The 64,568-nt window shown below is 31.5% G+C and overlaps 4 protein-coding genes across 6 annotated transcripts; 1 reads left to right on the top strand and 3 right to left on the bottom strand.

Annotated features, from left to right (window-relative positions):
- Nucleotides 1–839: 839 nt before the first annotated feature.
- LOC134715773 (immediate early response 3-interacting protein 1-like) lies at nucleotides 840–4,859 on the bottom strand. Its single transcript, XM_063578206.1, has 3 exons — nucleotides 4,682–4,859; nucleotides 2,908–3,003; nucleotides 840–1,872 (listed from the first exon to the last, which is right to left on the bottom strand). The coding sequence occupies exons 1-3, from the start codon at nucleotides 4,770–4,772 to the stop codon at nucleotides 1,817–1,819; spliced, it is 243 nt and encodes an 80-aa protein (XP_063434276.1). The 5' UTR covers nucleotides 4,773–4,859; the 3' UTR covers nucleotides 840–1,816.
- A 10,396-nt stretch (nucleotides 4,860–15,255) lies between these two features.
- On the bottom strand, nucleotides 15,256–21,562 carry LOC134715772 (armadillo repeat-containing protein 6-like). 2 transcript variants are annotated; one of them, XM_063578204.1, is made up of 6 exons: nucleotides 21,531–21,562; nucleotides 19,689–19,805; nucleotides 18,233–18,884; nucleotides 17,704–17,849; nucleotides 16,788–17,057; nucleotides 15,256–15,619 (listed from the first exon to the last, which is right to left on the bottom strand). In XM_063578204.1, the coding sequence occupies exons 1-6, from the start codon at nucleotides 21,537–21,539 to the stop codon at nucleotides 15,407–15,409; spliced, it is 1,407 nt and encodes a 468-aa protein (XP_063434274.1). In that variant the 5' UTR covers nucleotides 21,540–21,562; the 3' UTR covers nucleotides 15,256–15,406. The 2 variants fall into 2 exon arrangements, with proteins under 2 accessions (XP_063434274.1, XP_063434275.1); XM_063578205.1 differs by lacking the exon at nucleotides 21,531–21,562 and adding an exon at nucleotides 21,239–21,416.
- A 4,910-nt stretch (nucleotides 21,563–26,472) lies between these two features.
- LOC134715771 (heme-binding protein 2-like) lies at nucleotides 26,473–35,361 on the bottom strand. Its single transcript, XM_063578203.1, has 5 exons — nucleotides 35,220–35,361; nucleotides 34,188–34,322; nucleotides 33,452–33,575; nucleotides 29,664–29,838; nucleotides 26,473–26,694 (listed from the first exon to the last, which is right to left on the bottom strand). Exons 2-5 carry the CDS (start codon nucleotides 34,311–34,313, stop codon nucleotides 26,511–26,513), a joined length of 609 nt encoding a protein of 202 aa, XP_063434273.1. The 5' UTR covers nucleotides 34,314–34,322; nucleotides 35,220–35,361; the 3' UTR covers nucleotides 26,473–26,510.
- Nucleotides 35,362–39,118: 3,757 nt separating this feature from the next.
- Nucleotides 39,119–60,686, top strand: LOC134715770 (peptidyl-prolyl cis-trans isomerase G-like). 2 transcript variants are annotated; one of them, XM_063578201.1, is made up of 5 exons: nucleotides 39,119–39,259; nucleotides 48,812–48,989; nucleotides 50,875–51,098; nucleotides 51,849–51,968; nucleotides 56,925–60,686. In XM_063578201.1, the coding sequence occupies exons 1-5, from the start codon at nucleotides 39,245–39,247 to the stop codon at nucleotides 59,847–59,849; spliced, it is 3,462 nt and encodes a 1,153-aa protein (XP_063434271.1). In that variant the 5' UTR covers nucleotides 39,119–39,244; the 3' UTR covers nucleotides 59,850–60,686. The 2 variants fall into 2 exon arrangements, with proteins under 2 accessions (XP_063434271.1, XP_063434272.1); XM_063578202.1 differs by lacking the exon at nucleotides 39,119–39,259 and adding an exon at nucleotides 40,938–41,099.
- The last annotated feature ends 3,882 nt before the right edge of the window (nucleotides 60,687–64,568 follow it).

Here is a 64,568-nt window from a genome sequence, read left to right as displayed (position 1 = left end):
TGACATATTCCCAATTTTCATTCTCAATTTTATTTTAAAATTGATTGACAAGATTAGATCATCACTATTTAGTAAGAACACTATCTTAAAAAAAATATGTTGCATTAAAATCATTCATGTATTTAGAAAAATGCATTATTACAGCTTTTTAGTGCATTTTTCAATACTTCAAACTCCAATTTTGTACTTAAACAAAACAAACAACAAAAATAAAACGAAAAATGAAAAAATACTTTAATCAATATGAAATATAAAGTGAAATCAGCCTCCAGCCTTAATTGACATTGATCTTTTTTTTTAGATGCAGAATTTTCAGTTTCAAACTGGGTTATATTACTAATGATATGTTATGTGTTTCCTTTTACTTGAGTCCAGTTAAATTTTTTCATACCAGTTACAGATACTTTATTGTACATAAAATTGTGAATTCAAAAAATTAACTTAGAACTTAAACAGTGATTTTATACTAAATGATGACATTCTTAACTTCTAAAATCATGTAAGCATACCAATTTTTGTGCAGTTTAGTAATCTAAATTTGAATTATTATTGTTCCTTATTTCATTACTCTCTTCTCCAATGTACACATTCTATATTGACCAATGAACAAATTTTAATATACTTATAAGTAAAACAACATTTATAACATGTGAAAAATAGATATAAACTAATCATTTTGGATTATTATTACATGGCAGCTTGAGAAGTGTAAAACATATATCAGTCAGATTAAAATATAACCTCTCAGTGCTCCTGTTTTCTTATATGTTGCAACGACATACAAAATATATACAAGTACATGTGGCATTATGAGAAAAATTGGCAAGAAGACTAAGACATATTTTGAATACCTTTTTATTCCTTAATCCACATCTATATACATGTACACTTTTTATTTGTTAAATGGTAGGTCTATAAGAAAACATTTAGTTCTAAAGGCACTTTTGAAAGTCATAGCACTTGAAGGAAAATAATTTTTAAAACAAATACAGAAATAAAATTGATTTCCATTGAAAATAAAGAATTTATACAAATTTTAAGCAATGCAGTTGACTCTTTAAAGCTTAAAAAATACATTGAAGCTTGATAGTAAGCTAAGACAGTACCATTTTCTTAAGCTGAAGTCAGTTAAAGCTCTATCACGATATGAGTCATCCATACAAATGTATGTTGTCATATCCTTATCTTTTTCTTTTTTTTTAATACCTTAATCTATTTAGAATATTACAATTGTAAATACATGAAGTGGACAATTAAATGTTGAATACTTTATAATCAACCTTGTCTTTTGGGCCAAACTTTAAATTACATAATATAAACATAATAAGTTCAACTGTCTTGCATAAACTGATCTATGCTATTCTCTATCAGCCAAACCTGCATAAGACTATTCTCAGGTGCTTTAGTTATACAACATGTATGATTGTAGTGAATATGAGTTCTACAAAATACCTGTATAGAAGGGATTATTTTTAGCACTGTAATACAAGGTAAAACAATCAAAGAGAAATTAAGTTTTAAAAATTTGGCACTTTTTAATCAAATCATAATTGTTGACATTTTTTATGATACCATGGCATACACTCCTTTTCAAAATTCCATCTTGGCCTACTGCAATTTTCATACAATATATTTTTTAACATACACCATAGTTCTTAATTTACAAAAAAAGTAAATATTGTATTAACAATTAAAAAGTAATATTGCACTCTCATCACATCATTAAAATCTTGGTCAAGTTGTCCTTCCATACAAATTCACAATCATCTTCTATAACATTTTTTTTCATACATTCTGTATCATATGTAAACTAGTGCTATCCTAATAATAACTTCAGTCCTATCACTACTACGTTGATTCCAATGAGAGGTACTGAAATAAAGACAGAAATATCAAAATGAAAGTATGTTCAATGGATGAAAATATTACATAAAACTAATCTTTACTCTGAAATTATTACATTTTAATCTTACATCATATATAAGTCAAAATTTGTCTTATCCAACATTCCTCTCATATTTGACTTTTACATTGAATTTTACATAAATAGTCTAGTAAAGGAATACCACATGAGGAGAGTTTAGTATTTCACCCTACTGAATCATAAAAAGGGACTGTTTACTCCCTTTTTTTTTATTAATAAATCAAATACATCTAGTTAAATACACACAATTCTTCTTTTATTCTATAAATACAATTTTGTGTAGTGATAACCTTAACCTTTTGCATTTTATTTTAGTTGAGATATTACAATATACATGTAAATGTCAGACAGTGTTCTAATCTTCATCCATAATTAGTAACCTAGCTCACAATGTATGATATCAAACAATGGTTAAAAATATCATGAAGGCTGTCAGTTTTTAATCAGAGTGTTCAACATCTTATTTCATGTTACATGTATAAGCGTATGACAATGGATTTGAATGCTTCCAAAGGGAAAAGGACAAAGATTGTCCATCAAGAGACAGATCCTGACAAATTATAAATGAATAACATATGAATTATGCATTTTATTTTAGAGCTAAAATACAAGAATGCAGCACAAAGTGTAACAGCTTGGGCTATTAAGACTTATCTTGTCAGTTTTCTGAATTCTAGATAAGTTTGGTATTTTTCTCAAACTAATCTAATAATACATGTATGGGGCACCCGGCAGGTGTTACCTGTGAAAGAAGAGGAAGTTTGTATTATTTATATGATACCTTTATTTTGGTAACAAATATATACAAATCTATGGAAAATCATATAAATTGTATTCAACAATATGGTAGCCTCAGGCATTCAAGCCCAATAAATGTGCAAGTTCAGTGGAGGTTTTTTAACGATGTTTTATTCAAAAGTATATATTTTTTTCTTTTTATAGTTTTCTTGCTGTAAACAGGACTTTACCCACTACAAACTTACTTCTCATAACTGTTCTTATAGATCTAATCAAATTTAATATCTGTGTTTTCATTCCAGGATCTTCACCAAAGCCTCTCTGATCTGTACCCCAACCAACTGAAAGTAAAACAAAATATATACTATAATAATATTAAACACTAAATTACAGAATATTTTTTTTAAATTTTTTATCAGAAACATACATGTATCAATCAGCAGATTTTCCACGATATTGAAAAAGAGGATCCTCTGATAGCCATCATTCGGACTGATGTGTGTAAAAAATATGTGCATTTAATTATTGTTCGACAAGCAAATATTTCAGCATCTCCAAAATTAACATTTTTCCAGAGTGTTCACAAAATGAGTGAACGAGCAGTTTATGTTGAAGCTTTTAGAATTAGATCAGATCGATCATCATTGTTTAAATTAAGAGTTAGTGCTCATTACCTTGCCATTGAAAGAGGAAGATATCTGCATTGTAAAAGTGCCCAGAGATCAAAGAATTTGTGAGATCTGTTAAAGTGGCGAAATTGAAAATAAACAACACATGCAGCTAAACTGCAGAGGTTACTCCAGTATTAGAGAGACTTTTGTATAAAAATGTTCAAATTACAGGAAAAAATATAACCAAATTGTGTGACAAAAAGAAAATAAATCTTATACATGTACTTAATAGTAAAACATCTTTAATATATGGCACTAAAACTATCTTCCTCTTTTGAAACAAATTGTTTAAATGCAAGAACTAATCTATTGCAATAGATTTTCATTTTACCTGACATTTTTTTAATCACATATTTATAATTGTTGTATTTTACTACCATGTAAATTGTTTATCCACTCGGTTATTACCATTTATTGTATAAAATGTGTTTGTGCCAATGAAATATTGTCTATTGTCACAAAACTTTTTAGAACTCAGACTTATGAATTAACCAATCAGTATACTGGATTTGGTGTTTCGATTACAAATTTTGTTCTTTGACGATGTTTAATACATTTTGTACATGTAGTTTTCAAAGGTACCAGGAAAAAAAAAATAATATGAGTGCTGAGTGAAGTTTTAGGACCTTGGATCCAGAAATGTTTCTGTATTTTCGTTTCTTTTTCAACAGATTCTAGAGCAAAAATATGCTTGAATTAAAAGAATAGAACCTGCTGCATATTATTTACTATTACAAATGTACAAAATGTATTCATGTAAAATCTTTTTCTTTTCCTGCTTTGAAAAATCTCCCCAAAATTGAATTATAGAGTAAGAGTTCATAATCTATATAGAAGGTAGAGATAAACTCAAACTTTTTTTCTGGAGAAGATCCCCTAGGGTTTTATGACTCCCTACATTAATTCCGTGTGGCAGATCATTCAAGGTCTTGGTTAGGCTAGGGTTTGTACAACAGTACACGAATGCCCCACTCGCACTATCATTTTTTATGTTCAATGGACCGTGAAATTCGGGTAAAATCTCTAATTTGGCATTAAAATTAGAAAGATCATATCATAAGGAACATGTCCACCAAGTTTGAAGTCAATTGAACTTCAACTTCATAAAAAACTACCTTACCAAAAACTTTAACCTGAAGCGGGATAGACGGACGGACGAACGGACGCACATACCAGAAAACATAATGCCCCTCTACTATCGTAGGTGGGGCATAAAAACATACATACACTACATATACTTGTATAAATATGTTGGTTGGAAACTGTCTAAAAGTAAAATTGAGACAAGTTTTGCTCCATTATAAATGATAAATCTAGAGCCATATTCAAATTCATAATATACACTTACTTTTAGCAAGAAAACGTTCTTCGTGTAGAATGCACACTGCATTCAAACACAATATAACGGCTTCGATTAATGAGTATAGACCAAATGCCATTTCAAAGCTGTGTGTTGTTGGCAATTTTTTTTATTCAATGTCAAATTACATCACTAATGAAATCTATCCATTTTCCTTTTCTCAAACGTACTAGTGACTTCATATTATTTTCTAAAATATTACCCGAACCCGAACATAGCGAAATAATTCCGGATAAAAAAAGTTTATTTCTTTCGTCACTGAGAAGATTTTTTCGGATTTGAAAATATTTCAAATATTTGAAAAAAATATATTTTTCAAATTTAATAACTTGACAGCAGTTCTGGAAACTTTAATAAAGCCAGGAAGTAATTATTTTAAAAAGGTCAAAAGGCCAGTTTTAAACTTTAATTAAGAATTGAAAGCTTCTTTTTGTAACTTCAAGTCAGTCATTGGAGTGTAAAAGCGTTGACCGAAATACATTTTGTGTGAAGCGCTTTATTCTAAAAATGTGCGCAAGGTCAAAGCTTTTACAACCCTATCATGAAGTTACAAAAAGAAGCATTTAATACTTATAATTACATTTTTTAACCGTATGATCATGAAAACACGAATTTTATATATTTTTATTTAATCCACCTGTCCACTTTATTGTAGGACCACATGTTATTCATGGCTCACTAATATTATTTTCTACAGCGAAAAATTGGGTTTTGACCTAAACTTTGATATATGTAAAAATTTAGGCAAAAATAAAAAAAAAGGTATTTACCGAAAAAACAGCTCAAATTAAATTTTCAAATGATTGGGAGAAAATGCGAGATTTTTATTTACAGAATCAAGGCAAATTGGACACTTACTTTTCATTCAAAAGGTCATTTGACTAATAAAATTATTTAGATTTAAAGCACCCCCAAAAAACATTTGTTAACAAAATACAGACTCAGCAATCACTGTTTAAGAATCATAGAAACGGCAGAAATGAACGATTTATCAATGCATGTGGTAAACATGAGATATTACCTCGACATGAGAAGATATATATGTTTATACTGTAAATTAATTCAAATTCTATTGAAAATAAAATGCACTTTATTCTGAAATGCTCTCTTAACAATAACCTCAGAAGAGATGTGACTGATTATCTATAAAAAAAAATATCCCAGTTTAATTAATTCAGACATAAATGATCTTATTACATGGATCATGAGTAATGCAGATATCAGGGTTTTTTTTATGTACTTTATGTTTATACTGTGATTAAGGCCGTCTGCTACTTAAAAAATCAGAAAACTAGCAAAACTATCTCCCCTTGACCACAGACCCTTTCCTCATGCATTTGAACTATTATTTTATGTTTCTGTATTAATGTTTATGTCATGTTGTTAATAATGTTATGCTCTGAATGAGTCCTTTAATTTGGAAAATAAAAAATATTGTATTGTATATTGTATAGTAATAGTCCTTATATCATGTTTTAGACTCAGTGACATTCCTTAAGCTTGTATATGTATTTTCGTAAACTTACTTAACAAAAGAAATCATATATATTTGTAGAGACGAACATGTCGTAAAGCCTATAAAATAGTGGCAAGGGTGTGTATGATACCATTTGTCAAACTTTATTTTCAAACCATTTTTTTTCTTTTTTCACAAATTTGGAAATTTTTATTTCAATAAAAATGATTAATTACTGAGAAAGAAATTTATATTTTGCTAGAATTATTATTTTTCTGTTCCTAAAATTTATTTATTAAAATGCTATATTCTTTTCGTCAAACTAAATTTGTCATAACTTTTTTTATTGGTTTGTTAGTTGAATTCTACTCACTTTCGTTTACCTGTTAAATTACATACCTTTTTACTTCACTCAAAGATTTGCTTTCACACGGTAAACACTTAGTTCTTATTATATATTATTTTTGAAATTTGAGTTGAAGCGTCGATCAACACATTTTGGTAGTTTTGAGAATATTTTTTAACCCGCCCACCCGTGCCCATTTTTACTTTTGGGTATTTCAATATTTTCTCTACTGGTTTAGGGTTAATTCTTATGTATTAACAATTTTTGAATTTCTATATTGGTCATTCTTAAATTTGTTTATTGAATAGTATTGAACTATTGTGTTGTGTGAATTCATTTCATTAGCCTAATAAATGTTTTTATTGTATTGGTTGTTTCATGTTTTTGAAAGTAATTTCACAGAAAATCATTTTCCACTGTGAATTTTCGTCCGAAAGAGGTCCTCAAATGTTACGATTCCTCAGAAGTAAAGACGGGACTCAATAAAGAAAACTACCTATCGTTAAACTTCCCAGAAATTTAGTTACTAGATAGTGGTTATATACAAGGCATTCTTCAATGAAAAATCAGATCTATGTGATCCAGTGAGCTATCGACCAATGCTTCATTTAGACAGAGACATATAATACATTATATGTCTCTGATTTAGACCACTCAGATTTGCGCCATTTTCGAGTCAAGTCAAAGTCATGGACAGCTGGAGAAAAACGAAGATATGCAAGAAAAGCGATGAGGTTTTCTCATTGCTATGTAAATAGTTATTATTTTAGTGCTTTGAATACTTTATGTGATAAAAGAACTTTCCGTGCTTTGATTTATATAAAATGTGTTTTATTGTTCTCATTATTTATGTACACGTATTATTGTTATTGAGATATTAAAGGTTACAACTGAACTATAAACGTTTTGTTTTGTTTGACTGACTCGTAAAGACTATCATGCGCGTAGCTACGTTTACGTCAAAACGCCCGGGCGTACACTGATTTTTGGTTAAAAAAATATTTTAATCTCAATAATTCAAAAAGATCTGGTTTAAAGCACATCAGTCTTGTAAATCTTTCTTCAAAATCTTATAACTGCGAACAAAAGGTGACGAAAGGAGTACATTATAGGTCCGGAAAGGGCCGATTTTAGCCTCAATTTTCAACTTTATCTAACGTTATATTTTAGACACTTTTTAAGTGTGTATTTCAATTGATTCAATTAGTTAATGTGACACATTTTAACTGATTAAGTCATTACAAACAAACCTATTCAAGCTCAAATGTGAAAAATCTATCAAATATGTCAAAAATCGTCATTTTTCAGATGGTTTTTGTCAAAAACGAAAGTGGCCGCATCCGTGTTCATCCTCAACCTTTATATATGTTATGCATTATCATCAAATACAACTTACATTTCAATAGTATGAGTGAACACGAATGTGGACACTTTCATTTAAGACGGAAACCGTCTAAAATTTAACTAAAAAGCTAAAATTGTGAAGATTTCAGTAATTTAGCATGACTTAATGATGTTAGTACCGGGTAAATGTGCATTGTCAAAAACAGCCCATATTTATGTAGCAGAATCATTCTACTTTACAACAAATAGCTTAACAATTACAATTCAACGTACTGGCTGTATCACTGAAAATATTAGGCAATACATTGTGAGACTTCATAACTACCGATAAACAGAATAATAGGTAGTTTCGTTTTTGATCATGACTATATCATATGGAATATCACAACCCTAACGAGCTCGTGTATTTATTACACATGATATAGTCAGTATCAAAAACGAAACTACCTATTATTCTATATTTCTTTTTGCAGTAACCAAGTAGATACATTATGTGGTTCAAGTTTGTTACACTTCAATTATTTTGTCAAAACTTTATCGAATTTTAGGAAATCTGGCAGAAGCGTTTTTGTGATAAATGTCTTAAGCAAAATATTGAAAGTACATTTTTTTTTTTTATTTGGCATACGGACTTGTCTTTTGGCAATTCACAGATGACCTCGCGCCCTGTTGTTAATATTTTTTACATGATTAATTTGAAAACCTTCAGATATTGACGTGAAACTTAGACAGAGGTTAATATTCAAGATCAAGAAAAAAAAATCTGAAAAAAATATCTGTTTATTTAAAATCCTGTAATGGACTCATAAACGGACTAAAATGAAGCGGGAATCCCAGCTTTCGAGAACCATGGTTAATCGGAACTATTTACGAATTTTCATAATGCACCTTATTATCTGTTCCGAGAACACAGTTACATGTATGTCGTAGTGTATTTCTTTTAAATAATAAAAGAAAATAAAAAATAAATCCAACCTGCCCTTGTGCGCTTTCTCAATATTTTTTTTTACAGTGTGTAGTACTATTTTTGAACAAATTATATCCAAAATCATAATAACCTTCGTCGGCTCTAACTAAAAATATGTTTGAAATCGTTTGACAGCTTCCGAAATGTTAATTTTCAACCTTTTTTAAGCTGTCCAGACCAAATCACTACTTTATTTTAAAATACATGAAACAATTTGTTTTACAGTGTATTTTCATCCCCCTTCTTGTTATTTAGTCATTAAACATGAAGAAATAAATTTCACAGTAGTATAAAAAGATTGTCAAGTAACCAGGGGTGGTGTTCTCGAAGGTATCCTAAGATTCGTCCTAAGTCATAGATAAGACCGATTTTAGGATGGACTTAAGATCGACTTAGGACACTCTTAAGTTGTGTCTCGAAGCTCTCTCAGACGAATCTTATGTTAGGACGTCCTAAACATTTCCTAAGTCGAAATTTTAAATATTCAAAGTAATTTTGTGATAAAACATTTATTAATGACGAAATTATTTAACAAAATTGTTTACAAATTTTATAATAACATGTACAGAATTAAATGCATAATTACCAATGTAATTATATCGAAAAGGATTGCTATTTAAACTTGAAAACAATTTGTTCTGAAATGAGAATTAAATTTGTAGTGTTATCGTATCGTGAAACACGAAGTTCAAAGTTTAAAATCATGCACAATTTCTTTATATACGAGTTAATAACCGATGGTGCGTTTCATTTTATGTTCATTTTTACGTAAAACAATGAGCAAAAAGCGAAATCCAAACATAATTACACTAGGATGAAGATAGGATGCTCTTAAGACACCTTATTGGGTGTCCTAAAGTTAGGACGCCAAATGAGATATATCATAAGTTAAGAGAGCTTCGAGAACACGACTTAGGACAAAGACTTGTCATAAGATAGACTTAGGACACGTCCTTAATCCTAAGATAGCTTCGAGAACACCACCCCCGGTAACACATTGTTCACACTATGTTCTATTTTCAAAGGACAATAACTGTGTTCCCGGACCAAAAGTCTATGTTCAACTTGCTATTGACTACTTTGTAATGACTGAAATGAGCCCTCCATCTCGAACCCACTACTGGTAGGTTTATAATCTGGATTCGATTGAGGCCTTCAACCAACTCTCCGAGGTTAGGGCGTACACTTAAAAATAGTCTAGCTACGCCACTGACTATGATAAGAGATTGCCATGATGTATAATTTCCAAATTGCTGGTGATTGTGAAAAAATGTCTGAAAATCACTATTAAAATATGTCCAGTTTGCAATTTTTTTTCAATAGAAAGGTCATCGGCGGAAATATACCGTCAAAGCGATATATGCACTCATTAATTAAAAGCATCTTCCTGTATCTAGGCTATGTCATGGTAAAACACAAAACAATGGTACACAAATACAGCAAAGAAAACTAATTTAAAAGACCGAGCAACACGAACCTCATCAAAACTGGGGGATTTATCATTATAGCTGCCGGTTCGTATCCCGTCGCCATCTGTGAAACAAGTATATCATATTAAACGGACAACCAACTTGTGGGATGATATCAACTTCACCACTAGGAACACACTAGGAACAATTGTAAAAAGTTCACAATTGGGAAACTTTATTTTAAGTTCTATGGGATAGATGCATAATTATTGTTTGTCTGTTTATCTTTTTTGGCCATGGCGCCGTTGTCAGTTTATTTTCTATTTGTTATGAGTTTGACCATCCCTCTGGTTATATTTCGCCCTTCTTTTAATTCACAAACTAAACAATTACACCTTACAGAAAGAGCACAAATAACCCTGGCAAGCCAATCACTCAGTTTGATATAAACGTCTGAACATGGTTATATCATAAGGTTAAAGTTAGTGTTGTAGACCAATTTAAACCAGAATGGCACCCTATCTTAATGGAATCACCAAAAGCTAGTATTATCGTCTATTCAAAGATAATGCTGAAAGGGGAAAATATTTTAAGATCCTAGATGACATATTACTTTTTGTAGATTTAGGATACTCAGTCATAAAATTCTTATTGAAACCGTACGGTAGGGTGGGAAAATGTATCTTGAGAAAATTGAAATTGTAAATTATGCAATTCACGAGATATTGGGACATTTTGGGGATGAATAACAATTCCACTTAAGTTTTAAATGTTCGACATTATTAATTATGAAAAATCTAAATAGACAAACATATTGAAATTTCGTGATTAAATAAATACAAGAAACATCAGTATGCTGAAACATTTGTGCAAATTTACCAGACTGATTAATACACAGCTGGACTCTTAAGGAAAACATTGTTTAATAACTTTTATATATTGTATACATATATAATGTGTTTTTTATATTACATGCTGGTATTTTTCTTCTAGCAGTCGATCATGCATTTGTATTAATTCTGCTCCTGGATCCGCCTATGTGACCTAAACAATAAGGAGATGCATGATTGCCAATATCCATCAGAGTTATAAATGATGTGGATATAATATAAAATAGAGCATGGAAATGGGGAATGTGTCTAAGAGACAACAACCTGATAAAAAAAACAAGAGTGCACACGCTGAAATGTCCCGCCTTATTTATTAACCATTGAATGTCTTAAATATAAAGCTTTACTACAACTATCACATAAACCTAAAAATGATAAAAAAAAAAATGAGGTCAAGGTCATAAAAACCAGACAATAAATAAATGTTCACCTTACAATCATTCAATACACTCAAAAATCAAGAAAACTTAACATTGACCAATGAACCATGAAAATGAGATCAAAGTCAGATGAACCATATCAGACATAGCTTACAATACTTCCATTCAACACATATAGTGACCTATTACTTATAGCAAGGATTTGTATAGTTAGACTACTTACTATACAAATCCTTGCTTATAGTTTAAGAAAAACAGTCCAAAACACAAAAACTGAAAACTGAGCAATGAATGGTGAAAATGAGGTTAAGGCAGGTTGGTAACTACATTGAGGCAAATGCCGTTTGTTTGGAAAAAAAAAAAAACAAGATGCTCCGCAGGGCGTAGCTTTATACGACCACAGAGGTTGAACCCTGAACGGTTGGGGCAAGTATGGACACAACATTCAAGCTGGATTCCGCTCTAAATTTGGTTTGTGATTAAATAGTTGACACAGCATAGGTTTCTGACACAGAATGAATGTATTCAAATGAACTTAAAATTTTTGTTTTCTCTTAGAGCAATTCACTGCTGTTGAATATTAATCCTCTCAAAAAAATGTTTGAAGAAATTTTCTTTTTATTTATGAAATTTCAAATGAGAAAAATTGAACCCAATTTTTTATTCACATCCCCCTTTCCCTTATTCCAAAACTAATTTCAATTAGAATATTCTAATGAAGTTTGCAACAATTACTACTCATTTAAATACATCATAAAATATTAAGATGTAAAAAAACTGCTTGTTATCACTGAATGGTAAAGATTATTTAAATTTATCAGTTGGTAGAAAAAGTGAATATACATTGTATATTGTATATAACAAAGATTTAAGTTGATTCTGGACAAAGAAAGATAACTCCAATTAAAAAAAATTCTTGCAGATATTTCTTGCTTACTATACTGGACAAAGAAAGATAACTCTTAATTAAAAAAAAATTTGCTATTTCACAATATTGTGAATTAGATATTTCTTGCCATTGCACAATACTGTGCAATTGAAAAGACTTGCTATTGCACAATACTTAATATAATAATTTTAGATCCTGATTTGGACCAACTTGAAAACTGGGCCCATTATCAAAAATCTAAGTACATGTTTAGATTCAGCATATCAAAGAGGCCCAAGAATTTAATTTTTGTTGAAATCAAAAATAGTTTAATTTTGGACCCTTTGCACTTTAATTTAGACCAATTTTAAAACTGGACCAAAAATTAAGAATCTACATACACAGTTAGATTTGGCATATCAAAGAACCCCAATTATTCAATTTTTGATGAAATCAAACAATGTTTAATTTTGGACCTCGATTTGGGCCAACTTGAAAACTGGGCCAATAATCAAAAATCTAAGTACATTTTTAGATTCAGCATATCAAAGAACCCCAAGGTTTCAATTTTTGTTAAAATCAAACTAAGTTTAATTTTGGACCCTTTGGACCTTAATGTAGACCAATTTGAAAACGGGACCAAAAATTAAGAATCTACATACACAGTTAGATTCGGCATATTAAAGAACCCTAATTATTCAATTTTGATGAAATCAAACAAAGTTTAATTTTGGACCCTTTGGGCCCCTTTTTCCTTAACTGTTGGGACCAAAACTCCCAAAATCAATACCAACCTTCCTTTTATAGTCATAAACCTTGTGTTTAAATTTCATAGATTTCTATTTACTTATACTAACGCTATGGTGCGAAAACCAAGAAAAATGCTTATTTGGGTCCCTTTTTGGCCCCTAATGCCTAAACTGTTGGGACTGAAACTCCCAAAATCAATACCAACCTTCCTTTTGTGGTCATAAACATTGTGTTTAAATTTCATTGATTTCTATTTACTTTAACTAAAGTTATTTTGCGAAAACCAAGAATAATGCTTATTTGGGCCCTTTTTTGGCCCCTAATTCCTAAACTGTTGAAACCAAAACTCCCAAAATCAATCCCAACCTTTCTTTTGTGGTCATAAACCTTGTGTCAAAATTTCATAGATTTCTATTAACTTAAACTAAAGTTATAGTGCGAAAACCAAGAAAATGCTTATTTGGGCCCTTTTTGGCCCCTAATTCCTAAAATGTTGGGACCAAAACTCCCAAAATCAATACCAGCCTTTATTTTATGGTCATAAACCTTGTGTTAAAATTTCATAGATTTCTATTCACTTTTACTACAGTTAGAGTGCGAAAACTAAAAGTATTCGGACGACGACGCAGACGACGACGCTAACGTGATAGCAATATACGAAGAAATTTTTAAAGCGTTCGTATAAAAACTGAAACAAGATTGTCTTCATATCAAATTGTTTTCACTAAAAGTGTCATGCAAGTAGCTAGTTCTCTTCACTCTCTGGTATCGCCCTTGGACCTTTTTCGTGATCCATGTTTCTATTTTACTTTTAGTTTTCAGAGTTGATGGTCTTTTGTTTGTACTATTGTGTTCCAGGTTTGTCTTTTGTTCATTTATTGTCCAATACTTTATAACTAAAGTCTGAGTGTTGATTTTCATTTGTAATCGTCAGGTTTTGCAATGTTGCATGTCCACCCATATCCAGACTTTGTGCGAGAACATATTTTAAGACTAAATGATGCTACTGATGACTGAACACAGAAAAAAAATGGTCGTTTTTGCATGGAAAATTAAACTTGATTTCAAAGAATACAAAACTGGCTTTTTTGGTAGATAAACCTAGATAGCAGACATGGTTTAAATAAAAGTAAGGTCACCAATTTCCAAGTATCAAATAATTTTAAAAAAAACCAACCATGATGTATTGCCATATGACCTTTTACATTGAAGGGTTAAACTTGTTGATTTAAGCAGTATTAGAACTTAAAGTATAATACTGCACTGTCACTATATTTTAATCTAGTCATAAAAAATCACCAAATCTAAGCAAAATACAAGACAAGAACAGACAGATGGATCAAGTATTAAGGATAATGAGAATTACAATTTTTGCTTCATCCTACATCAGTCTTTTAATGTTGTCCCTAAAACTTAAAAGTCTTAAATAACAATGAATCTATGTTTTTGCTTTTTGTTTTTGCTTTGAGACCCGGGTCCAGGAAACGCTCAGAATGTGCAATTTTGCATTATTTCCCTCAGAGCTTCTGGGGGCCACCTTGCCCCAATTTTATTTTATGCTTATAGCATCCAAAATATTGACTAAACCACCAAAACTAAGCCTCGTTCACTGATCCGTGAAATGAGATCAAGGTTCAGTGAAAACTGTTTGGTGGGGATGAGGACCTTGCAAGGCACGGACATACCAAATACAGTTATCCTATTACTCATAGTAAGAAAGAAATTAATACTAGTATTACAAAAAAATGTTTTTTTTTTTCAAGTATTGACTGAACCATGAAAATGAGGTCAAGGACATTGGACAGTTGACAGACATAAACTTTGTAACATTAGGAATCTATAGACAAAGTATGAATTATCCAGGTCTTCAACTTTCTAAAATATAAAGCATTTAAAATGTAAATTAACGCCACGCCACCTTTGCCAGATCACTATCCTATGTTGAGCTTTCTGCAACTAAAGTTGCAGGCCAGACAAAAAACGACCAAGGGCCACCAACAGTTCTTAAACACAGCAAGAAAAATTCATCACCCAGAAACAGACTTCAGCTATAAACATCTATAGGTCACTGTAAGGCCTTCAACAATGAGATAACACACACTGAATTGTCAGTTTTAAAAGTCTGTGACATTAAAAATATGAAACAAAACAATTTGGACAATAATTAAATTTATGTATGTATGTATGACTTATGTAGAATTACAATAAATATCTCCTCAACTATTAGGAGTTGACTGTTTTTTTTCATTTTTAATGAGTGATATTGAAAAATAAATAATAGATAATAATTTTAGTAAAAGATATCAGTAAGCAATTTGCACATTTTCTCCTTTCCAAGGACAATTCAGTTCTACTTGACATCCTAAATCTCTGAGGGCAGCTTTGGCTTCATCAGTACATGATTTATGATTAGCTTTTGCTGTGTTAATCAAAGACTCAGCTCCTAATTCTAAGATTGGTTCACAATATTCTCTTGTTCTTGCCACTAAATTTCTTAAGGCCATGCATGCCTGTTTCTGAAAAATGAAGGAGTATTATTATTTCATCACTCATTAACAGTAAATCAGTAAAATGCTAGCTGAAATAAAATAAAACAAGAATGTGTCCATAGTACACTGATGCCTAAATAGCACTATCATTTTCTATATTCAGTGTACCGTGAAATTGGAGTCAAAACTCTAATTGGGCATACAAATTAAAAAGATCATAATATAAGGACAATCACATGTGACTGTATTCTAAGTTTCAAGTTGATTAGACTTTCAACTTTATCAAAAACTACATTTAACAAAAACTTTCCCCAAAGCGGGACAGATGGACTAACAGACGGATGATCAGACAGAAGGAAGGATGAACTAAAGACCGAACAGATGCATAGACCGAAAGAACATAATGCACCTATGTGCATAAAAAGGCATTATTCTCTAAACATTAAAGATAATAAATTGTAGATTGACTGATATGTTGATACTGCATAAGTGAGCATGAAATCATCAATCAAGTTCATCAAACTGAGTATGTCAAGTACAGTAAATCCTGGACAAAGGCTTATCATTCTTATAATGAGCTGTATTTGATGTATTCACTTAAGTCTCATTATCAGATATAATAGAAAAAAGCTCAAACATCTGTTGGATTTTGAAATGTAGGAAAGATAGACATTGATACCACTAAATGAACATGAACTTGCGAAGTACTAGCAAGACACTTAAATTTTGATAAGGTTGAGTTTTGATGCTTCCTCTTTTTCAATAAATGTATTGATTTTTATTTCAAGTTGTTTTGAATGTCAGACTATATAATAACTTAACAGAGGACCTTATAGGTACATGTATCTCTCATGAATAAACTTTTTTTCTTGAAATGATCTATGACTGGAATTTTATACGACTGTCATGACAGTCGCATAAAATTCCAGTCACAGATCAAGTGAGGTTTAACTATAAAACCATGTTTTATCCACCATTTTCTTGTCAAAAAAAATTCATTTATTCTTCGTTCGCTTGATATGCTTCAGCTTTTGATTTTGCAATTTGATAAGAGACTTTTCTGTATTGAATTTATAAATGTATGTTGGAGTTCATGTTTTTTGTTATTCTACTTTTCACTTTTTGTCAAACAAGATAGAAAAATAAGCACCTCTCAAAATCTTAGCAGAGATAATTATAATACTGAAAAAAATACCTGAACCAGTTCTTCCTTTACATGAATTTTCATTGCCTGAAGAATAACTTGATGACCTTGACATTCTATGACCTTGGCACAATTTGCAGGATTGCGCAGTACAACTCTTGTAATGGTTCCACATCCAAGGTCTGCTACTGCAGCATTTGCTTGATGTTTTGTCATGGCAGCTAGGATTAACTCAATACCACCTTTAGAAACAGCAGCGACCTTGACATCATCATTACCAGCTAAAGCTTTGACTAAACCAAGTGCTTGTTTCACAATACCCTGCAAAAATGAAAGTTCATTCTATATTCAAATGATTTCGTGTATATATACATTTGCCTAAATTTATGGATTGGCTCGAAACAAAAATAAAGTCCTGTAATTTTACAAGTATTTATGCAAAAAATAAATTAAAACACACATTTTTTTGGTTCACATATACATGTATATGCATGCTAATACATTATGTGTATAAACTTAACATGTTCCAAATGTTTTAATAAATTATTAAATACTCATTTTATATAATAAATATTTTCAAATATAGTTGTTACATGTAGTTTGATCAAGTTGACTAAACATGCTAAATAATAAAATCCTTTAAAATGTATGCGGAATAATACAGTACACCTACATTGTACGCTAGCAACTATTACTATTTCATGCATACTGTGGATTCATTTATTTTTGCGGGTATCATTTTTTGTGTATTACTGAAAACTTGCAATTTTCTGGATATTTGATTTCATGCATGGTTTTACCAACCTTTGCATACAAAGCCTACGAAAAATTTGTTAATAATTGCATATTTGAATTTATTGTTAATGTGAACATTGTACCCACGAAACCAATGGAAATTGGTATCCAACAAATAATACTGAATCCAAAGTATAATTGTTAAATGTTGAGGTAAGATGATAAATATTACCTTTTCTCCTAGATTATTTTGTAAAGCCTTTAAAATGAAGTCCAAACCACCCATATCCATAACAGCCTTGCAGAACTCATCTCTAACCACTACAACACTCATTGTTGAAAACAACTCCTTCAAAACACTTGTATTATCGGAGTATTCTGAAAAAACAAACATTAGGATAAGTAAATGATTCCTTATTCAATTCAATACAAAATTTGTGGTTAATTAGTGTTATTTGTTCATACATTCTTGCTGGTTTTGAGTCTCTTAATGGAAGTAAATGTACATTCAAACTCCAGAGAATATAAATGCCAAATCCCAAATTCCTGTGCTCATTCCCACACCACAATACCATAAAATCCCAAATTTCCAAATTCATGAAGATTAAAATAGATTTTCTTGAATCTAGCAATTATATTGTCAATTCCAAATCCTAAAAAAGAAGTACTTCCAACCACTTTAATAAGATGTATATTTTGTAGAACAATTGATATTTTTCACTTTATTCAAAACATTTATAAATTTACAAGTGTACCATTACCTTGAGAAAGTTCAAGTAACATTTTCAGACAGTTTCCTTCTGTGACTATCATCTTGGCATGTTCATGAGCTGAACCAAAGGGCACTCGCACATCATCATCATATGTTAGACATCTCAATAGACCACATGCTTCTATAACAATGGCTGGTTCTTTTTTCTTCTCAATTAATATATTTACTAATTCAGTAATCATTTTCTTTTTAACATATAATTGTCTATTAGATTCATGTTTAATACATGTATTTCTAATAAGTTTCAGATTTGTAACTAAAAGGTCTTTATCGTCTGCTTTGGTTGTCAAGTTTTCTACCAAAAAAGAACACCCAGCTTCATCCAAAACATCTGGCTGACCATTGGTCAAGGAAATCAGCCCTGAAAGAATTTCTTTCAAAAGTTCGTTATCATTTTTATGTTTTATTGCAGCCTTGAGAAGCACTGTATATGCATCATTATTTCCTGCCATACATCTTTTGGCTAAATCCACATCACATTCAGACTTCAGCTTCTTAAGTATCTGGATTATCTCCCCTTTGTCAGAGCTGTCTACTGAAATCTTCAACTGGTTAATTGCTGCGATTACTGGATGCTCAACTTTTTCTCCATTCTCACTGAACAGACTGGCATCTTTTACAATGTTGGCCAAATTAACCCCCTGAAACAGAGAAAACAATGTGTTTGACATTAAATCTGCATATGATTTCCATTACAATTCCTATCAATTGTTATTACAATGTAAGTCTATTTAATTTGTTAACATTTTATAATTTCTGTTCTCTATACAATGAAAAAATGAAATATTTTGTTTTAATTTTTTTAAAGAAGACCATTAATTTATGTCATTATTTGACAGTGTTAACAAATAAGTCGAGGCACTCATTTTGAATTTTTTTTGTTTTACCAAAACAATATTTCAGTTCATTGTGAGCATATGCAGAGAATAGATATTATGACAATGTTTATAACATAGTTTCCATTGGAACTTCTGTCAGGTGGAACAAATATATGTTGACACCATTAGCATCAAATTGGTTAAAATCAAATTGGTTAAAATTTTATCCTGATTTGACAGATTTCCTTAATTATCTTCATTCATTAGAGGTTTCAATTATCTGTTACCATTATTTTTTAAAAGAATTCTGTGTAAATCATCAAAATCATTATGGTTTATTTTATTTTGTTAAAAAGAAAAGGGCTGTATAATCGCCATGCTTATCTTAGTGAGAAACTTTGTTTATTTTGTTTCCAAGTCTCAAAAGGAAAGTCAACATTAAATACAGTTTACTTCAATGAAAATATATCAATCCAATTATGTTAAAGTAAATACAATGTACATTTGTGTAAACAGATGAATCAGAATGAGAACATATATATAAATAGCAGCCCAAGGATTTAAATTTTAAAATATAAAAGTCATCTAGGGGTCATGAACACTGTACATGTATCAATAAGCCCATACTTGTGATTCAAACTGCTGTACTGCATCATCAATAGCCTCTTGTGCCTCCATTCCAAACTCTCCCATATTTTCTTTGACAACATCATCAAATGATCCTTGGTTGATTCTTTTTGCCATCTATAATCATAAATGATAATTTTACACTGTACATTAATTGTATATAAAATTTGAACTGACATGTATGAATCATGTCATAATTTCTTGTTCTCCATACTTTTTTTAAAAGATTTAATAAAAAAAAAGTTGAAAGTATTTTTTTCCCTATCATGCCTATCAGACATTGTCAGAGAGATGACAAAATGGCTACTGCTTCATTATGGAAAGTTTAAAAGCAAATATTTTGGATTACCAGTAATTTTTTTTTTTAAAACTTGTAATGACACAAGAGTCAATAATGGATCAGGGTCAGTTACATTTATGTACCTTCAGAACTTACTTATAAATTTTCTTTAAATCCTCTTAATTATAACCATGTTTACATATGTGTACATGTACATTGTACAAGTGATATTTGTTTTTGCATTTTAATATTAAAGGCTTGAGGACCACTTAAATAACTACCACTTTTGAATGCAACCACAAAATTTAAAGATAGAATTTCTATAAAGTAAAACATGATAAAAAGTACAAAACGAAGAAGGGATGTACAAAATGATTGTCATTCAATACATAAAAGAGAAAATTTCTGATGACACAAAAGAAAACTTAGTGTTCAGGGAGGAAAGGGGTATCCAGCCATTTTTTAAAGGGGATGGGGGGGGGGGGAGTGTTTCCAACCCATATGTCCCTCTTCAAATACATTGATCATCAAATGAAATGGGGGGGGGGGGGTGAACCCCTACATCTGCCACTGTTGTTGTATGAATCAGTGTGACATCAATAGTTCAAGGATTGAAATTCCTAAAACATCAAACTTACATATTTTAAATTAAGACTAAAAACACCCCCTTTAAGTTAAGGCACCTTATCACTATTTGTCCGCCCGTACTAGAAATCACATAGGTTCCCATAAAAATTGTGACGTCATAATACATGTAATACAAAATATCTGATGCCACAGCAGAAAAGTGATTGATGTATGAAGTTAATTGTTTAAGCAGGACAGATTCTTGCATTGGGTCAGTCGGGAATAGCGATCGATAAGGTGTATAGTGCAATAATAATTATTTAGAGGAATCTACTGTATTGGAAGAATAATCAGTAAATAATTCACTACAGGTCAATATTAATGATTAGATCTATCAAAGCCAGTTATCAAAGGCAATTTAATTTAGTTATGTCACAATGTTCTAGAAAATTCTACTTAAAAATACTGGAGCAAATTATATGTCAGTTGAAAATTTACAGCTTTTAGAATATATCATAGAGTATTTGACTGTTTCAAGTTCATATTACTACATGTACGACTTAATTTATTTTTCTTGAAGTCTTGACTTGATATGTTTTTGACACAAGAATGAATCCAACTCAGTTTCAATTCAGGTCAACTGATGTATTGCCTATATTGGTAAAAATGTTCAATGATCCTTATGAAAATGAAAATATATTACCTTATTAAACAAGAATTAATAATTATATTGATGCGTTAAATTCAGTATTCCTTCAACTTATATGTTTGGAATAGATATATAATTCTTCGACCATTAGAAGCAGTGATTCATATTTATAAAAAGAGTTTCACATGTTTATTCGTGTTTACGTTGACCTAGCAACAGCTTACAGGAAAAGCTTACGCGACATGTAAAAGAACTTTATCTGAAGGTTACATTTAAATTCTACTGTCGTATCTCTTTTTTTACATATTATCTATTGATATTCTTAACATTATAACTTTCTTTTCACATTTAACATGTGTTTTTAGTAGTCTAACAAATACAATCTAATAAATGCGCAAGGATATGATAATATAATATTAAAACAATAACGGTTTATAAATCCGGAAATGAAAAAAAAACGGGCATCTGGGCATTTATCTTGTTCATCGATTTAACTCAAATTAGTATATTTCATTTTACTCTTTGTTGAAGGTCACTAGCCAATTTATGAAATCCGCTCCATTTGCTCTCTGTGAAATAGTTGCTGCGTCTGTATTCATACTTATAGTTTGTAGCGTTTTGTATTTGCGCTAATCTGCACTTCATCATAATAGCGCCAGTTTTTTCTTTCATATCTATTTTCTTTACGCTAATTTTCTTCATTAATTTTGCTCAAAAATATGTCAGGAAAACACAAACCATGAGATAGAGACTGATGAATTGTATTGCATTTATTGATATGAAAGCAAAAGTACCTTTTCCGTCCGCCTGCGCCATCTGCACACGATGTCCTGATCACCATTGTATGGTTGTGTTAATTGGGGGGGGGGGCAGTTGAAGGAACATGGAGCAGGATAAGTTTATTGTTTAAGTTTCTTAAACTATATATATAGACATCACACGTTAATATAAAATAGTAACTTTTTTTTTCTTGAAATTATTGTAAATATGTTTAGTTTTAATTTGTTTCCCTAGTATGTGCCTTCTTGTTATCTTCAACATATTGAAGTTAAGAAAAAAAAAAAGTATTATGTAGAACCAGACCAAAAACATAAAAAAAGATTTTGGCAAAAAGTACCTTCATTGGTCATCTAGAGAGACGAATAAAGGGCGCTAAAAAGCCTGTGTCGTTTATTTAAGGTTTATTTGCATCTCAGTCAACTATGGAAACTGCAATATTATCTGAGCGTCACTGATGAGTCTTATGTAGACGAAATTAACGCGCGTCTGGCGTAATAAATTATAATCCTGATACCTTTGACATGTTTGATATCTATTTCGACTGGAATCGTGAATTTAATATTTTTGTTTTACCATTTTTCTGTTTATAGTTATACTTCACCTTTTTTAGATTCAGCCCAAACACACATTGGGTGAAATCAAACGTGTTATTAAGCACATTCCACACTGTGCCTGTCCTCATTCCGTAATCTGTAATTCTGTGGTTGTCGTTGTTTTCTGTTTCTTATAACTAATAGTTTTCATACTTTGATCGTAAATCAGGTTGCTTTCCCACTTAATTTGCTTCACGTACATGTATTGCTACGGACGGGGAGTTTATAGCTGACTGTTGTGTCTGCAATCATACCACATATTCTATATATGACACATATATTTAAGTTAAAAAGCTGAGGTAATGCCTTACACAATTATTCCCCATTCCGAACTAAAAGACTAATTGAAAGAATTGGTCTTGTTTTGTTTCATTAGAAAAATGTTGGCCAATGTGGAATCAAGTATTTGTCTTACTCGGAGGTATAAATTGTACTTTGAAAAAACATACCTCTGATACATATAAAAAATTCAGAAATTTGCATTATCAAAATGCTTTATTTCTTGATGACAACATATTAGTATTTGTTACGTTTAGAGGTTGTGGTTTTAAGGGGGAAATTAACAGAATGCCATTGTTCTTTAATTTCACGTTCCTCTCTAAAGATGATGTCCTCTCGCTAAATAAATCCAAGTTTGGTGACTATGTTGAACGCATTTTCTCACATAACTTGAAACGAAGGATACATCAGATACTAGTCTGTGTTACTGATACTCGTATGTTGTCTTTCATCTAGAAATTGAAACGAGGGTCAGTTGAGCACAAAACTTTACGACAAAAAGAGAAGATTTCAGTTTCCCAACGATGAACTTAACATTTCTAGTGGCGCCTGCATATGAACCATATAACTCTCCCAGTTGATACGACATCTCCGAGCTTACATTTCCTATCATGATATCCTTTATAGAAAGTTGCTGCTTACAAGGAAGTTATTTAACCACATGTTCGAAGCGTTGAGGTTTATATCGTCCCTTTGGAAAAAAATCGGACGCCATCAAGAGTACACTGAAAAAATATTGTTTAGATACTAAACACAATTCTAAGCACATCTTTTGTGCACTTTTTTTACGTGTTTACATCTTAACGTGTCTCAGTACAATGTGTTAAGGATTGTGTTTAGAATCGTGTTTAGCTTAGAAAAATGTGTTAAATTTCTATACAATTTCATTTTAAAACATGTTTAAATTCACATCATGTGTGAATAGTATTTGCTTACTGAAAAATGTGTTTAGAAATTTTAAAAACACAATCATAAACACGTTTAGATCTAAACATGTATCACAAGTGTTTCAATTCTAAGCACATTTTTAGTATAATATTACAGTGTAGACTATAGCTGATGTGGTACAAAATATCAAATAATATACGATCTTTTCCTAGAAAATTCACCGTTAAGAACGATTCAAAACGTCTGCTTAAAATGCTGGGTCGACAGTCTTGTAATGTTACCATGCAAGTTATTCTAATCATGTACTTATATATATTAATTAACTTACCCATAGATATGTTTAGCACAATCTCACATTATAAATGAGAATATTTATGTTCAAAATTAAATGCTTGGGAAGGAATTGATTATATAAGTCACTATTTATATCTTATTTTTATTCGGTGATGGCAATACTATATATATAATTTAGTATGTGCTGGCAAAATTGTAATCCTCTTAATAATTTATTTCTGTTTCATTTTAAGTTGTTTTTGAAATTGAAATAGCTTGAGACCAACGAACATTCAATGTCGATGAAAACTTTATAGCCCTCTTCCATCTCCAAAAAATCAGGCGAAAACGTTTACAGCAGGAATATGGATATCACATTTTGGCGAAAGAGCTTATAATAAACTTGATAATCCATTGTCTTATTAATATATGGGATTCAGTATTGAAATAAAGTTAGATTCTACCTGCAGAAATTTAACCTAAAGAATGATGTTCAACAAATGGAAGTTTTTAACGAACTTGACTGACTATACAGCCCTTGCACGGTTGGTAAAAATGATGTTTCAAATTCATCTGCGGTAATATTATTCATAGGAAAACACAAGTTTAGGAATTGCTCTTATATAAATCGTAAATAATCTTTATTGTCGTAAATTATGCATAAAAGATAAAGCTTGCAACCAAAAAAAAAAAACCCCACACATTACAACATCTATACAGCAATAATAATACAGTTGTTGTTTAGATATTACTATCGTGTAGGTTTGGATCTGAATATGTTTTGGTTTAAAGTAAAAATGAAACGTTATTAAATGTCTTTTTTTACTACCTTGAAGTTCTGAACAGATTTCGAACTTAGAGCATTGCAAAATATAATAGTGTCTTGTCTTTTTTAATGCTAATTGTTGTATATTATGTCTTTTTTTGTTTTTCTCAAGCATCGTTGTCAATAAAATGAAATTTTATACGACTGTCATGCAATTGAGAGGTTTAGCTATAAGTATAAAACCAGGTTTAATATTTTATACATAAGAAAAAAGCAGTTGTTTTCCATTTGTATGATGTGTTTGATCTTTCGATTTTGCCATTTGATAAGTGAATTTCCGTTTTGAATTTTCCCGTAAGAAGTTGGGTATATTTATTATTTCACATTTTTTTTTAAACTGATGGACATATGTGAAGAAAGAACTATACACATTGGTGAGAAAAAAGTACTTAAAATTGTTTTTAAAATCTTCAAATCTCCACAACTAGGCCTAAGATTTTTCTTTTGAAAAAAAATGAACAATCCGGTACCAATCCGTATGTTTTTTTTGAAAAAAAGTTTTTTTCTACATGAATTTCCGTTTGATTTGTACCAAAAAACGACAACCACTTTGTAAACATGTGGCGGGGTTAAACATGTTTGTTGGTGAAAATCCCTTCCCATAACCTGGGACAGTGGTGTAACAGTGTAGTAGTGTCATTAAAACAACATAAAAAAAGAAAGAAAAAATGAAAAAAAAAGTAGTTTAAAATGACTTTAGTTATTTAACTCACCAGATCGATTCAAAGGACACAAACCCTAACGAAAAATAAAAGACACAAAGTACTGGTATGAGAGTACTCGCAGTCACTGAACGCTATAGCTCAAAATCAAAAACAACTAACTATTTACATTGAACTCTAGATGTTTTTTCGGGTGTTTGGTTGTTGCATGTTCCTGTCTCCTCTATACGTTTAACTCACACCTCCTGTAATATATACCACCCTACTAAGTCCGCATAATTCCGGTGATTCACAATATCTCAAAATAATAATGTAATATAGTAATTTAAATGAACGATTACAGTGACCCCTTTTAGATTTTCTATCAAATTTCAATAGCAGTATGTATGTCAATACAATCCTTTGATTTAAACACCACCTTATGATCCAATAATTATATGTTTTATGAAAAGGATTAACGGTATCAAGCGGAATTTATATAACTTTGTTTTTTTTTCATTTACAGTCGATACTCTTAAAAGAGCAATATGTATGCATTACATTTGAAACAATGTAACATTTAAATTTACTGGTATAGATCTAGTAAGGAGCATATAGTCTATAGACATTCAACCACGAACAAAATACGAGCTCAGGGTGTTTAATTAAAGATCATGGATCAATTTTCAAATATCACAGTCACCTGAAAAAATTTCATTATCCATAAACAGAGCTCTAATCCATACAAAACTTTAATAATACACAGACAAGGATTTTTTTATACATTAAACGAACTAAAAAAAAACAGTTGCAACTCTGTTCAGTTTCAAAGGCACATTTTAACATGAAAATGTATGTTTTTCTATCGAAGTTCTTTTTACGACAGGTTTTCACGTATTTGACAATTTTTTCTTGCAGTATATGTGCAAATTAATTTTGTCCTTGGTTTATCAAAAAACAATCAAACAAACGTTATTATTTTCTCACAAATATTTATGTGAAACGATTTATTTACAAATATGTACACTAAGACAATATATTTTTGTTTATGCTTTCACGGCTTCAAGCCACACTTCGTTATGTCTGTTAATAAAGGCAAACGGGCTGTCATATCCAAGTGTGAAGAACTGAGAGGAATCATATAAATTGGTAGCACTAGTGTCTAAACTTGTTTTTAGTTCCTGTAATTTTGTGACGTAGGTATTATCTCTGGCGAATCCACCAAATGATCTAAAAATAAATATCAGAAAACATGTAAATAAAAATAAAATATCAGAAAACATATGTAAATAAAATAAAATATCAACAAACATCATATGTTAATGGATGGTTTATACAAAAGTTTATACTGTTAAAGAGAAATAAGCTACCAAAGGGCAATCGAATTCATTAGTCGAATACAAACTGACAATAACATGGCCAAAAATTAAAAAAAATCATGCAAAACAAAACATTGAGCAACACGAAAAATGCAAAAACTGGGTGGGATCTCACGTGTTATGGAAGGGTAAGCAGGTCCTTCTCACGGCCAATTTAATAACCTTTGCATTGCTCATGTCAATATGCACTTAAAAATTAGAGTCAGTTTAAAAAAAAGAATTCAATTGTATTATCCCTAACAATTGTTTTGAGACTCAGACGTACTTATGAATATAATTATTTTCTGTGACTGTATCTTACATTAATTTGTAGGATCCTTTACTATAGATAATTTAGCTGATCTGTAACAATAACATCTTCATGCCTTATATATCATGTACTGTAGTACGCCGCTAGATTAAAACTGACGTAGAAAGGTAACACATGGCCAGCGAAAGCTCTTTTTTTTTAGAGCCCAGGTGGTCGTGTGGTCTAGCGGGACGGCTGCAGTGCAGGCAATTTGGTGTCACGATATCACAGTAGCATGGGTTCGAATCCCGGACAGGAAAGAACCAAAAATTTTCGAAAGCAAATTTACAGATCTAACATTGTTGGGTTGATGTTTAGACGAGTTGTATATACATTACGTACACAGCCATGTATCGCCATCATTGATGGCGATCCGATGGATACATCTGTTGTAGGGTTGTCACTGACTCAGACGTACTTATGAATATAATTATTTTCTGTGACTGTATCTTACATTAATTTGTAGGATCCTTTACTATAGATAATTTAGCTGATCTGTAACAATAACATGTACGCCGCTAGATTAAAACTGACGTAGAAAGGTAAAACATGGCCAGCGAAAGCTCTTTTTTTTAGAGCCAGGTGGTCGTGTGGTCTAGCGGGACGGCTGCAATGCAGGCAATTTGGTGTCACGATATCACAGTAGCATGGGTTCGAATCCTGGACAGGAAAGAACCAAAAATTTTCGAAAGCAAATTTACAGATCTAACATTGTTGGGTTGATGTTTAGACGAGTTGCATATACATTACGTACACAGCCATGTATCACCATCATTGATGGCGATCCGATGGATACATCTGTTATAGGTTTGTCACTAACTCAGACGTACTTATATATATATTTGTATATATTGTTAAAAGGAAGTAGTCCTGATTCCTCAATATGTATTCTTTTCATATACAGATTAATGAATTTTGTTTTGTTTGTACTTTTACAAACTATCACTATGATATATATATATTAAGGTCTTCTTTTATTTATAGCGTAATTAAGGTTGACTGACTATGCACTTCAGAGTCTTTATATGCAATATCATAAACATTACATGAATTTGCCATCACTGCATGATAGCTATATTAATGACAGGATTATATTTCTTTTTAAATGTTTTTACTCTATAACAATAGACTTTAATTTATTAGAGCTTGAAGATTCAAAAATTTTCTGTATACGAGTATTAGCAATTCCAGCGACTTTTTTTAGCTGTTTAATCTGACATTGCCAGTCTTGTTTTCAATTATTTCTTACATCATTGTTCCAATAACATCAATAAACTTCTCCTTGAACTAGAACTGCAAAACTTGACATACTAACTATACGAGGATCATATTATACCAGGATAAATAAAGCTTTATGGCTTGGTGAGAATAACAAATATGTCAAGCTCAATATACCGAACACCGTAAATACCGCAGACATATAATTTAGTTTCATACTTATTGGAAAAAGAATTAAAATGGAAAAAATATACATTTCAATTGTTACATGAGGAAAAGACATATATCAACACCAGTTATGTAAAATGTTTTCGTAATATGCTTTAAAAGAGAGTGGGAGAACAATACTCGCGTGAGGGCGTGAAATGTCAGACCGTGCATTATATAAATAATGAGTGAAATCTGTAGTTATTTTAGAATCAAGAACATTGAAATAAATATGTTTGACAAAAAAAAACTTTAAAAATTACATTGGCGTTTTACAGCAGCTTTACTCCTCCAGTTTTAAATTACATAATACTGTTTGGCAAGTGTTCCTCAGGCACGTTGATACAAACAAAATAGAATTCACACGATTTACATTATACTCCAATATTTTGATTTAGGTTATTTGTGTTGTTGGTTGGTTTTGTCTGACGTTGATTTTACCTATACAACAATGTACTTATACGTTATGGAAAGTTGTAGGTGCGAACACGGACAGGTTCCTCTATATATGTCTTTATTCTGCAAATATGATGATCTCCCTTATTCATTTTATCAAGTTTCAACTAAACGTCTATCACTGCACATATCTCTTTGATTCAATGTATACCATATTAAGTGACTCTCAAACTGATAACGTGTGTTCAAAACATACTGACCAAGTAAAAATAAGTGATTGGTCAAGCACGATGAAGGACAGATGAGAGCCGGACAGTAGACCACTAGCATCGAGGTCATTGTATAGGAAGTAAATGCATCACCAATAAAAAGATTCAAGGTGAATTCATTTACATATATGGTTAACGCGTATTTTTACAAGTCCCACACATGCATGATGATTTTTTTTTCATATTGCGTCAGTTCTTTCTAAACTGGCAAATGTAACTTTGTTTTTCTTTACGCCCCTGTCTCTTATTTTCAAAATCTTGTCATGATCCGCATCTGCGATTAACTCATTAAAAAGAATTGAACAAAACTTACTCAATTTCTGCATTCCAATAAGAAAATTTGTGAGATTTGCCAGAAGTGTACGGTTATTTTTCCTCCGAAAATGAACAAAAGCAACGCAAAATTGCCTTTCTAATATCAAGATACAAAATTTAACTTACTTTACGTAAACGTCCATTGCTGGCACATCTACCAAGTATACATCGCTGTCATTAGGAACCGGAGTATTGGCCTGTACTGCGTAGGGAATCATGAAATGCATGATGTACATAGTAGTTCCATCTGTATCTGGTATTACAGTGGTAACCACGGGAGCAGTCATTTCCACTTTTTCTCCTTTGAAAATTTAAAGTATTGTTAATTATTTGTAAATTACATCAAATATGTGTAGTTAGTTTAAACAATACTTTCTATTAGTGTAGTGGCAAAAACATATAATTCATTCTTACTAAATATGTGTGTCTAATACAAGCATTATAACATAAAGATTCTCAAATATAAACATAAACAATTGTATCGATTTCTAACAAATCGAAAAAGCATGTGAGTGTCCTTGTCGTACTGCAGATAGTTTAGTTTTTTTTTGTTTCTATTAAACTTTTAATATTGGACCGTGTGTTTTTTTTTTTTTTAACTTTACCAGAATTCCGATTTGAACTTTTCTCTGTAATCAGTTAACATTTACAAACTAATAAATCCGGCCGCGTACGGTTTGTCTTGGTTTCTTATAACATTTTCAATTCAATGATAATGGCAAATCTGTTGCAGTTTTTAGAATTGTCTAACCTCGAGTCGACTTTAAACTTGACATACACTGCAAATATTGCGGACGCCTGACGCGTCTAGACGCGTTCCATTTTTAAACACAATATGTTCAGTTATTAACATTCGTGTTCCACATTGAACGCCAGCGTTAAAGAATATAACACATTGTATTCAGTCTTTGAACGCACATGTTCAAGACAAGTGTTCTAAATTGAACACTAGAAATGTTCTAATATTGTAATGGGGAGTGAAAAAATATTTCATCGCTTCAGAGTCAAACAGACGATGAATAAGGGTGATTCGCACTATAATTTGACGATAAATGTATTTTAGCTGTATCAACATAAGCAAGTTATAGTTTGGTAAAAAAAAAATGAAAGAGCGTATTTATATAAGCGTGCAATTGATCGATTTTTAGTATAAATCTTCTTTCTAAAGGACTTAAGTTCTTTGGGTATATTTTTTTACAATGTAAATGTGTAAATGCTCATGAAAACGTTGCTATTGTAAAAGCGTTCTGGCGTCGAACATGATGCGTTCAAATTTACCATTTCCCCCGAACGCCATGTGTTCGAAACATGCCCGCGTACATAACAGCGCGTGACGTATTTAATGTACCGGAAGTTTGGTTTTAGTATTAAATCAACAAATTTCTACTTTCATAGGACACACTGAAGTATAAATGGAAGTAGAACATTTTGTGTCAACACATACCGGTGCTATTATGCCATAATTCGATTTAAAAAGTAGGAGGTTCGTTGAGAGAATATATTTTGATGATCATGCTATAAAAAAAAAATAACCAATGTAAATTTATACGTAAATGTTTAATGATATCGTTGCTATTGTAAATGTGTTCTAATCTCGAACATGAAACGTTCCAGCTAATCGTTTTCTCTGAACACCATGTGTTCCAATGTCAAGACAGAAGTTTATAAAAAGGCATACTGCAACACTAATTTTAAATTTCTTATGTATATGTTATATTAATAGCTTTCTCATTCTTAAATACTTAAATCTTAGTAATTCATTTTAGCAAAATTGTCCACCGTCCATACATGTATTGTTATGTATTGTTATGTTACTTTTATAGGGTACAAACACAACTACAGTACTGAGGGGTAATTGTTCGTGCATACCTCGCCGAGAATGAAGAGAAAATTTCTCAGTTCAAGAGATGACTACTTATCCTGCACCATAAAAGTACTTTCATATGTAAGTTTAAGAATTTTAGGAGTGCCCATTGACTTCTTACAAGTTTTGTTATTGCAGATTTATCAATAAAATGTGCACCATTCACTGGTGTACATTATAATCAGAAAACTATTTGAGCTAAATTCGATAAAATAACATCAATTTAAATTGGAATTACCGTATACAGATCATAAGTGAAATTACTACATATCTTAAAAAAAAAGAGGCAAAAGGTAGTTAGTTTCTAGAAATGTGAGCAGTTAGTTTAGTGACAAAAAGGTAGTTAGTATCTAGAAATGTGAGCAGTTAGTTTAGTGACAAGTCTAACGACAAAGTTTTGCCTAAAACACCTACTGTATGAGCATTTGCTGGACACTTCCTACCATCTTTTTTTAAAAGCTATAGAACACGAGAGCCCATATACTTGAAAATGCATGTATACCACTCTTTAACAAATGTATCTTATCTTATAATGCTGACAAGTATAATGGAATTAAAAAAACGAAATAAGAGTTTAATTCTAATTCTTAAGGAATATCGACATGATCCATAATTTGTTTACTCATACACTTTATATTTCATATTTTAGAACTCACAGTTGATGGATAACAAGGTTAAAGAGTAGTTATAACCCAAGGAGACGAATGTTCTAAAAAATGGAAGCTCAAAAGACGAATGTTCTAAAAAATGGCAGCTCAAAATCAGTTGTAGACGACTCAAATCATGTTCAAAAGTAGAGCCCCCCCCTCGAAAGTACCTAAGGTAGCAGTGTTACATGAACACCGACTCGACTAGTAGAAGCATATACACAGGGTATTTTATGTTTGATATTGACTATCTGAGTGCTATGAAAGCTGTGGATCATCGAAAATATTGGTGATAAACGAGTCATTGACATAAGTATTTTGTAATTCAGGACAGTGCTTGACTTGAGAAGTTGCAAACGATGAGTTAAACTGTGTTCATAAGTCACTAAACTTTGTTGTTACATACTAATTTTAAATATGACGAACAATTTGTTTATGGTTAAATATTTGGACACATTAATTTTTGCAAATTACAAATGTTATATTTTTAATTTGTCTAACTTGTCATTTTAAAGTTGCTTCAATATTTCACATTGTATTGTACTTTTTTTTTTAAATTTTGCCTCTTTTAATCAATTAAAGATATTTTTAATCAATTTAATTATTTGTTTTACAAGACCACAATAATGTTTCAGAGAATAGAACACTTTTTTCTGGAACATGTAAAATTGTGTTCCACTAATACATGTATAAACTATGTGTTCTGGATATTAACACATACTTCTGGAACACAGTCCGAGCGTTCCAGAAGTGTTACAAGGCTTGGAACGCGTAACGGCATACAATTTTGCTCACAAGGTCATGTTCCAGATTCAAACACTAGGCGTTCAAGGAGTACACACTATCCGATCAAGAATAACACACATAGCGTTCGAAGGATGCACACATGATGTTAAAAACTGGAACACCAAAGTTAATATTTAGAACACTGTTACGCGTTCCAGATTCAAACACTCGGCGTTCAAGGAGTACACACTATCCGTTCAAGAATAACACACATAGCGTTCGAAAGATGCACACATACTATTAAAAACTGGAACACCAATGTTAATATTTAGAACACTGTTATGCGTTCCAGAAGTGTTACAAAAGGGTGTTCAAAAAGTGTTCAGATTCTTAACACTTTTATTTACAGTGTAAGATCTGTTTATTGTCCATTTTTTAATACCGTTTATTCGCCTACATTTGTTTTTTGTCACAATGTATCGTTGTATTGCTGACTTTTGGCCCACATTGTCTTGTTGTTTTGTATTTAGTGTTATCATGGTTATGTTCTGAAAGATATACTGGTATGGGTTCCACACAAAACTGTATTTTTCATATAAAAAGTAACAGAAATAAAACTTTGTGAGAAGTGACTGTTTTAAAGACATATGAAGCAATGTTATGTGGACTCTACTGACCTGGAACATTATTTCCTGATATGTACTGGAAAAGTTTTTGGAACAAATGACCATGGCTATAAGTGGTAACTGTCATGTTTGTTGCTACCCATTTTGATGGAATATAGTGTCGTAGTTGGTAGTCCTAAAAGAACATGTTATTTATATATTCATCATCCACATGTGTTTGAAATTTGAATTTGCATCCTTTAAGAGTTGCAAGTAACACTTACCAACTATAGATCAGTTAGTTGAGGCTATAGTTGGTAAGTGTCCGATCCAGGGGAGGGGGGTTCGTGGATTGGACCCCCTTTTTTGACAATCAATACTTGTAAATGGGAACATCATATTCGAAATCTGTATTTCTAACATGACATAAAAGTTCTTCGTTAAGCAATTGGACTGCTTTATAGTAAATCGTTGTTTGTAAGAACTGCTGCTTATCTTTTGTCTTTAACAATCCGGCACCCTCCATGATTTAACCCCAAAAGAAATGGCAGTTCATTAGTGTCCTCTTTTTCAGAGCAATATATGATTTCGGTAAGATAAAAGTTCTCCCTCGAAAGAATTGTAAAACTAATGAAAACCGTTAACGAAACAAGTAAAAATGAATTTCTTTTTTTATTTTTAGCAAAAACATCCTGTTAATTTTTAACAAACTCGAATTTCTCAAAACATATTTTTTACTTCCTCCTTTATATTTTTAACTTATAACTGACGCGAATAATTCATTAATAGTAAACTATATGAAACTTACTGTCGTGTTCTGCAAAACTGTAAATTTCGGACAATCAAGTTTGTGACAAAACCATGGTTTCACATAGTCGGTGGTGGCTTGTACAACTATAAGAAGGCTAACGAATGATAAAATGGAACTCCACATTTTTAATATCTGTAAAGACAAAAATATGATCTTTTATTCAAATAATTATCATGGTTTTGTTTCAATACTATAATTGTGTTTTTATTCTATTTCAGTCTAGATATTACTTTCGTTGCTTTCACAAACACACTGCGACAGTCGCTTGGTGCGTGCATGGAGTCTTTTAACTATTTCAATATTGAAGTATCTTTCAGATATTTTCAATAAAGTTTCTGTATCATTTCCGCTTACTTTACTCCAAACTTAGCTGCTTTAAATGTATGGTTGTGTTGGTTGGTATGAGCACGCATGCATATATAAATAGATATGTCTAAAATTATTTAAAAGCTGAAACAGTTTTCATTAAAAATAGGATCTTTCAGTTTTCATCGGATATGGAAAGTAAATGACACATTGCTAGAAAATGAAAAAATAGTAATGCCTATGTTAAAAAAATAATAATGTTAAAGATTTTGTAAATCATTGATAAACACAATTCTTAACTGCTAACCGTTTCAGTCAGCACAGGGTAAAAAAATAATATCAGTATTCCCCTCTTTTTTCCCCCGAAAAAAACCGAGTCCATACATCTAGCTTTATCCGAAAAACAAATGAGAACAGCAGACAAAGGTTTGTTGTTCTAGTTCGTCCAATGACATTATACCTGCAATGCTATTTTAGAAAATTAATAACCATATAAACTAAATCAAAACTTGTCATGAATACATACAACGGAAAATTGTGAAGTTCACGAAAAAAAGGGTACAAGTGCAAACAGACATATATATACAAAAAAATATCTTCTTATTTAGTTTTTATAGCTTCTTCTTTTCTTGATAACACGTTTCTATATTATGTGAACAATGTTGATTATATTTCTAATTCAAATGTTATAAAATAAGATTTTATACTTCTGCGTATACTTACGATTTATAGCTTCGGCTGTGATTTCCTATTATGAAAAACTAAACGTTGATTTCGTTATATATCTTCATTGTTACGTATTCTCCGGATAAGAAGAACGTGGTCTTCCACGAGATCCCTTGTTGATGATTTGACATACAACGTGATCTTTGTTTAGATGGTTTGATAATGTAAAGCACTTTCTTGGTTACGGAAATATTTATGATAATAAGGTATTTGAGAGAAATGTAAGAGTTTTGGAATTATAAGTACACGTCAGGTTAAAATATTTTGAGCTAAGGTGTAACGTGTCTCAAAAGTTAAATGAAGATACATGTACCAATTAAATGTTGCACATATAACATTTTTTATAGATGCACATCAAAAGATACGTTAACGGCATAACTTTGGAATAATGAAAATATCATTTGAAAGAGAGGTCCGAACCATGTTAAATATGGTTCTTAATCTTAAGTTCAGTGAACCTTTGTTAACTATTTATTTTCAAAGTCCATGTTGTTAGAAATAAAAATTATATTATATATATATTATTATAAGTCAATGAAACAACAACAAAACAAAACAAAAATCCAGAAAAACGCCCAGGGGTCAACATACGGCCATAAAGACAAACAAGTGTCCATAACATACTTCAAGTAATAAATTACTCGTAGTCCGAAATCGATGTGAATAAATTAAACAGAGAATTCAAAGAGACCTCACAAAATTTGATGGACTAAAACTGATCAATATGGGAATGCCATTCAATAGAAATAAAGGCAGTATTAGTATATACCGCTGTTCGAAATTCATAAATCGATTGAGAACAAAACAAAACCGGGTTACAAACTAAAAATGAGGGAAACGCATCTAACATATTAAGAGGAGAACTACTACACAACAGAAACACAACATTGAAATGTGACACACACAGAAGCGAACTATACATTGTAATATAAAAATGGCCATTTTCCTGACCTGATACAGGATATTTTAAGAAAAAAATTGTGGGTTGAATCTGGTTTTGTGGCATGCCAAACCTCCCGCTTTTATGGCAATGTTAAATATAACATTTAAATAAAAACATTACATGGCAGGATCACACTACAAATAAATGGGAGAACACATAGAACAGAGAAACACACGAATAATAGCCAACAAAAGGTACCAGGTTTGAAATTTGATACGCCAGACACGCGTTTTGTCAACACAAGACTAACCAGTGACGCTCAGATGAAAATAGTTCGAAAGCCAAAACAAGCACAAAGTTGAGGCTAGGGTTTTCTACCTGGGATTAGAATATATATAGTATACATAGATATTCACTCCAGGAAAAAACAAGCTTAATGAAAATAGTTGCCGTGTTTAAAACAGAGAGAGAACAAACCAAGTCTAATAATAACAAACAACACCCTATGACGCCAAAAATAACGAAAACACTGAAGATTCCGCAATACGAACCCTATCAAAACTGGGATTTTACTTATGTGCTCTGGAAAGAGTAAGCAGATTCTACTCCTATGTTGGCACCAGTTGTGTTGCGCAGAATCATGTAAGTAATCGGAATAATAGCCAGATTCGATAAATCAAAATGGAAACGTAATTGTGGTTACGATAAGTGAAACATACATATGTGGTCATTCGTGAGTTAGTCTGATAAAGCACGAATTCTATTATCTTACGATTAATTTTATTCGTTTGAGAGCCTTGTGAAAATCCTGAGTCGCAGGAGCCTGTAATTCAGTGCATGGTTGTCGTTGCTTGACATATATCATAATTGTTTTTCTTTCATTGTTTTGTTCATGAATCCGTTTTTCGTTTGGATTTTTTTTTTTCGTTTGTTGTTTCGGGGCCAATTATAGCTGACTATATATATATATGTGGTATGGATTCTGCTTATTTTTGAAGGCCTTACAGTAACCTATAGTTGTTAACTTTCTATGTAAATTAGAGAGTTGTCTCATAGGCAATCATACAAAATGTTCTATTTTTTATATATAATATCAACCCGTTAAAAGTTTTCAACCGGTTTTTTTTTCTCTCTCTCAAGAATTGGTTCGATTTATGCATAAAAATATGCGGTCTTCTCGATGTATTCACAATGATAATATAAGCTAATTTGATGTGTCTTTGAATTTGCATTGGTTGTTTGATAACTAAAAAATAATCTGCTGTAGACCATTCCAATCATGATGCTGATTGCTTGTATATAGTTCAAAAATTACTAAGGTTTAACGTTAGGATCTTGTTCGAGTAACACAAAAACTCTTATAATTTAAAGTTAAGTATGAACTAGAAAAGTACCTTTTATTGAATTTAGATAAAAATGTTACAAAAAATTATGCTAAAATAAGAATAAGTAATAGTATGTTGGCTGTCGAACGTGGAAGATACAACAAAACAGCTCTAGAAAATAGAATATGTCCTTTATGCCATAAAGAGTTGGAAGATGAATTTCATTTCATCATTACATGTTCAGAAATTAATAAAACTAGGATCAAAATGTTTAATGAAATTTCTAATATTGTCCCCTGTTTTAATTCCATGAGTGAAGAAAATAAATTTGATTTTATATTTTCCTGCGAAGAATGTGATATTTTACTTATCATTGTTAACTACATAAGTGAAATGTATAATGAGAGAAACAATTATAATGTCAATATATGAACTGTGTAATGTATATTATAACATATTTTTTGATACATAAGCATAATATTTTAATACATAACTTTAAAGAGGAGGCATGCTGTCAAAAATAGTATTATAATTAATACTATTAATCTATGTTTTTGTTTTTCTTTCAATGCTACATGTTTGTAGTGTAACTGTTTATTGACTATCGTTTTGTAATTTTAATATGCCTGTTTGTTTGGTTTTTTTTGTTGTTGTGTATTTTAGTAACAATCCTATTGTTTGGATTTCAAACTAATAAAATTCTTATTCTTATTCTTATTCTTATTCTTATAACCTGATTTTCGCTCTTTTTTGTTTTATAGATATTTATGCATGTATATATAGAGAAGTAAAAACATTATACGTAATAAAACATTCTTTCATTGTTTATTTGTAACCATTGTACTGTTAGAATGTAGATTGCCATCATGATGGTCAGTGAGTTTTCATAAGAGTTATTGTTCTTTGTATAGAGTACGCTACCGTTCTCTCGATTTCCTTGGTTTTTTTTTCTTTTGATCATGGTCTAGATGTATATATATGGTAACTTTTGAGTTGTTTTCTTTTCACCTCATTGACGTGAACAACACATATGGGTTGGCTTAGTAGAGCCTAAAATGGAGAAAAAAACCCACTAATTTTGTAAATGCATATAGAGCTAGATATATTTAGCCTTTTCACAGTATTCTTTTTTGTTACTTTCCAGAGGTGTGCCTGAGACAAAGGTTTTATATATATACTAATATGTAAAAACTGTTGTTTCTTATTTGTGTTTGTAACTATGTATACTATATTGTTTATTATATTTGTAAAAGAATAGTATTACAATGATATTATATTATGCTCCTTGCGAGCCCATTTTAAAGCATCTTCTTCTTCTTCTTTAGGGATTCCTTTTTTTAAATTGTGGTACAGGTACAGCAAACTTAATATATTTGTTGTTAATTTGTTTATTTGTTTATTTGTTTATTTGTTTATTTGTTTGTTTATTTGTTTATTTGATTTTTTTTTTAATTAAGCTTCCTTATTCTGTTTCAAAGTAAAATTACAAATAAACCTGTACATTTTAATTAAAAGAAATACCCGACTATTTTGAAATAATCATTTCCATAAAGGTAATATTTCCTATGACGAACGTTGCTAGCACTTGACACCAATAAAAATGGGTTATTATTGATTTCTGTATATGAATGAGGGTTATCGCTTTATTTAGGATTTTTAAATCTATTTAAAGATTGTTTAACGTAAGCATATGACGAAATTCAAGTCCTGTCAACCAATGTGTTTAGATATCCGGGTGCAAAATTCAAACGGAAGACTATTACATGTACAATGAATTAGTCTAAATAATACTGAAACAAACTGGAGTTTATGAAATGAACAATAACAAGGTATGTCGTCATGTATAATTTCATCTTTTTATATTGATATAATTATTTGACCATTGATGTGTATAAACTTGAACCTTAAATCCCAACATTTCTTTCTGATAAGAAAAGAATTATCATTCGTTCGAATCATTCTTAAATAACTGATAGGAAAGAGACCGTCTAAGCTAGACGTTGAGAACTGGTGTATATAAACTTTTACGGGACCAAGTGTCCTTCCACTAGGGTCTAACTATTGAATATCATGTATGACCGTTAGGGGCTTGTCTACAGGTCAGATATATATAGCCCATTATCACTTTCGTGTACTATCTTTAGAAATAAAATGGGCCTATCTCCTATGAAACACCCTGCATGGGTCGGCGTCATTGAATAGTATAGCTGGAATGAGAGACATAGTATGTCTTTACTGAAATAATAGTTTTTTTATTGAAATGCACCGAGTTGACTATAACCGTTGCCTGGCTGTAGACAAGTGCATATTCTTAATGTGACAATGAAAAATAAAATGTAAACTTTAAATTGACTCTGTTGGTAGCTTCAAATTTAACATACTAGTAGTTCATTTTTAAATTTAGTATTTTTCGTTCATAAATCCAAAATTATCTACCACTGAGATGCCTTAGACGATCTTCATTTTCGCCAGACTAAGTTTGAACTTTTGCAGTAATAGTCAAATTCATTTGTCGCCTATGATATTTCTAATATAAAACACTGGGTGACGGTGATCATATATAGTCATTCCTAGATCTGATCTAGAACTAATACAGGATTATGTTCATGGTCGGCGCTGTCCAATCAAAGCAATATGAGTATGTTTGTAATGCGAATATTGAAACGTTTACGCCGGTGCTTTTCACGTACATATATCTACTACATGTATTGATTACTGTACTTTATGGATTGTTTTGCGAGTTCAAAACATTTATAAAATATCTATACGTCCTGACATCTCTAGGTTTTCTTAATACAAAGCCAATTGAACTTAGCTTTAGTGCTAACACTTCCAAATTTTAACAACTTATCAAAAACTTATGCTTTACTTATAATGATAGTACCTTTCTTTAACTTCCAAAAAAAAAATCCGTATAGTCGAACGTTATCTAACATCTGACTGACTACTGCCCCGCATGCCAAAACTTTGAAATGTTTAATGACTATATTAATCCAAGTTTGACAACTTTGAAACCGACACACGTTTCGACAGTCCAAGTTAGACCACAGACTCACCCCAAACCAGCCCTGGAAACTGAGTATATTCAGAGGTGGACCAGCCATTTCAATTAAAAGGGGGTGCGGTTTCCTACCCAGAGTATTTTTTAGAGGAGGTCCAACTATATTCACCCATTCAAATGCATCAGTCGTAAAAAAAAACGGGGTTCCCCCCCCACCTTGGATCCTCCAATGATATTGTAACGAAAACCGTTACAATATCATATTCCAATGGGGGGGGGGTCATTAATAAAAAAAACTAAGGCGGATTGTCTTAAAATCCTCTCAGTGTCACGTAATGTGTTTCAGTTTTACATCTGATTATATTTTTGGTTTGATAAATAATACATAAAGTGTTCACATATTTATTTAAGCGTGGTAAAAATTTCTAAAAAGGAAATATCGATAGGCGAGATAAGTAGGTGTTTTCCCGAGGGATGCAGAATATTAAAAAATGGCTCCTACACTGAGTCATGCGCATCACGCAGTTCCGGTTTGTACATGCTGTTGATTTTTCGCATAATGAAGTTTCTATGAATGAAGATGTTCTTTGTGTTATATATAAATTCTTTGACGATTTTGACTCCAAAAGTCAAATATTTAGAGGGAGAAACATAAAATGTCTAGTCAGGTAAACCCATTTTACTTTATTTTATAACAGTTACTCAATTACTTTAGAAAATATTGTCCGATTTTACTGTAAACAAACAGCGAAAAATGTGTCTTGTAAACAACAATATTATTTTGTGGTCACAATTTGTATTTAATAGTCTATTTGCGGTATTTTGTAACAATGTCATTTCTTTAGTTTTAATAAAGTGTATATTTATTTTTCATTTATTTAAAACATGATAAGTTTGGGAAAGCCCCTGTGCAGTAGTTCTGAGAATTCTCTACATTTTAAAAATACACAATTGAATTAACACACGTAATTTCAAAGTAAGTTATGCTTTTGTCATGTGTATGCATTTACCTATTGTTACATTGTATTTGATATGCACATGTATGATAATTAACATTATTTTTTTTTAATTTTAAGAATTACGCAATAAAACATGATTTATTTTATCAATGTTTATGTGTTGATACTAGAGACATATAATAAAATGTACATGATGTTTATTGACGATAGATACTTTCTGAAACTGAAAATCAGTCTGAATCTTGATACTCATTTCATGGAAATCAAAATTCATGTTATTTACATGAATACAAGGAGCAATTGTGGGTGTTTGTATGACATAAAGAGTACATGTATGTTGGCATCAAAAGACATGTCAGAGAAACTAAGATGTGTTCTTAATCTGTTTTAATATAAATTTTATTTTTCTCTTTTACCTCATTTATGTTTCAAAGTTTCTTCAGTGTTTATATGATTTTACATTTTCTCCCATTTGTTGTTTTAAACGATGCACTGAATAAAAATACATGAATCAATAGGCCAGTTCCGGGATATGGTTTTCAGACGAATATGTTATGTGACTTTTATCACCACGAAACATAAATGTATGCATAGAAATTTCCAACAGAAGTTGAGCAAACGGGTGAAAAAGTTTAATTATACTGCACAAAATATTTTTAAATCAAAATCTAAAAGAATGGCCATCCTCCCCCAGTCATATGGAAATCACAATTACAATGTATGTACTTACGGAACATTAATTATTTCTATGCTACCCTACAAAATGATGATTATGAAAGTGCTGGAAACTTTAAATAGTGCAGGAAAACAGGCGTGCCTTTAGTCCTTCTATCTGGTAAATGACGTCATAAAGGCATGCCAAATTGACGATCTTTCCAGTGAAAGACATGATTCCAGGAATTACCTATAAAATGTCATAAATACTTGCACATGATACTGATAGAAGACAACAACTTCTCAACAAATTAAAACAAATATGACCTCTTGAGGTCAACTTTGTTAATGTACATGCATATGCATGTAATGGCACGGTTCAGCACTGGTCATCGTGAAAAAATAGTTTTCTTTAACTAATTTTATTTGAAAGTCAGTTTTCATATATTTTCTGAACATAAAATGGGTTACCAGCAGTTAGGTTAACGTTTTGCACCATAGACTTGGACTTTAAATCCTTTTATTAGTTTATACAAGTAACTGAGGAACATGTACATGTACAATGTACACTTAAATTGGGTACTGCAGTTTCATTATTGGCTGATATCTTGTGGGTTTAAGGACTAGTTGCTGTACATGTTAATAACTACATTTGTACTAGATATAAATAGAAATTTCCACATAATTTGAGATTTTATATCAAAATATATATATTTAAACTTTTGAAGTTTTTTTTTTAATAAAAGAAGGATAATTTACAAATGAACCAAATGTATGTATTCTGTCAAAAATTCTGAAGCTCTTACTAAATCTAAACTGATTATGCATTTATTTCATTTTGAATCAACAAGATACACTGTATCCTAAAATAAGATAAAAAAAAGTTTATATTTCTAATACGAATCTGGCTTACTGCTACAAATGTTTCCCAGTTGTATTCATTTGCTTTTTCATACTATAGTATTACAAATACAAATGTACCTTGTAAAATTAAACTGCTGCAAAAGTTTATTTATTCCCTCTTTTTGTGAAATATAAAGGTACATGTACATGTAAACACTAAGATGGAACCAAAGATGTAACTTAAATTGTTAATTGATAAGGTGTTTTTAGCTCACCTGGCCCAAAGGGCCAAGTGAGCTTTTCTCATCACTTGGCGTCCGGGCGTCCGGTGTTAACTTTTACAAAAATCTTCTCCTCTGAAACTACTGGGCCAAATTTAACCAAACTTGGCCACAATCATCATTGGGGTATCTAGTTTAAAAATTGTGTCCGTTGACCCTGCCAACTAACCAAGATGGCCGCCATTGCTATAAATAGAACAATGGGGTAAAATGCAGTTTTTGGCTTGTAACTCAAAAACCAAAGCATTTAGAGCAAATCCGACAGGGGTAATATTGTTAATCAGGTTAAGATCTATCTGCCCTGAAATTTTCAGATGAATCTGACATTCCGTTGTTAGGTTGCTGCCCCTGAATTGGTAATTTTAAGGAAATTTTGTTGTTTTTGGTTATTATCTTGAATATTATTTTAGATAGAGTTAAACTGTAAACAGCAATAATGTTCAGCATAGTAAGATCTACAAATAAGTCAACATGACCAAAATGGTCAGTTGACCACTTTAGGAGTTATTGCCCTTTATAGTCAATTTTTAACCATTTTTAGCTCACCTGGCCCGAAGGGCCAAGTGAGCTTTTCCCATCACTTTGCGTCCGTAGTCCGTCGTCCGTCGTCTGTCGTCCGTCGTCCGTCGTCCGTCGTCGTTAACTTTTACAAAAATCTTCTCCTCTGAAACTACTGGGCCAAATCAAACCAAACTTGGCCACAATCATCATTGGGGTATCTAGTTTAAAAAATGTGTGGCGTGACCCGGTCAACCAACCAAGATGGCCGCCACAGCTAAAAATATAACATAGGGGTAAAATGCAGTTTTTGGCTTATAACTCAAAAACCAAAGCATTTTGAGGAAATCTGACATGGGGTAAAAATGTTTATCAGGTCGAGATCTATCTGCCCTGAAATTTTCAGATGAATCGGTCAATCGGTTGTTGGGTTGCTACCCCTGAATTGGTAATTTTGAAGAAATTTTGTTGTTTTTGGTTATTATCTTGAATATTATTATAGTTAGAGATAAACTGTAAACAGCAATAATGTTCAGCAAAGTAAGATCTACAAATAAGTCAACATGACCAAAATGGTCAGTTGACCCCTTTAGGAGTTATTGCCCTTTATAGTCAATTTTTAACCATTTTTCGTTAATTAAAGTAATCTTTTACAAAAATCTTCTCCTCTGAAACTACTTGGCCAAATTAATCCAAACTTGGCCACAATCATCTTTGGGGTATCTAGTTTAAAAAATGTGTGGCGTGACCTGGTCAACCAACCAAGATGGCCGCCACGGCTAAAAATAGAACAAAGGGGTAAAATGCAGTTTTTGGCTTATAACTCAAAAACCAAAGCATTTAGAGCAAATCTGACATGGGATACAATGTTTATCAGGTCAAGATCTATCTGCCCTGAAATTTTCAGATGAATCGGTCAATCGGTTGTTGGGTTGCTGCCCCTGAATTGGTAATTTTGAGGAAATTTTGCTGTTTTTGGTTATTATCTTGAATATTATTATGGTTAGAGATAAACTGTAAACAGCAATAATGTTCAGCAAAGTAAGATCTACAAATAAGTCAACATGACCAAAATGGTTAGTTGACCCCTTTAGGAGTTATTGCCCTTTATAGTCAATCTTTAACCATTTTTCATAAATCTAAGTAATCTTTTACAAAATCTCAACTGAAACTACTAGGCCACAATCATCTTTGGGGTATTTAGTTTGAAAAATGTGTCCGATGACCTGGCCATTCAACCAAGATGGCCGCCACGGCTAAAAATAGAACATAGGGGTAAAATGCAGTTCTTTGCTTATAACTATGAAACCAAAGCATCTAGAGCAAATCTGACAAGAAGTTAAATTGTTAATCAAGTCAATATCTATCTGCCCTGAATTTTTCAGATGAATTAGACAACTGGTTGTTGGGTTGCTGCCCTCCAATTGGTAATTTTTAAAGAAATTTTGCCGTTTTTGGTTATCTTGAATACTATTATAGATAGCGATAAACTGTAAACAGCAATAATGTTCAGCAAAGTAAGATCTACAAATAAGTCAACATGACCTAAATGGTCAATTGACCCCTTAAGGAGTTATTGCCCTTTATAGTAAATTTTTAACAATTTTCATTAATTTGGTAAATATATGTAAATTTTTACCAAATATAGTTCTCTGTTACTAATGGGCAAAGTTCATGATAGATATAATTGTAAGAAGCAAAATCGTTCAGTAAAGTAAGAACTTCAAACACATCACCATCACCAAAATACAATTTTGTCATGAATCCATTTGTGTCCTTTGTTTAATATGCACATAGACCAAGGTGAGCGACACAGGCTCTTTAGAGCCTCTAGTTCTTTAATCTTAGTAATCTTTTTGAAAAATCTTCTCCTCTGAAACTGCTGTGCCAAATTATTTGAAACTTGGCCACAATCATCATTGGGGTATCTAGTTAAAAATTTGTGTCCGGTGACCCGGCCAACCAACCAAGATGGCTGCCATGTCTAAAAACAAAACATAGGGGTAAAATGCAGTTTTTGGCTTATAACTCAAAAACCAAAGCATTTAGAGCAAGTCTGACAGGGTGTAAAATTGTTTATCGGTCTTCCCACTGTCTATATCACTCTGTTCAGCTCTTAATATTATTCTGTATCATGTCTTTGTGACGTCAAATACGTTGACCCAGCCTTAATAACTTTGACCCGGACATATCAGCGACGTCATAATGTTTGAACCGACGTTAATAACTTTAACCCGAACTTATCAAGTCATCTTTTGTGTGCTGGTGAAACAAAGAAAACACTTCTGAAACACGCAAATATAGCCCGATAAATCGATTATCAGATTATCTGCATTTTGATATTGTAAAATATCAGCTGCTTGACATTATATGAAGGCTTTTTTATCTTGTTCGCTATGCTCACTCGACAAAAAGCTTCATATTATGTCTTGCAGCTGATATTTTACGATATCAACATGCAGATAACCTGATAATCGGTACTTATCAGTTCAAGATCTATCTGCCCTGAAATTTTCAGATGAATTGGACAACCTGTTTTTGGGTTGCTGCCCCTGAATTGGTAATTTTAAGGAAATTTTGCTGTTTTCATACGACCGCAAATTTTGAAAAAATTTTCGTCGTATATTGCTATCACGTTGGCGTCGTCGTTGTCGTCGTCGTCGTCCGAATTCTTTTAGTTTTCGCACTCTAACTTTAGTAAAAGTGAATATAAATCTATAAAATTTTATCACAAGGTTTATGACCACAAAAGGAAGGTTGGTATTGATTTTGGGAGGTTTGGTCCCAACATTTTAGGAATTAGGGGCCAAAAAGGGCCCAAATAAGCATTTTCTTGGTTTTCGCACTATAACTTTAGCTTAAGTTAATAGAAATCTATGAAATTTTGACACAAGGTTTATGACCACAAAAGAAAGGTTGGGATTGATTTTGGGAGTTTTGGTTTCAATAGTGTAGGAATTAGGGGCCAAAAAAGGGCCCAAATAAGCATTATTCTTGGTTTTCGCACAATAACTTTAGTTTAAGTAAATAGAAAATAATGAAATTTAAACACAATGTTTATGACCACAAAAGGAAGGTTGGTATTGATTTTGGGAGTTTAGGTCCCAACAGTTTAGGAATTAGGGGCCAAAAAGGGACCCAAATAAGCATTTTTCTTGGTTTTCGCACCATAACTTTAGTATAAGTAAATAGAAATCTATGAAATTTAAACACAAGGTTTATGACCATAAAAGGAAGGTTGGTAATGATTTTGGGAGTTTTGGTCCCAACAGTTTAGGAATAAGGGGCCCAAAGGGTCCAAAATTAAACTTTGTTTGATTTCATCAAAATTGAATAATTGGGGTTCTTTGATATGCCGAATCTAACTGTGTATGTAGATTTTTAACTTTTGGTCCTGTTTTCAAATTGGTCTACATTAAGGTCCAAAGGTTCCAAAATTAAACTTCGTTTGATTTTGACAAAAAATTAATCGGTTGGGTTCTTTGATATGCTGAATCTAAAAATGTACTTAGATTCTTGATTATCGGCCCAGTTTTCAAGTTGGTCAAAATCGGGGTCCAAAATTAAACTTTGTTTGATTTCATCAAAAATTGAATAAATGGGGTTCTTTGATATGCCAAATTTAACTGTGTATGTAGATTCCTCATTTTTGGTCTTGTTTTCAAATTGGTCTACATTAAAGTCCAAAGGGTCCAAAATTAAACTTAGTTTGATTTTAACAAAAATTGAAATCTTAGGGTTCTTTGATATGCTGAATCCAAACATGTACTTAGATTTTTGATTCTGGGCCCAGTTTTCAAGTTGGTCCAAATCAGGATCTAAAATTATTATATTAAGTTTTGTGCAATAGCAAGATTTTCAATTGCACAGTATTGCGCAATGGCAAGAAATATCTTATTGCAAAATATTGTGAAATAGCAATTTTGTTTTTAATTAGAGTTATCTTTCTTTGTCCAGAATAGTTAGCAAGAAATATCTAATTGTAAGAAATTTTTTTAGTTGGAGTTATCTTTCTTTGTCCAGAATCAACTTAAATCTTTGTTATATATACAATATACAATGTATATTCACTTTTTACTACCAACTGATAAATTAAAATAATCTTTACCATTCAGTGATAACAAGCAGTTTTTTTACATCTTAATATTTTATGATGTATTTAAATGAGTAGTAATTGTTGCAAACTCCATTAGAAATTTTAATTGAGATTAGTTTTGGAATAAGGGAAAGGGGTTCAATTTTCTCATTTGAAATTTCATAAATAAAAAGAAAATGTCTTCAAACATTTTTTTTGAGAGGAATAATATTCAACAGCATAGTGAATTGCTCTAAGAGAAAACAAAAATTTTAATTTCATTAGAACACATTCATTCTGTGTCAGAAACCTAGGCTGTGTCAACTATTTAATCACAATCCAAATTTAGAGCTGAATCCAGCTTGAATGTTGTGTCCATACTTGCCCCAACCGTTCAGGGTTCAACCTCTGCGGTCGTATAAAGCTATGCCCTGCGGAGCATCTGGTTGGTTATTATATTGAATATTATTATAGATATAGGTAAACTGTAAACAGCAATAATGTTCAGCAAAGTAAGATCTACAAATAAGTCAACATGACCGAAATGGTCAGTTGACCCCTTTAGGAGTTATTGACCTTTGTAGTCAATTTTCAATCTGCTTCCTTCGTTTAATATTCACATAGACCAAGGTGAGCAACACAGGCTCTTTAGAGCCTCTAGTTGTAAAATTGTAAACAAGAAAACTGCAGATTGTTTTTCATACGCCCGTTTACAGGATGTATTATGGTATACTGTTGTCCGTCTGTCATCAACATGTAAAGCTCAGACGGCATCAATTGGTGATTAGATGGTTGCAAATACATGTTAACTAGCTCGTTACTAAACTTAATTTGCAACCATCAAATCACCAATTGATGCTGTTGGAGCTTGAATTACAATACAGTTATCTCCTTAGCAAAGGTTACGTGCTAAAAAGAAATTTTGAGCTCTACCTCAAACATTTTCATGAAGATTGTTCTCAAAATAAACTGTTCACAGCTGACATCAGTTGTTGGCTTGTTGTACATGTAACTAAAATCTTAACTTTAAGCATAAATACAGTAATTCATTATATACCTTGTCTTTTTAGTCTGTTCAAGTGAAGATTGAACTTGGTCATCGAGCCTCTCAGAGAGATTCACCATCACAAGAAGGGTACACACATGATTGGACTGTTTATGTCAGAGGACCAGAGGGGTGCAACATTTCAAATTTTGTCGAAAAGGTTGTTTTTAATCTACATCATAGTTTTCCACATCCTAAAAGAGGTTTGTTTATATATAATTAGATTATAGATGTTTTTAAGATAACAAGATATAAATATTGGCTTTGCATACAGGGCTTTTACTAAGGATTCATGAAATGTTTGCTATATCTGATAGCGGAGTAAATTTTATTGCTTTAAAAAGTTAATTTCTTTAGCATGTTTACGCTCCATGAGAAAAAAAAGCTAGAAAAGAAAAGAAAAATCAAGTTACAAAATTTTTTATTCAACTTTTGCTATAAGAAGGAAGATATTTGGACTCAGTTGATACAACATTTACAATCTTGATGCATCTTTTGAATCACAAGGCTAATGACTCATGGAATAGCATAAGTACATAAGTAAATGTTAATAAGACAATACGTGGTGTTTTTCACACTAAAAACAATCCTGTCATTGATATCACATGAAGTAGATCGCTAAGGAAAAATATCACAGGTCTGTAGAAACCCCCATTAAAATGTCAACTATATATATACCAACACATATAATCGATATTAAATGACATTGTCAGTTAAAACTACATGTATATTGTTACATCCTTGAGTTGACCATCCCATTAATACTATGCATGGTGAATTGAGGAAGGTGCTGCTCTTTGCAAAAAAAGGTATTGTTTTTCTCAGGGAAAATAATAAGCTCTCCAATATAGCAACAAAACTTTTCCTTGGGAGATTTTTTTCATGCAAAGCAATTTTATGGGGAGGCAAATTTGAAGAAAAGGGTGGACAGGAGTTTTGAGTAAAAAAGGCAGGATGAGCAACTTAGTAAAAAAGTGAGGATAAACTAATAAAACAAAGGCAGGACCAAATCGAGTGAAAAGTAAAAAGGCAGGACAAAATTCATCCTAGCTCCCTTAAAATCAAATGGTAGCTCTCTTATGTATCCTGTACTCTCATACTGACTGTAATATTTGCCGCTGGTTAAAACACTGTTTAATTCATCCATTGATATATCATTCACCTTGTTAATCCAACAAAGATATTTACATTATCTCAACTTAAATTTTCATTATGAAATATTTATCAAATTGATGAATAAAATTTTAGTGACAATGAAAGGTGAATCAACACAATGAAGTAGCAGTTCCTTGCAAGTCTTAGTTTGCATTGTGTAGGGAATTCCAGAAATTAAGAAATGGGTTCACTTTATAAACAGTTTTAGTTACTGTCTACAGGCAATCATTTAAAATAAATCAAACATTTATAAATACATGAAATTACAACAAATGCATAAGTTATACTGAATTATTCTTTTAAAATATCTATTTTATAAAAATGGAGTTGTGAATATAAATGTATTACTTTCTAAATTGATGATTAAATGTCAAGTAACAATATATTATTGAAATCATAGAACAAGTAAGTCAGTTTATGTAGTATATTTGCATATACATGTAAATATACAAGCATGTTTTATTTAATCCTGTGTAATAATAACAACAATGTACATGAAGTAATGACTATACATTCGTACATACATGTAATCCTGAGATTTTTATATATAAAAATGCTGAGAGAGGTAGTTTTAATCAGAAATATAAATAAAATTAAATAAAGTTAGGCCAAGACAAAAATTATGCCAGGAGAAGATTGGACAATTTTGTCTTCAATAATTATTAGGGTACATGTGATGAAAACAGGTTAGCAACCCATGCAATTGAGACCCAGAGAGCCTCTAGTTGGAATTATCATCATGGTCATTATATTAAAATATACAAATCACATCACCTTTTGTCATGTTTATTAATATATTAAATAAAATAGTATTTTAGCTTTGTCATATTCATGTAGTGTATTGGTTTACATGTAGAAGTTAATTTCTTCACAAAATACACATGAAAAATAATTTTAAATGCAATATAACAATTTGTAACTTGTTTATTTCAGCTGTAGTGGCACCACCGTACCATGTGGCAGCAAGTGGTTATGCTGGATTCACGTTACCAATAGACATTTATTTCAAAAATAAAGAGGAACCCAAAAAAATCAGATTTCAGTATGACCTGTTTCTAAAATTAGATGATACACCAGTTAATCATATAAGATGTGAGAAATTAACATTCCAGAATCCAACAGATGAATTCAAGAAAAAACTACTGAAATCAGGAGGTGTAAGTAAATTCATGCTAGTATATTTATATATACAGTATAGACATATTGTACAATACATGTACAAGAAAGGGGAAAGATATCAAAGGAATGTCCAAGGTTCTTGATCCCTCATAATTCGACCAAAACTGTAGGAAATTTAGGTATTTGATAAAAGAACGATATTTGTGTGAGAAGATAGTATAAAACCTAATAGACTTAAACAGAACAGACCAAAAAATGTACTATATGAAAATAGAGAGATGTGGCATGATTGCAAATGAAACAACTATCCACCAAAGTTCATATGAAGTGGCCATGCATGTATGCAAGTATTGGCAAAACTTAGGACAGGCACATGAGGAACTACATTTTTGTGAGTGCTCAACCTGGGAGTGTGCTGTAACAGCACAACATATGACCAAAAATCAGTTGAAAAAGGCTTAACTCATTAGACTGATACAAAGAAAAAATCAAACAAAAATTGAGGCAGAGAATATATCCATCCCTCATCCATAACAACAAAAAAAAAGAAACTAAGTACAGATCTGACAGTAATTACAGAGCCAATTACAATTAATAAAAAATCATGCAATACAAATTCAACATCCAACTCTTATTACAAATGTATAGTCTGTCATAAGATTTCAATGCCTCCATTGTTTGGATCCGATATTAGTTATGATGCATATATAGGTTAGACTTTTATACATGACCTTCTGATTTATCACTTTAATGTGATGAAGTTATATATTTACTTGCCTTTTTCACAGACATTGGTTGGCAATGGTGCTAGTCTTGACAGCAGTGGCAATGGCAAACAATTTACAGAATTATTTGGCCAGCCAATCACAACTGATACAGTTAAGAAAGAAAAGAAGTCAAGCTCTAAGGTATTCATAGATAATATAGAAATTGGATTTAAATGGGAAAGAAAACAGATTTAAATGGAAAAGAAATTGGATTTAAATGGGAAAGAAAACAGATTTAAATGGGAAAGAAAACAGATTTAAATGGGAAAGAAAACAGATTTAAATGGGAAAGAAATTGGATTTAAATGGGAAAGAAAACAGATTTAAATGGGAAAGAAAACAGATTTAAATGGGAAAGAAAACAGATTTAAATGGGAAAGAAATTGGATTAAATGGGAAAGAAACTGGATTTAAATGGGAAAGAAATTGTTTCATATGGTTTCTGATTTGCAGGGCAGTCACTTCCTGTTTGACTGTAGCTTTACTTTGAATCTTTATTATACCCGCTGAGTATGGAACTTTTTGTCAATTTCTTATAAAAATTGACAGTATACTTTGCCGAACATCACATGTAAATTCTTGTTAATATAATGATGAAATATCATTGAACACATACAAAACTGTATGTTACAAATATATAAGAAGTCGATTGAATTATACAACTAACTTTTTAGCTCACCTGGCCCGAAGGGCCAAGTGAGCTTTTCTCATCACTTGGCGTCCGTCGTCTGTCGTCGTCCGTCGTCGTCGTCCTGCGTTAACTTTTACAAAAATCTTCTCCTCTGAAACTACTGGGCCAAATTTAACCAAACTTGGCCACAATCATCATTGAGGTATCTAGTTTGAAAATTGTGTCCGGTGACCCTGCCAACCAACCAAGATGGCCGCCATGGCTAAAAATAGAACATAGGGGTAAAATGCAGTTTTTGGCTTATAACTCAAAAACCAAAGCATTTAGAGCAAATCTGTCAAAGGGTGAAAATGTTTATCAGGTTAAGATCTATCTGCTCTAAAATTTTCAGATGAATCTGACATTCCGTTGTTAGGTTGCTGCCCCTGAATCGGTAATTTTAAGGAAATTTTGCTGTTTTTGGTTATTATCTTGAATATTATTATAGATAGAGAAAAACTGTAAACAGCAATAATGTTCAGCAAAGTAAGATCTACAAATAAGTCAACATGACCAAAATGGTCAGTTGACCACTGTAGGAGTTATTGCCCTTTATAGTCAATTTTTAACCATTTTTCGTAAATCTTAGTTATCTTTTAGAAAAATCTTCTCCTCTGAAACTACTGGGCCAAATTAATTGAAACTTGGCCACAATCATCTTTTGGGTATCTAGTATAAAAATTGTGTCCGGTAACTCGGCCAACCAACCAAATTGGCGGCCATGGCTAAAAATAGAACATGGGGAAAAATGCAGTTTTTGGCTTATAACCCAAAAAACAAAGCATTAAGAGCAAATCTGACAGAGGTAAAATTGTTGATCAGGTCAAGATCTATCTGCCCTAGAATTTTCAGATGAATTGGATCATCGGTTGTTAGGTTGCTGCCCCTAAATTGGTAATTTTGAGGAAATTTTGCTGTTTTTTTGTTATTATCTTGAATATAATTATAGATAGAGATAAACTGTAAACAGCAATAATGTACAGTAAAGTAAGAACTAAAAATAAGTCAACATGACCAAAATAGTCAAATGACCCCCTGAGGAGTTATTGCCCTTCATAGTCATTTTTTAACAATTTTCACAAAATTTGTAGATTTTTACTAACATTTTCCACAGAAACTACTGTTATAGATAGAGATAATTGTAAGCAGCAAAAATGTTTATTAAAGTAAGATCTTCAAAAACATCACCATCACCAAAACACAATTTTGTCATGAATTCATTTGTGTACAATGTTTAATATTAACATAGACCAAGGTGAGCGACACAGGCTCTTTAGAGCCTCTAGTTATTCACATTCAATAAACAAAAAGAAATGAATGAATAGGCAAAGTCTGTATAGAATTTTTATTCACATAGTCCAAAAACAGTATATATAAATGTGGAGATGTGGTGTGATTGAGTTCGAAGCAATTACCCACCTGAGTTAAAATGAAGTGTTAACAAGCAATTATAGACCACTGTACATGTATGGCCTTCAACAATGAGAAAAAGCCATACTGTATAGTGGGCTATAAAAAGCCCTTACTGAAACTGAAAACAATTTAATGTTAATATAATCATTACTAGTAAAATACACAAAAGAGTCTATATAAAGTAGTTTCTTGATAATTAAAATACCAGTGTCTTATACTGTTATACAGAATGAATGTTTTAAAATACAACATAGCAATTGACCTCTGACAACCATTCAAGCTTAAAGGAACATTTAATTCAATGAAAATTGCAGTAAAAACCTGAAAACATATATTTACATGCACATTTTCTGAACTGTAGTTTACTTGTACATATATACATGTAGAAGTAGAGGAAAACAATAAAAAGTGAAACAAAAAAGGAAACATCACTGGAATGAATGTCAGTTACTCAAGAGTACAGCAGACCATAAGAAATTTTGTCAAAATCATTGTAATATTTAGTTTTTATATGACCGCAAAATTTGAAAAATTTTCGTCGTATATTGCTATCATGTTGTCGGCGTCGTCCGAATACTTTTAGTTTTCACACTCTAACTTAAGTAAAAGGGAATAGAAATCTATGAAATTTTAACACAAGGTTTATGACCACAAAAGGAAGGTTGCAATTGATTTTGGGAGTTTTGATCCCAACATTTTCATGATTTTAGGAATTAGGGTCCAAATAGGGCCAAATAAGCATATTCTTTTTTTTCACACAGTAACTTTAGTTTAAGTAAATAGAAATCTATGAAATTTTGACACAAGGTTTATAACCACAAAAGGAAGGTTGGAATTGATTTTGGGAGTTTTGGTTCTAACAGTTTAGAAATTAGGGGCCAAAAAGGGGTCCAAATAAGCATTTTTCTTGGTTTTTAAGTAAATAGAAATCAATTGGAGTTATCTTTCTTTGTATAGAATAGTAGTTGAATCAACGTGTTTGCACCATAACTTTAGTATTAGTGAATGGAAATCTATGAAATTTAATCAGAAGGTGTATGACCACAAAAGGAAGATTGGTATTGATTTTGGGAGTTTTGGTCCTTACAGTTTAGGAATTAGGAGCCAAAAAGGGGTCCAAATAAGCATTTTTTTTTTGTTTTCGTACCATAACTCTAGTATAAGTAAATAGAAATCTATGAAATTTAAACACAAGGTTTATGACCATAAAAGGAAGGTTGGTATTGATTTTTGGAGTTATGGTCCTAACAGTTTAGGAATAAGGGGCCCAAAGGGTCCAAAATTAAACTTTGTTTGATTTTATCAAAAATTGAATAAATGGGGTTCTTTGATATGCCGAATCTAACTGTGTATGTAGATTCTTAATTTTTGGTCTCGTTTTCAAATTGGTCTACATTAAGGTCCAAAGGGTCCAAAATTAAACTTAGTTTGATTTTGACAAAAATTGAATCCTTGGGGTTCTTTGATATGCTGAATTTAAAAATGAACTTAGATTTTTGATTATTGGCCCAGTTTTCAAGTTGGTCCAAATAAGGGTCCAAAATCAACTTTGTTCGATTTTATCAAAAATTGAATAAATGGGGTTCTTTGATATGCCAAATCTAACTGTGTATGTAAATTCTTGATTTTTGGTCCTGTTTTCAAATTGGTCTACATTAAAGTCCAAAGGGTCCAAAATTAAACTAAGTTTGATTTTAACAAAAATTGAATTCTTGGAGTTCTTTGATATGCTGAATCCAAACATGTACTTAGATTTTTTATTATGGGCCCAGTTTTCAAGTTGGTCCAAATCAGGATCTAAAATTATTATATTAAGTATTGTGCAATAGCAAGAAATTTTCAATTGCACAGTACTCAGCAATAACAAGAAATTTCCAATTGCACAGTATTGTGCAATAGCAAGAAATGTTCAATTGCACAGTATTGTGCAATAGCAAGTATTTTCAATTGCACAATATTGCGCAATAGCAAGAAATATCTAATTGCACAATATTGTGCAATAGCAAGAATTTCAATCGGAGTTATCTTTCTTAGTCAAGAATAGGTAGTTGAATCAACTTAAATCATTGTTTTTTTATACAATATACAATGTATATTCACTTTTACTACCAACTGATAAATTAAGACAATCTTTACCATTCAGTGATAACAAGCACATTTTTACATTTTAATATTTTAAGATGTATTTAAATAAGTAATTATTGTTGCAAACTCCATTAGAAATTTGAATTGTGATTAGTTTTGGAATAAATGATAGGGGGATGTGAAAAAAAAAAATTGTTGGGGAGGGGGGGGGGGGGGGGAATTCAATTTTTCTCATTTGAAATTTCATAAATAAAAAGAAATTTCTTCAACCATTTTTTTTAGAGGATTAATATTCAACAGCATAGTGAATTGCTCAAAGGCAAAACAAAAATTTTAAGTTCATTAGACCACATTCATTCTGTGTCAGAAACCTATGCTGTGTCAACTATTTAATCACAATCCAAATTTAGAGCTGTATCCAGCTTGAATGTTGTGTCCATACTTGCCCCAAACGTTCAGGGTTCAACCTCTGCGGTCGTATAAAGCTGCGCCCTGCAGAGCATCTGGTTCATAATACATTTGTAATAAACATATATAAAGTGTAGAATGTCAAGAAACTAACATATACCAAATAACACCATTCATAAATGATAACTACAATTTCAGGGGTTCACTCTTAAAAGCAGAGACATTCTCAGTCTACCTTGGTTTTTTTTTTTTAGAAAAAACCTGATATAAATGATAATGTATATCTGGAATTTATAGAAATTAATAATTATAAATGCAAAAACTAAAACAGGATGAAAAGTTTAATGATTTTAACCATGAACAGGAAATTCATAAATTGTTCTTATAGTATGCTTTTAGTTGTGGAAGTTTCTATCTGACATAAAATGAAAGTTTATTCAGTATATAGTTAAATCCAGTAATGGAATTTTAATGATTAAAGAAATTTCATATTATGCAATTGTCTAAACTTATTTTTAAAGGAAAAAGACAAGGACAAAGACAAAGAGAAAAAACCAAAGCCTGCAGGCAGTGTGTCATCAGAAAGCACTTCAAAAACAACAGTGGTTCCATCCAAATCATCTGAACAGACTCCAAATTCCAAAGATCATAAAAGTTCCACACCAAAAGATAAGCATTCATCATCCAAGCCTTTAAAAAGGCCATCAGATGCAACAGATACTAATCCACCTAAAAAACAAAAACGGAGTTCGTCCATTTCCTCAATACATTCAGAGGATAAACAAAGACTAAAAACTGAAACAGATAAAAATAAACATTCTAAACACAAAGAAAAGAAGAAATCTTCAGAATCTACCCATAATTCCCATGATAGAAAAGTAACATCGTCATCAGATCATAAATCAAGCTCTCATCATAAGAAAGAACACAAATCAAAACAGGAGAGTGGATTAGTGGCGACCAAAAAGATTCGAGAAATACCAGTAAAGAAAGAAGAAAGTACGCCAAAGCGAGATGAGACTAAGAAACCTGAAAACGCTTTTAATAAGAAAGATTTTATTAAAGTCAGGAAAAATTCTGTGGATGCCCCGGTAAAAAAGAAAGCGAGGATTTCTGAATCTAGCAGCAGTAGTGGAAGTGGAAGTAGTGATAGTGACAGTAACTCGAGTAGTGGATCATCCTCATCCTCGTCTGATTCTGAGTCAGAAGCATCTGATAATGAGGTGGAGGTTAAGAACAACGAGGTGGAGTTGGGTCACGATAGTGGTAATGATACTGACATTTTTGAGGAAGACACTGAAGATAACAAAGGGAGACAAACTCCTGATGCAGAGTATGTGTCTGCTGTTACAAGTGAAACTTTAAATAGACCAAGAGCCGAAGCTCTTAATGACATATTAAAACAACTTGCCAATGATGATGATGATGATGATGATAGTGATTACGAGGCATTTGCAGCCTCAGAATTAATGTCACACCATAGACCTTTTGCAAAATCATCTCCATCGTCAGTGAAAAGTTCATCATCGGTGAAAAGTTCAGCTTCGGTCTCGAGAAGAATGGATTCTCCGTCTTCTTTCGTAAATTCCAAATCTTCACCGATGTCATCCTCCCATAAAAGTTCCAAATCATCTCATCACAACACTGAATCATCTAAGCATTCAAAAACTTCGCATTCAGAACCGGGGCAAAAAAGTTCCAAAAGTTCTTCATCAGATAAGCAACCAACACCTTCACAAAAAGGCTCCAAGCCATCTACACCGTCATCTCAGAAAAGTTCTAAATCCCCTATATCACATAAATCTGTAGCTCCATCACCGACATCTTCTCATAAGAGTTCATCAAAATCTAGTCACCATTCCTCTTCAAAATCTAGTTCATCTAAGAAATCTAGTGATGAGGTTAAGAGAGTGGAAAAAACAACACCTGATGAAACAATCAGGAAAGTGAAGACTGACCAAGAGAAAAAAGAAAAAGCTTCTTCAGATGTAATAAAAGAGCACAAAAGTTCATCAAAGTCTAGTAGTAAACACAAAGAAAAAAGTAGTGAAAAACATTCAAAATCAGATTCTTCGAAGGACACAAAAAACAAAAGTGATAGTAAAGAAAAAGAATCAAAAAGTAAGGAAAAGGAAATTAAGAAAATATCTGAAACAAAGGACAAGGAGAAGGAGATACGGGTTAAAAGTGAAAGTAAAGATCGGGAGATCAAGAACAAAAGTGAAAGTAAAGAAAAGGAAGTAAGGAATAAAGTAGAAGCAAAGGAAAAAGAACATACAAAAGAAAAAAATGAACAAGAAGATAAAGAGTCAAAGAGCAAAACTGAAAACAAAGAGGTTGAAAAAGAAAAACTGTTGAAAGGTAAAAAGGAAAACAAAGAGAAAATTAGGAAAGAAAGTAAAAAACGTGAACATTCAAAAGAGAAAAAACATTCTGGAAGAGAAAAATCTAAATCTGATTCTGCAAAAGAAATCAAAACTACACCAAAAGAAGTCAAATCTAAGGAAAAAAACGAAGAAGATAAATCTCAAAATCTGTCTTTAAACAAGGAGAGTAAAACTAAAGCTAAGAATGTTGAAAAAAGTACAGAGGACACCAACAAAACATTGGAAAAAGAAAAAGAAAAGGAAAGAGCGGCAAAAGAAGCTAAAGTTAAGGAAATTTCTAAATTTTTGCAAGGAAGCAAAACGTCTAGTAAAGACAATAGAAATAAAGAAAATGATGAGAAGTTAAAATTAATTAAACAGGAAACTAGAAATAAAGAAAACGATGAAAAAATTAAATCAATTAAACAGGAGGCCAAAAATAAGGAAAACGATGAAAAACTGAAAGCAATTAAGCAGGAGACCAAAAATAAGGAAAATGATGAAAAACTAAAATCTTCCAACCATTCATCAAATAATGGTAAGGAAGCAAAGAAAAAAGAAGGTTATGAATCTTCAGCCAGAAAATTTGATTCACCTGTGAAGGAAAAGCCAGTGGAAGCAGAGGTGAAAAAGGAAAATGTTAAGGTAGAAAATAATGAAGAGAAAGTAGCAAAGACTGCAAACATATTGAAGGAATCAAAAACAGATTTGAAATCAAATTTGCAAGAAGAAAAGTTAATTTCTAAGACAGAACTAATAACGAAAGAAGAAGATACCACAGAAATCACTTTTGAAGATTCTATTGAGAATCTGGGGAAAGTCCCTAATGGTGAGGATTCAGAAGACAATCTGGGTAAGGCTCCGAACGGTGAAGACCTTTATTCTTTGCTTGAGTTACATGAAAAACTTGAAAGAATACAAGATTCTGTTATCTTAGAAAAGGTTGTACTTGCTATACAGGAAACAGGAATGTATAATGTAGGGGAGACAACCTTTGATTTTGATCTGTGTGTCCTTGACAGCAAAACTGTCAGACTTATTGAAAATTTCTTAAGTAATAATGCAGTGTCAGCAATGTAAAAAAAAAAGATTTTGAAGGTCGATTTTTTTTTTGTATTTGGGCAAATTCAAGTTCTCTTTTGCAGTAATGTATTAAGATATTTCTCAAACATTTTTATGTATACAATTGCAAAGTGCTAAATTTTATATTCTTGGACTTTTTATTGCCTTGTTGTTTTATAAATTATTTCAGAAATTGATTGTATATTTTTGTACATGTTGTTGAACATGTTGTTTCTTTGTGCTGTTGTGTTTTATTGTTTTATTAACATTGTTTTAAACTGTTTCAAAATCATAATTCAACTGTTAGGACTGTAAAAATATGCTGAAGGACAATTTGAAATTTGGATAATTTGTGAAATGGAGGCCTAGGGAGTCCTGGAAAATAGAAAAAAATAACATCTTGTGGCTCTTAATTTTCAATTACATTTCAAGATCTTTTAGATAGATACCAGGCCATTATAATTGCCCCATTTACTTATGTTTGATGAATATCAACTCTTATGAACAATAAAAAGACAAATTTTCATGACGAAATAAAGTACCGATAATATTAATGTTCCTTTCAATCCTTTGCAATCTAATATTAAGACCAATCCATTTATCTTTTCATGATTGATTTTATTCTAAACTAAATTAATTATTTTTTCAATAATGAATTTGTGCTGCACTTGCCTTAAATTGTTGTTTGGTCTCTTGTTAGTATTTGTCACACTGGCAATCACACCGCAACTCCTGATTTATATTACCATGCATTATCTGTGGCCAACAATAAATACAATTGATATACATGCTTAATTATATAAGATGTAATAGAAAAAAAATATCTCTTGTACTAGATTCGTTTTTTTATTGCAATGTCAAGGCCGCAGCGCATGTTCATTTAAAATGAGGCAAATCGCCGAGCGGAGCGAGGCGAAAAAATTTTGAGCCTTTTTTTAGGGGGTTTCGAGTGCCTGAAACGGGAGAAGCTAGCTCATTTCAGCATTACTATTTATAATAAAAAACAAAAAAATATATAACAGAAATGCGTTATTTTAATAAGCTAGCCTATAAGTAAATATTAAAATTAATCTCTGTTGGTCAACCAAAACAGTTTCCGATTCTCCTGTGACCTGTACTATTGAAAAGCTTCAGCACACGTTCTTATGTACATACATGTATATATTTATGTCTAGTTGCGAGTTATAAGCTTCTAGAAGACGAGAACATGTTATAAGCATTCTCTGTAAACATTCCACTGGAAGACATGGTCAACCTACCTGGACACATTATTCTACCAATTTTTAAGTCATTAGTTTGACCTACCAGGGTTCGAACCCACGACCTACCGCACTAGAATCAATGGCACACGCTGCTGCACATTGGATAGACCATATGTAGTGTGCCCGTAGATAATTTAAAACTCGAAACTCGCATATTGATATACATACATGTACAACCAGACAATGCTGATCATGATCAGAAAAAAAACCACGAAAAATATATTTTCAAACAATACCAAAAATATATCTCATACTTTTATTAAAGATAAATAAAAATAATGAATTGTCTTATGCATCAAAGACTTCCATAGAACAGGCGCATCATGATTTTGTTTAATTTGATTATGAATAATTATTAATTTTTTGGTCAATGAATTATTTTATCAATTAGCATTTGTTGTTCAGTGAGTTGATAGTGAAACATTGGTAGCAATAGCGTTATCGATTCAAAAATAAACCAAGGAAAGTAATAAGCCAGCATACATATAGGGGTGTTAATACTCATGAGTTACCTCTTTCATTTTTTTTTCTCTTTAAAGAACCCGTCTTCAACCAGTTTAGTAACGACATTAAGATTTGTTTCATTTTTTTTTATTTTGATTTGTATTCGGAGCACTTCCTTTCTACCATCACCACTATGGCAAAAGCTGCAATCGCTGCTGCACATTGGACAGACCATATGTAGTGTGCCCATAGATAATTTAAAACTCGAAACTCGCATATTGATAATGTAAAATACATAATTAAAAAAAGACACTTCGAAAGTTTGGTCGTCGTTTCAAAAGTGAGGCATTTGCCTCATTTGCCTCCATTACGCTACGGCCCTGAATGTGAAATGCAATGGTACCACCAGTTAGGAAGAGTAGATGTAGAATGGAAGAAAAAAGGATCTGGTATTTTGATTGATCTGTTTGGAGTGTATATACGATGTATATAAATTTGTGCATGTACTACCTTTGTTAGACACTCTGTCATCAGCTGTTAGAAGCTGGATGATGATAGAAGAGCGGTGCTATGTATAGTACTTAAGAATGTTCGATGTTTGTATAGTAAATGTCCTAAATTGGGAAGACCAGAATTAAATTTTGACCAAAATGTGCCATATGATTGATACTACTATAAGTTTTTAAGCACAGTTAGTTTGATATGAAAATCTGCTCATGATTTTAGTAAGTTTCAGTTTATTTTGGTCTTTTCAATTTATGATATTTTGATGTTGGATCAGAGTTTTGTTGAAAAATAAGATGTGCCAAAGAAAATAAAAAAAGTTCTCAGAAAATGTATTGTCTGACATTTGCATTCATAATTGTGTTTATTATAAGACAGAGTTTTGCAATTGACCCTGTTGACCCTTCCATGATAATGTCAGATTAAGCATTGATAAAAGCTATTGTAAATGCAAATTGCAAAAGTTTGTCAGAAAAAAACTGGTAGTTATGTTCGTTTGAATATTTCTGAAGATTGTAGCCCTTTCCTATTAACAGGAGCTTCTAAGAGTGTTTGCATATTTTTGTGAAAGTATCCATATTTTATATTACATAAACAATGATATATTTCAGTGAGTACATTCACTTTAATGGAATAGCCCTAATCTAAAAGAAAAATAACATACTTTGAATTCACACTGGATGATTTCTATTTTTTGCTTTGACGAAGATCATCAATGATCTGCAGTGTTTGAAAGCTTAGTTGCCGGTGAAGTAATTTGTTGTTTTTGGATGTTTAGTAAAATAAAAATGCATGTAGTAAATATCCCTCTGCTTTTTATAGAATCATGAGAATGGAATTAAATATTGTCAGTTTTAAAACTGCTTATTCCTAACTTCACAAAGTATTAGTTCTACTAGATGATTCTGTCAACCCAAATAGGTTAGGTATGCAGAAGAAATCCGTTAAAGTCTGGGAAATTTTGCTATTTTGTAAAAATCTGAATGATAAAAGTTTTGTTTGTTATATGTTGTAAATGAAAAAATGGCAATATTGTTGTTGTTTCTATGTTGATTTTTCAAACTTATGTTTTTTTTTTTTTATAAACTACATGCTTTAAACATTCACAACATTGAAATTTAAAAAAAAGTTACCATTTTCATAAAACATTAGGCAGGCATTTGTTAGTGTTCAACAACAATATTTTTTCTTGTAAGATGACCCTGTTATCCTTAATGGTGGTCTTGTAAACTTCTTCATATACATGTAGTTTTTTGTGCTAATGTGGCATAAAGTCCACACCCACCTAACGAGTGTTGACCCTTAAGGGAAATCTGTTGGTTCTCAATAATATTCCTATTACAAAATACTGAAATTCTGTTGATAAAATTTTGATTGACAAATTACTCAGACCATCATCATTTGTAAACTCAAGCATATGTAAACTAGGTTGGTCTCCTCTGTAAAACATTCAGTATGTCTTAGGAATATACAAAAATTAAGAATATTTGAGGTATTGTCAAGAATTTCAATAACGACGGGGAAACAGACTACATGTACATTGGGGAAACATTTGTCCTTGACTTCTGTTTAAAAATGTCTGTTATTGTTTATAATTTATATTGATGTCAATATTCATGTATTGGTAATTTAACTTGTAACATGTGTATGTAGTGTGTTTTAGAAATGCTTTACAGTGGGCAAAACAGCCCTAATTAGGTATGATGACATGTTAGCATTGTGTTATTTAAGGCAGCAAATACATAACATATATAGTATGGAATCTTAGCTTACAGTACTATAGGTGAATGAATTCAAGGAATGTGAAAATTCTAGATGAAGTTTTATTGGAACAGTTTGGCTTACATTAAATAATGTTAAGATTTACATTTCCAAAACCTTTTACAGTAATCCTCTATAAAATATGCATTTGATCACAAATTTGATTAAAGTTAACTGTTCTAGTAGTCTTTATCTAAAACTTTATAGAAATAAAAAGCTATATTGAAGGAATTTACTTAAGTATAATCTATTATATTTCTCTATCAAACTAAAGGATGACTTATGTTAAAAGTGTTAAAATTTTGTTTCATATTTTTTTTTTTTTAAACTGCTTTGTTTAAGTAGAAGTATTATGTCCAAGTTGTTATTTTTTTTTTTATTATTGTTGAAACAAATAAAATAACTTTCAACCTTAAATCCTTGCCAAACATTATATTATTGACTGTTATCTGAATTAGACTGTTGCTCATTTGTTGTGAAAAGCTTTTACCAAGCAAGTTAAAAATAAATAAAATCTTAGGGATTTAGTGATTTTCAAGAAGTTATTGTACTTAAAATTCCTAGATTTATTCATTGGTGGATATTTTTCTCTAAAAAAAATTTCATAACCCTTTCCTCCATAATGACGCTTTTTGACGCCACCCCCTTTACTCCATAATGACGCCTTTTGACGCCTGTGTAGTGCATCAGTTGAAACGTCTTACCTAGGAAAAATCTTTATCAGACCTAATAAAATTTGTATCTAATATAAAAAGGATATTCAAGA

This window comes from Mytilus trossulus, chromosome 4 (assembly GCF_036588685.1).
Source record: "Mytilus trossulus isolate FHL-02 chromosome 4, PNRI_Mtr1.1.1.hap1, whole genome shotgun sequence".
NCBI lineage: Eukaryota > Metazoa > Mollusca > Bivalvia > Mytilida > Mytilidae > Mytilus > Mytilus trossulus.
The sequence above is the reverse complement of the archived record's forward strand: the minus strand, read 5'-3'. Positions and strand labels throughout refer to the sequence as shown.

Excerpts from the sequence above, each read along its gene's own strand:
- LOC134715773 (XM_063578206.1), bottom strand. The coding sequence starts at position 4,772 with ATGGCATTTGGTCTATACTCATTAATCGAAGCCGTTATATTGTGTTTG. Across the intron at positions 3,004-4,681 it reads AGAACGTTTTCTTGCTAAAA|TTGGTTGGGGTACAGATCAG; the intron begins GTAAGTGTATAT and ends TTTTACTTTCAG. Across the intron at positions 1,873-2,907 it reads TATAAGAACAGTTATGAGAA|TACCTCTCATTGGAATCAAC; the intron begins GTAAGTTTGTAG and ends TCTTTATTTCAG.
- LOC134715772 (XM_063578204.1), bottom strand. Across the intron at positions 18,885-19,688 it reads TACAGCAGTTTGAATCACAA|GGGGTTAATTTGGCCAACAT; the intron begins GTATGGGCTTAT and ends TCTCTGTTTCAG. Across the intron at positions 17,058-17,703 it reads AAAATAATCTAGGAGAAAAG|GGTATTGTGAAACAAGCACT; the intron begins GTAATATTTATC and ends TCATTTTTGCAG.
- LOC134715771 (XM_063578203.1), bottom strand. The coding sequence starts at position 34,313 with ATGTGGAGTTCCATTTTATCATTCGTTAGCCTTCTTATAGTTGTACAA. Across the intron at positions 29,839-33,451 it reads ATCAGGAAATAATGTTCCAG|GAGAAAAAGTGGAAATGACT; the intron begins GTCAGTAGAGTC and ends AAATTTTCAAAG. Across the intron at positions 26,695-29,663 it reads GCAATGGACGTTTACGTAAA|ATCATTTGGTGGATTCGCCA; the intron begins GTAAGTTAAATT and ends ATTTATTTTTAG.
- LOC134715770 (XM_063578201.1), top strand. Across the intron at positions 48,990-50,874 it reads TTTTCCACATCCTAAAAGAG|CTGTAGTGGCACCACCGTAC; the intron begins GTTTGTTTATAT and ends TGTTTATTTCAG. Across the intron at positions 51,969-56,924 it reads AAAAGAAGTCAAGCTCTAAG|GAAAAAGACAAGGACAAAGA; the intron begins GTATTCATAGAT and ends TTATTTTTAAAG.